General features: G+C 40.4%; 1 protein-coding gene across 1 annotated transcript; it reads left to right on the forward strand.

Annotated features, from left to right (window-relative positions):
• The first annotated feature begins 2,547 nt into the window (after positions 1-2,547).
• On the forward strand, positions 2,548-29,657 carry Coa7 (cytochrome c oxidase assembly factor 7). Its single transcript, XM_076841312.2, has 3 exons — positions 2,548-2,692; positions 5,257-5,397; positions 28,240-29,657. Exons 1-3 carry the CDS (start codon positions 2,587-2,589, stop codon positions 28,686-28,688), a joined length of 696 nt encoding a protein of 231 aa, XP_076697427.1. The 5' UTR covers positions 2,548-2,586; the 3' UTR covers positions 28,689-29,657.
• The last annotated feature ends 26,064 nt before the right edge of the window (positions 29,658-55,721 follow it).

A 55,721-nucleotide genomic window follows, 5' to 3' on the forward strand; every position in this document is an offset into this window, starting at 1 on the left:
GAGCCACATCCTGGCCCTTTTTATTTTTTATTTTGAGACTGGGGCTCACTAAGTTGTTTAGGGCTTCACTAAGTTGCTGAGGCTAGACTCAAGCTTGCAGTACTTCTGTCTCAGCCCCATGAGTTGCTGGGTGGCATGGGCCACCATGTCCAACTCACTGTATGTTTTGGAATAAATTACTTAACTTCTCTGACCTCAGTTTCTCATCAACAGTTGGAATAATGTCTGCAACCTGCATTATGCTTATAGAAAAGGGCTAACAAGTGAAAACCATGAAGTTATATTTTTCAATAAGCACATATTAATGTATTAACTTAAGTAATTAAAACTATTAAGTTTAAAAAGTAAAGGTGAACATTTATAAGAATGGGGGGGGGGGGCTCGGGATGTAGCTCAGTTGATAGAGCACTTGCCTAGCATGTGTGATTCCATGGGTTCAGTTCCCAGCACTGAAGATGAAGCCAGATTTAAAGATAGGTAGTTAGTGTAGTTAGGCAAATCGGGTCTAATATCGAGTAAGATAAAGAAAATGGAGACCATTATGGAGAATGGAGTCCAGGAAACCAGAGCAGCACTTGGGGAAATTGAAATGTTAATGCCCCCAAGACCCAGAACCCATCCTATGGAACTTGCTTCCAGCAAGTAGGGAGTTGCTAATCAAACTACCCCAGGCCCTTCCTGCCTAGATTACTCCTCCAGTCCACCTCACTCCCACCTTTTGGCCTTCCCACCTGCATTTTATGGCTGCAAGATAAAGGGAAACAAAGGACATGAATGTGGGAAAACTAAAAGAAGACCTTAGCTATAAAAAAGGGAAGCCCTCCCCCTTCCATGGATTCTGCCTTTTGCCTTTCCCCTTCTTCCTCTGGGAAGAAGTCTTTTCTGCTATCCTTTAATAAAGGCTTCCACTTTCCACTGTACAATTGCCTTAGGGTGCTTCTCTGGTGTTACACTTCAGTATTCAGGAAGCAAGGACTCACCGGTAAACAGCGGTAACAAAGAATAGAAGGCAAATAAATATACAGGGAAATAAAAGAAGAAGCTGGCTGCGTGATCTTAAATTTCTTTTTAAAATGTGACTTCATGCTTGGCTTAGCTCTCTTTCATCTTTTTACCAACTCTCTATTGCCCTCTACTGTTCTGATTGTTTCATTTCAGTGCAATTAAAATCCAAATACTACTAAGGGGAAAGTAATAGTTGTGGCCATCCCTGATTTTAGGTATCTATATCATCCAAACTGGGCCTGTATCTATTCTTTTTTTTTTTTAAGTTGTAGATGGACACAATACCTTTATTTTATTTTTTTTATGTGGTGTTGAGGATTGAACTCAGTGCCTTCCACATGCAAGGCAAGCACTCTAGCACTGAGGTACAACCCTAGCCTCCTATCTATTCTTGACCCCATAACCACTGGTTATACAAAGGACATATAAATCAGTCTGATGATTTAATTGTAATTGTTTATAAAGTCATATTAATTTAAAAACTAAAACTTGGATTTCAATGCCATATACCAGCTGCAATAAGCCATTTCCCAAGAAAAAAGTGGCTGGATATGGTCCACTCTCTGCCAGATTAGTAGTGAAGTCATTTGAGAAGCACCATTATAGGTGATGGAAAACTATGGATTGAGCTCCATTAAGGACTCTAGAGTAGGGCTGGCTGGGAGTCAAAGATGAATAGGAACTGTCTTTGAAGAGCTTTCTGTCCTGGCCTTATGAAACTAATGATTCTAAGCAGAACAAAACAAAACAAGGTGAAGTTCTTCTCTTCTGCATCTTCTTGGACATGTTCCTCTTCTACTTCATACATTTTGTTATTCAAAAAATTATTGCACACCAACCCCCTCACTTACTGTGTGACTTTGTACTTTGTACTTTAGTTTCCTCATCTGCATATTGGGGATAGTCATACATTTTCAGCGAAAAGTAAATGAGTTAATTAGCAAAAAGTTATAGTATAAAGTTCGGCTTTGTTTATACATCAATTATCATAACAATGTTATTACTACAATCTTTACTACTACTGTGTTCCACAGCCACATTCCTTTCCTAGGTCATAGGTGTCTCTGCCCTGATAGGTCTGGAAGAAACACAGAGATAAACTAGACGTCCCATTGAACTTGTATAGACTTATGATTTGCCCCACTATACCTGCCATATAGAAAGTACTCGAAAAGCTTGCTGAATTAATAAGCAAATGTTCTCCCAATGAACAGCAAGCTCTTTTGAAGACCTCTCACATCCCTAAAACCAAACAACTGTTGAAGCACACTGCGCTTAGGAATTACTGAACTAATGAACCCATGGATGAAAGAATGGACAAACGCCTGCAGGTTCAAAGTCATTAAGACCACAAAGCAGGTCTACAGAAACATCGGTACCAGTTTTAGAACTTAGGTCAGAAGAAGAAAAGCGTCTAACAGACTTTAACAGCGCGCGGGCTGACGGGAAGCCCAGGCTCGCCTATTAGTCTCTGCGAATTCGCGGAGAGTTCAGACGTCAGCGTCCCGCCCTCCCCAGGCCCCGCCCCCGCGTGACCGTAGGTGGAGCGCCGAGCCAAAGCGGGTTGGAGGAGCTGGAGTCATGGCGGGGCTGGTGGACTTCCAAGACGCGGAGCAGGTGAAGTCATTTTTGGAGAACATGGAGGTGGAGTGCAACTACCAATGCTACCACGAGAAGGACCCGGAAGGTGAGCGCCTGCGGCGCAGTCTGGGGACACGTCAGGGGTGGGATTGAGTGAGCGAACTCTCAGGGAACCTGGAGGGGGCATCACGTGGAGGGCTGAGGACACTTGGGGACCAGGTCTGCGGGACACTTGCGACCTTGTGTGTGATGAGAGGAGCGTTGTGTGCAACTGGACTTGCGGGCGCGCCGTGGCAGAATGAGGCTGCAGGCTGGGATGGGGAAGAGTCCTGTTCTGGCATTTGAGGTCAAGGGACTGGGAATACATTAGTGAACAGATGAAATTCCCTGCCCTCAAGGAGCTTACATTCTGATAGGGGAATCGGTCAGTAAAGATAAGGAAATAAATTAAATGATGGGGTTCGGAACTGGTAAGTTCAGAGCGGGGGGAAACAAAAAGGATGAAGGGCTACTGGAGTTTAGGAAGACGATTGTAAATTGAGCCATCAGACAAGGGAGTTATTGAGAAACTAGCATTTGAACAATTCTTGAAGAAGTCTTGAAAGAAGCCTTGAAGAAGGCAAGGGAGTTGAACCATGCAAGGTTTTGGTTTTTTGTTTTAGTTTTGGTACCAAGGATTGAACCCAAGGGCGCTTAACCTCCCAAGTCACATCCCCAGCCTTTTTTTAAATTTTGTTTTAAGACAAGAGTCTCACTATGTTGTTTAGGGCCTCGCCAAGTTGCTGAGGTAGGCTTTGAACGCAGGATCCTCCTGAGCTGGTGGGATTACAGGTGAGTGCGCACGCCATTCTGGGCCCTACTTTATTTTTTTTAAAAGGTGGAGAAAAATTCACATCCTTCCTTCTTAGAGCTTGCCGTCTGATTTTCAGAATGTGACTTTGCTATATTTTTTAGCTAACCAACTACATGGGAGAATTTTCTCTGTGAGCTAGTCCAAGCCCTAATAATCTATAAGTTTCAGAGGAATTGAGGTCACTGAGGAGCAGGGTAGTTAGGGGCAGTCTGTAGGGCTAATCTGCGGTTGATGAAATGGAAGAGATGGTGGGAGAAGAAAGTGTTCCTTTAGAAGGTTGAAGTCAGAATGTGTAGTCAGAATTAAGTTTATTTATTTAATTTATTTTTTCAGTGCTGTGCATTGAGAAACCAGGGTTTATTTCCTGGTATATTACACCCCCCCCCAAAAAAAAAAAAAAAAAAAAAGGAGGGAGGTTTTTTTCTTGATAGTCAAGGATTCTACAGCTGATCTACACTTGCCCGCTCCTCATTGTCTGTAAATAGGTAGTGCTTTCTCCTTATTCAAATCTCAGCTAAGAGGGCACAATCCTCAGTGAGACTTAAGATCCTCCTTGATTGCCCATTCTATACTTACTTGCTTGTCATCCTGTTTTACTTAAATAGAAACATTTTTTATTGTTTGAATACATCTTGTTCACTTATTTGCTTATTTTTTGTATTTCTTCCTTTAGAATGTAAATTTTAGGAGAGCAAATTGCTATATTCCTAACATCTGTATATCTGGTACATAGATGCTTTTTGATGCTCAAATATTTTTGAAATTGAATGAGAAATGACATATGATATTGTAAGGAATGAAGAAGGAGTTGTTTTTTTTTTTTAAAGTAACTTAATTTTATTTACTTATTTTTTTTGTGGTGCCGAGAATCGAACCGAGTGCCTCATATCTGCAAGGCAAGTGCTCTGCCACTGAGCCACAATCCCAGCCCTGAGGAAGGAGATTTTAAGGAGTGAGGTTTGCCCAGTTCGGTCGGGCACACCTGTAAGCCCAGGATCTTGGGAGGCGGAAGCAGGAGGATTGCAAGTTTGAGAGCAGCCTCAGCAATTTAGTGAGGCCCTAAGCAATTCAGCAAGATCCTGTCTCAAAATAAAAAGGGCTGGGGATGTGGCTCAGTGGTTAAGTGCCCCCGGGTTTATTCCCTGGTATCCCATTCCATCCCCCCAAAAGGAGGGAGATTTGCTGGAACAAGGAGACTGCCAAGGAGGAAGAGTCAGTTTCTAGCTCTTTTGGTAGCTGCCATGTTCCTAGCTGTAGTCATTGCCACATTTTCTTTCTTGCTATCACAAGATTAGCTTATTAGCCTTGTGTGTGTGTTTTTTTTTTTTTAACATATATTTTAGTTGTAGATGGACACAATACCTTTATTTTATTTATTTATTTTTTATGTGGTGCTGAGGATTGAACCCAGCGCCTCATACTTGCTAGGCGAACGCTCTACTGCTAAGCTACAACCCCAGATTTAGTCTTGGCTTTTAGGGGTTTTACTACTAGATTTCACCAGAAGTTCCAAAGCTAGCGTAGTTTCTGCAATAGAAGTCACTAGGTCTTGGGTCAGCAGTGGCAAGTGGTATAGCCAGTGCAGGGGTCAAGGTTTCCCCTAGTCCATGCATTGCTCAGTCCCTGGTGAATGGCAGAAAAAGTCACTTATAGGAATGGCTAAATACCACTTATAGTCTTTGTGATAAGGTTTTTTTGCCACACCAGAGGAGGACAGTGCTGGTCCTAAATAAATGACTCAGTCTGACCTATCACACTGGAACCTCCCTACTGAGCAGCAGTCCTAGACCTGAACAGCTCTTGCCCTCTCCTCACAGGTTGCTATCGGCTGGTGGACTATTTAGAAGGGATCCAGAAGAATTTTTATGAGGCTGCAAAGGTGTTGAAGTTCAACTGTGAAGAGAACAAGCACAGTGATAGCTGCTACAAATTGGGGGCCTATTATGTGACTGGAAAAGGTAAGAAGGGGCTTGCTTTCTTTGGTATCCCCTTTTTGATGCTAAGGCTGTCATCATACCCAAGCCTTAGGCTGAGCTCTGTTCACAGAAATATCCTCACAGGCATTGTGGAAGCACATTGCAGATACATTTGGAGACAAGAGTTCAGCAGAGTGATGCGGAGGAGCACAGCCTTTAAGTTAAGCAAACCCTAGAGAATGCTATTTGCAAGTAGTGGGATCTTGAGCTACTCACTTTAACTCTGTGTCTCAGTTACATCACCTGTAAAATGGGGGAAAATAATTCTTGCTTTGTAGGATTGTTGTGAGGACTTAAGAGGAACATGTAGATAAAAGCATCAGTATGTGCCTGGCACAGAGTAAAAGATCAGTAATTACTCCCTTCTTTCTATCTTTTCTCCTCATTTTTTTTTTTTAATATTTATTTTTCAGTTTTTGGCGTACACAACATCTTTGTTGGTATATGGTGCTGAGGATCGAACCCAGGCTGCATGCGTGCCAGGCGAGTGCGCTACCGCTTGAGCCACATCCCCAGCCCCTCCTCATTTTTTTTTTTTTGGTGTGTTTACAAGTGACTTTTACTTTTAACTCAATGCATTTAACATACTTTATCCATTGGCTGGGTTTCTTGCTCAGTGGTAGGCACTCACCTAGCCTGAATGAAGCACTGGGTTTGATCCTCAGCACCACATAAAAATAAAATAAAGGTATTGTGTTCACCTACAACTAAAAATATATATTTTATTATTATTATTTTAACATTTTTTAGTCATAGATGGACACAGTACATTAATTTATTTATCTTTATGTAGTGCTGAGAATCAAACCCAGGGCCTCACACATGCTAGATGATGGCTGTACCACTGAGCCACAACCCCAGCCCCAAAATATATATTTAAAAAAAAAATACTATATTCATACTGTTAAATAACTAATGACTGCTTTCACACTGAATTCTCCACATATGCAACTGAATTAGGCTTTAGTAAAAAGGGGTTTTCAGAGGTTGGGGTTTGTATGAGGCATTGGGTTCAATCCTCAGCATTATGTATAAATAAATAAAATAAAGATCCATCGACAACTAAAAAAAAAAAATTTAAAAAAGGGATTTTCATTCTGCCCACATAAGTACACATATATATTGTATCTATGTGTGTGTATATATACATATATACATATATATATGTATGTATATTTAATTCTCATTTTGAAGTAATTTCAGATTTACAAAGAAAACCAAAAGCATTATAAAGAATTCCTATACTCTTTAACCCAGATACCACATTATGCCCTAATTTTATTTACCACCAGAATGGTGTTTCAGTTTTCTATTGCTAAATTATAAATTACCCTAATAATTCCTGTGGGTCAGGAATTTGGGAGTGGTTTAGCTAGATACCTCAGGATCTCTCATGAAGTTGCCGGCAAGACACTGGTCAGGAAGCTAGGGCTGTAGTCATTTCAAAGGTTTGCCTAGAGTTTGAGTTTCCAGATCTAAGAGGACTTCTGGTGGCAGAGGCCTCTGTTCCTTATCAGCTATTGTTAGGAGACATCTTATCCTTGTCATGTGGATCTCTATGGGTTACTTGAGTATCTCAGGACATGGTCTATGGCTTCCTCCACTGAGTAATCCAAGAGAGCAAGGTGGAATCCACAGTGTGTTTTTGAACTACCATTGGAAGTCACAATTTTTCTTTTTATACACACACACACATATTTATTTATTTTAATTGCTTTTGGACCTTTATTTATTTCTATGTAGTGATGTGCTTCACACATGCTGGGCAAGTGCTACAGCCCCTACAGTTTTCATTTCTTTCATGTTCTATTTATTAGAGGTGAGTCACTAAGGCTAGCCCATGCTAGTGAGAAAAGACTTAAATTATAGTCTTTGAAGGAAGGAATATCAAAGAATTTATGGACATATTTTATTCTTTACAGTGCTAGAGATGGAACTCAGGACCTTATGCATGCTAGGCAAGTGCTCTACCACTGAGTTAGACTCTCAATTCCCAAAGGACATAGTCTAAAACCATGACACAGGGAATATGACCTTTGATAGGAGGCTAATTTTTTTACACTCATCATGTCATGAGCTTCTTGAAGATGATTGTTCATCCCATTCCCAGTACCCAGGTGACCCTAGTTAGAAAAATGTTCAGTGAAAGTTTGATGAAGAGGATGTCTTTTTTAATTTTTGGAGCTATGTTGACTGTTTTGGCTTTTACTTGGAACATAGTGCCTGTGGTAGTGCTGTTTATTTATTTATTCATACATACATACATATATACCAGGGATTGAACCCAAGTGTACTTAATCACTGAGCCACATCCCCAGACCTTTTTGTTTTTTTATTTTGAGACAGGATCTCCCTAGATTGCTTATAGCCTGTCTGAGTTGCTGAGGCTGGCTTTGAGCCTGTGATCTTCCTACCTTAGCCTCCCAAACTGGGTTTACAAGCATCACCACTATGTCCGGTGTTTATTTTTATTTTTAAAAATTTTCCCCAGCTTACTGAGGTGTATGGTAATTGATAAATATTCTATGTTTGCTGTATATATGATTCTTGGATATATGTATATATCATGAAATGATTATCACAATCAAGCTAATTAATGTATTCATCACCTCACATAGTTATTGTATTTCCATGAGTGGTGAGACCATTTAAGATCTACTCTCTTATCAGATTTCAAGTATATGATAAGCGTAGTCACCTTGCTATATGATAGCTCTCCAGAACTTACTCATCCTACCTAATTGAAACTTTATGCCCTTTGACCAACACCTCCCCAGATCCTAGCAACTGCCGTGCTGCTCTCTGCTTCTATATGAGTTGGCTTTTTTAGATTCTACATGTAATTGAGCTCTTGCTTTGTTTTTCTGTGCCTGAATTATTTTACATAGTATTATGACTGCCATAAGGAGTAAAGGTTCATCCATGTTGCAAATGATAGAATTACTTTCTTTTTTAAAGGCTGAATATTATACTGTTGTGTATGTAACTCCTTATCTGTTCCTCTGTTGATAGGCACTTTGGTTGACTCCATAGTTTGTTTGGCTATTGTGAATTATGCTGCAGTGATCAAGGGAGTGCAGATGTTTTCTTTTTAATATTTTCTAGTTGTTGATGGACCTTTATTTTATTTATTCGTATGTTGTGCTGAGAATCCAACCAATGCCTCCTGCATGCTAGGCAAGCACGTTACCATGAGCCACAACCCCAGTTCCCAGATGTTTTCTTTCTTTAAAAAAAAAAAAAAATATTTTTTAGCTTTAGGTGGACATAATATCTTTATTTTATTTTTATGTGGTGCTGAGGATCGAACCCAGTGCCTCATGCATGCCAGGCGAGCACACTACTATTTGAGCCATATCCCCAGCCACCCCCCCATGTTTTCTTAAGACATTAATTTTATTTCTTTTCTGGGTACTGGGGATTGAGCCTGGAGGTGCTTAATCATTGAATCACATCAAATCCTCAGTTCTTTTTTTATTTTGAGACAGGATCTCGTTAAGTTGCTTAGGAACCTCATTAAGTTGCTGAGGCTGGTCTTGAACTTGAAATCCTCATGTCTCAGCCCATGAGACATATATAGTTTTCCATAATGGCTATATCAATTTACATTCTTACCAGTGGTGTATAAGGGTTCACATTTTTTTTAAAATAGTTTTTTAGATGGACCTTTATTTTCTTTATTTATTTTTATGTGGTGCTGAGGATTGAACCCAGTTCCTCACACATGCTAGGCAAATGCTCTATTACTGAGCTACAGCCCCAGCCCAAGGGTTCGATTTTCTCCATATCCTCATCAAATAACAGCTGTGAGATGATATCTCTTTGTAGTTTTGATTTTCATTTCCCTGATGATTACTAACATTGAGCATTTTTTCACATTATCTGTTGGAAAGTTATATGTCTTCTTTTGAGAAAAGTCTATTCAGGTCCTTTGCTCATTTTTTGACTTTTTTGTTGTTGGTGGTGGTGGTGCTGGAGATTTATCCCAGGGCCTTGTTCACACAAGGCAAGTACTCTACCAACTGAACTGTATCCTCAGCCCTTTGCTCATTTTTAATTGATTATTTTCTTATTTTGCAGTGCTGGGGATTTAGCCCAGGGCCTTAGAGCTACATTCCCAACCCCTAATTGGTTATTTTCTTGCTGTTGAATTCCTTATATTCATTCCTTATGTTTTTTATTTTACATTTTGGATGTTAACCCCTTTTTGGATATATTATTTTCAGATATTTTCTTCCATTCTGTCTCTTCATTCTGTTGCTTCTTTGCTGTGGAGGGAAGCTTTTTAGTTTGATATCCCTTCCAAAACTCATGTTTTGTTCTTTCTTTCCCTTTTTTTTTTTTTTTTTGTGATACGGGGCATTTTACCACTAAGCTATACCCCTAATCCTTTTTACAGAGGGTCACTTTACTGAGCCACATTCCTAGCTCTTTTTTGTATTTTATTTAGAGACTTGCTGAGTTGCTTAGGGCCTCCCTAAGTTGCTGAGGCTGGCTTTGAACTTTGAATCTTCCTGCTTTAGCCTCCCTACCTGCTGGGATTATAGATGTGCACCATCATGCCTGGCCCTTTTTTATATTATTTTGAGACAGGCTCTTGCTAAATTGCCCAGGCTGGCCTTGAACTGCCTCAGCCTTCAAGTGATCCGATTATAGGTGTGTGCCACTGCACCTAGCTAATGTTGATTTTTTTTGTTTTGTTTCGTTTCCTGTACTGAAGTTTGAACCTAGGGATGCTTTACCATTGAACTACATCCCCAGCCCTTTTATTGTTTATTTTGAGACAGGGTCTTGCTAAGTTGCTTAGGGTCTAACTAAATTGCAGAGACTGTCCTTGAACTTGCAGTCCTCTTACTTCAGTCTCTCAAATTGCTCAGATTATAGGTGTGTGCCCCCATACCCAGCTTATGTTGAAATTTTTTCGAAATATTTGTTAGTTATAGATGGACACAATATGTTTTTTTTAGTTTTCGGTGGACACAACATCTTTGTTTGTTTTATGTGGTGCTGAGGATTGAACCCGGGCCGCACGCATGCCAGGCGAGCGCGCTACCGCTTGAGCCACATCCCCAGCCCGACACAATATCTTTTTTTAATTTTTTTTTTATCCTTTATTTTTTAGTTGTGGGTGGACACAATACCTTTATTTTTTTTTTCATTTTTCTGTGGTACTGAGGTTCGAACCCAGTGCCTCACGCATGCCAGGCAAGTGCTCTCTGAGCCACAGCTCTAGCCCCTGAACATAATATCTTTATTTTGTTTATTTTCATGTGGCACTGAGGATTGAACCTAGTGCCTCACATGTGAGAGGTAAGCTCTCTACTACTGAGCTACAATCGCAGTACTCATGTTGAAGTTTTAAATTGCTATTATAATAGTATTAAGAAATGGGACCTTTAAGAGATGAGTAGGTTATGAGGGGGTCTGCCTTCACATATGGAAGTCAGCTGGTTATTGCAAGAGTGGGTTCGGAGTAAGTTTGGCCTTCTTCTCCCCCAATCTTGCATGTGCTTGCTTGCCCTTCTGCTATGTTATGAAGTAGCACAGAGGCCCTCGGTACCATTTCTTGAACTTCCAGATTCTAGGACAGTGAACCAAATAAACTTCCGTTGTTAATAATGTACCCAGGGCAAGAGATGTAGCTCAGTGGTAGAATGTTCAGGCTAGTATGCACAAGGCTCTGAGTCTGATCTCACCACTGCTGAGAAAAAAATATTTCCTGGTTTGTGGTGTTCTGTTATAATAGCAGAAAGCAGACTATGATCCCAGCGGCTTGGGAGTCTGAGTCAGGAGGTTCACAAGTTCAAAGACAGCCTCAGCAATTTAGCGAGACCCTGTTTCAAAATAAAAATAATAATAAAAGGGGCTGGGGATATGGCTCAGTGATTAAGCACCCCTGGGTTCAGACCCTGGTACCAAAATTAAAAAAAAAAAAAAAAAAAGGCACACTATGATAAATTTGTCTTTATTTGTTTTTGTTTTCTGTGCTTTTGGGGTCATATTAAAAAAATCATTGCTAAGATTTATTTGAGTTATTTTCAGTTTCTTTTTATTTGAGTAAATTGATATTTTAATTTTTATTTATTTTTATTTTTTATTTTTTGGTGCCACAGATTGAGCCCAGGGGCATTTTACCACTGAGCTACATCCCCAGCCCACCCACCACCCCACCCCACCCCGACTTTTTTTTTTTTTTTTTTAATTTTGAGACAGGGTCTCACTAAGTTGCTTAGGGCCTCACAAAGTTCCTGAGGCTGGCTTAGAATTTGCATCCTCCTGCCTGAGACTCCTGAGTCGCTGGATTAAAGGTATGTATGCGCCACCATGCCCATTTTATCTGTGAACATGAAGTGTATGTAACGTGTTGTTTGTTTCTTCAGTTTTTTCCCACTATGTTTTCTCATGGTAATTTTATAATTTCAAGTCTAAAGTTAAGTCTTTGATTTTTTTTTTTTTTTTTTTTTTTTGTTGTTGGTATTGCACATTAAATCCCAGGGCCCTGTACTGCTGAGCTACATCCCCAGCCCTTTATAACTATATTTTGAGTTAGTGTCTCCCTTAGCTGCAGGGGCTGGCCTCATACTTAGGTCCTTCTGCCTCAGTCTTCTGAGCTACTGGGATTACAGGCGTGTGCCACCATACTCAATGTCTTTTTTTTTTTTTTTTAATTTTTTTGTAGTTGTAGATGGGCAGAATGCCTTTATTTTGTTTGTTTATTTTTATGTGGTGCTGAGGATCAAACTCAGTGCCTCATGCATGCTAGGCAAGTGCTCTACCACTGAGCTACAGCCCCAGCTCCATACTCAATGTCTTTAATCCACTTTAGGTTGATTTTTACATATGGTATGAGATAAGAGTCTAGTGCACATGGATATCCAGTTTTCCTAATTATTGAAGAGATTGTCCTTTCCCCATTGTGTGTTTTGTGGCACCTTTATGAAGATCCATTGACCATAAATACATGGATTTATTTCTGGGCTTTCCATTCTGTCCCATTAGCCTAGATATCTGTTTTATGCCAGTGCCATGCTGGGTTCAAGCCCCTGCCTCTCCCATATTGGGAATTGAACCCAGGGCCTATGCATGTGCTAGGCAAGTGTTCTACCACTAAGCTGTACCCCCAGCTCTTTTTGTTTTACTTTATCTAGTTTTTAAAAATATTATTATTATTATTTTAGTTATACATGGACAGAATGTCTTTATTTATTTTTATGTGGTGCTAAGGATTGAATCCAGTTCCTTACATGTGCTAGGCAAGTGCTCTACCACTGAGCTACAGCTCCAGCCCCTCTATTTTAATTATTTGAGTTATGGGATTGAACCCAGGACTTTAAGTAGCTATGCAAGTTCTACCATTAAGCTCCACCCAAACTCTTTATTTTTTGAGACAGGGTCTTGCTAAGTTGCTCAGGTTGACATCCAACATGTGATCCTCCTGCCTCAACTTTCTGAGTAACTGGGATTACAGATGTGTACCATCATGCCAGGCTGCTATGCTATTATAATTACTAAGCTTCATAATATATTTTGAAATCAGCCTTAAGCTTTGGTTGTTTTGCTTATAATTGCTTTGGCTTTTGGGGGCTTTTAATGGTTCCATATGAATTTAGAATTGTTTTTTCTGTATCTGTTAAAAATGTACTTGAAAATTTGATGGGGTTGCACTGTAGATTGCCTTGCAGTGTTTTATAGTTTTCAGTGTATAGATCTTTCATCTCCTTGGTTGAATTTATTGTTAAGTATTTTATTTTATTTTCGGGTACTGCAGATTAACCTGGGGCTTCACATGTTAAGCATGCTCTCTACTATTGACTTCAGCCCCAATATTTTAGTATTATTTTTTTGATACCATTATAAGATCATTTTCTTTTTGCAATGGAATCTCATTCTGTTGCCTAGGTTCATGGGCTCAAGGGATCCTCCCACTTTAGGTTCTCAAGTTGTTGTGCCTATAGGCGTGTGCCAGCCTACCCATCAGTATATTTCTTTTTCTTTTTGGTACTGGGCTTTCCATTCTGTCCCATTAGCCTAGATATCTATTTTATGCCAGTGCCATGCTGGGTTCAAGCCCCTGCCTCTAATATATCAAAATGAAATACAATGGTAGTATTTTATTGAGGATTTTTATATGTGTTGGGGATGTTGACTTGTAATTTCTCTTTTTTTGCAGTGCTAGGGAACCAAAACCAGGGGCTTGCACATGCTAGGCAGTGCTCTACCACTGAGCTCTCCCAGCCTTGACCTATAATTTTCTTTTAGTGTTCTTATCTGTCCTTGGTATCAGTGTAATGCTGCCTACATAAAATGAGTTTGGAAGTGTTCCCACTGCATTATTTAGAAGAGTTTATATGAATTGGTATTAATTCTTCTTTTTTCGTTTGGGAGGATTTTCCAGTGAAGCTATCAGGTCCTGAACTATTGTTTTTGATTACTAATTCAGTCTCTTTACTAGTTATTAATCTATTCAAGTGTTCTATTCATGATTCAGTCTTGGTTGGTTCTGGGTTTCTAGGAATTTATCTATTTCTTCTAATTATCTACTTTGTTGTAGTGTAATTGTTTATAATAGTCTCATCACCCTGTGTATTTCTCTGGTATCAGTTGTAATGTCTCCTCTTTCATTTTTAATTTTGTTTGCGTTTTCTTTTCTTTAGTCTTTTGTTTATTTTTTCAAAAAACCAATTGTTAGTTACATTGATACTTTTAATCTACTTACTTCTACTCTGATATTTACTTCTCTGATATTTGGCTTTTATGATTCCCTGAGGTCTGAAGTTAGATTATTTATTTGAGATCTTATTTCTCAATGTAGACATTTTTAAAAAATTGAAATTTACTTTTTAGTTGTAGTTGGACACAGTACCTTTATTTTATTTATTCATTTTTATGTGGTGCTGAGGATTGAACCCAGGGCCCTGCACGTGCTAGGCGAGTGCTCCACCACTGAGCCACAACCCCAGCCCTTAGACATCTATTATTATAGACCCTGCCCTTAGAATTATTTTTGCAACACTTTGTAAGTTTTGCTATGTTGTTTCAATTTTCACTTGTCTAAAGATGGCTTTTGATTTATTTTTTTATCCACCGATTGATTATTCAGGTATATATAGGTGAATTTCCACAAATTTGTGAATTTTCCAACTTAACCTTCTATTATTGATTTCTCCCTTCCTACTTCCTTCCAGTCTTTGTCTTTCTTTCTTTTCTTCCCTTTCCCTTCTGTTTCCTTCCTTCTGCTTCATGCATGCTGGGCAAGCACCCTGCCACTTAGCTATATCCCCAGGCCCTGCTTCCCTTATACTGGGAATTGAACCCCAGGGTACTTTACCACTGAGCTATCCCCAGTCTTGTTTCCTTTTGGACTGGGTCTTGATAAGTTACCAAGGTCAGACTTAAACTTTCAATCCTTCTGCCTCCACTTCTCAGGATGCTGAGATTACAGTAATATGCCACTGCGCCTAGCTCTAGTTTCATATTTTTGTATTCAGATGATACTTGATGATTTCATTCTTCCTAAATTTGTTGACTTGTTTTATGGCCCACTTACTCTGTCCTCACAATGTCTCCTGCGTGCTTAAAAAGAATGTGCATTCTGCTGCTGTTTCCTGGAGTGTTCTGTTATGTCTGTTAGGCCTATTTGGTGAAAAGTGCTATTCAAATTTACTGCCTTTTTTTTTTTTTTTTGGTTCTGGGGATTGAACCCAGCAGGATTTTTATCACTAAGCGACATCTCCAGTCTTTTTAATTTTGAGATGGGGTCTCACTAACTTGCTGGCCTTTCATTTGTAATCCTCCTGCCTCAGCATTCCAAGTTGCTGAGATTACCATATGCACCACCATAACTGGCTTAAACTCACTGCCTCTGTCTTGATTTTCTGTCTGAATGATTCATCCATTGTCAAAGTAAGTATTGAAGTCCCTTGCTATTAACATATTGCTGTCCATTTCTCTTTCAGTTCTATTAATATTTGCCTTATATATTTAGTTATTCCAAGGTCATCTTTATTTTACAGAAAGTTTGGAGCAGAGAGAGGCATTTCTTTGACCTAGTAATTCTCCTAGTATTCTCTCCTAAAGAAGTAATTGGTGGGGGCTGGGGTTATGGCTCAGTGGTAGAGCATTTGCCTTGCACGTGCAAGGCCCTGGGTTCAATCCTCAGCACCACATAAAATAAATAAATATATAAATAAAATAAAGGTTTAAAAAAAAAGAAGAAGAAATAACTGGTGGCCTGGGGCTGTAGCTCATTGGTGGAGTGCCTGCCTCACATGTGTGAGGCACTGGGTTCACATAAAAATAAATAAAGATATTGTGTCCAACTACAACTAAAAAAAAAAAATTAAGAAAAAGAAATAACTGGAAATCTAAATAAAGATTATGTACAAAGATTATGTACAAATAAAGATATGTGCAAAGATATTCATCCCAGCATTATTTATCTCCAAATTTAAATTTTTATTAATTTGTAATTTACAAGTAATACATACTGCATATAGTAATAAAATAAAGGAAAGTATGTGCCCGAAGTAGTAAGTTAATTATATGTTTTGTTGTGGGTGGTGCTAGGGACTGAACCTTTTTACTCTACCACTGGACTATATCCTTAGCCCCAACAGCTGAGTTAAGTAATGTTATTTTCATTGGATGAAGTAGTTAGCACATTAAAAAATAATGTTTCTAAAGAATTTTTGTTGCTAGGTGTTGTGCCACGTGCCTGAATTCCCAGCAACTTGGGATTTTCACAACAAGTTCAAGGCCAGCCTTAGTAACTTATTGAGACCCTAAACAGCTTAGTGAGACCCTGTCAAAATAAAAAAATAAAAAGGGCTGGGAATGTGACTCTGGTTATGCACCCCTGGATTCAATCCCCAGTACCAAAAAAAAAAAAAAAAAAGAAAAGAAAAGAAAAAAATTTATGTTGATATAGGGGAAAACTTATGCTGTAATGTTCAGTGAAGAAAGCAAAGTACCAAATTACATATAAAATGGATTCAGTTTTATGATAAAGTGTGTACAAAAATGTCCCTAATGATTATTCTGGATTAGTTGTCTTAATAAACCTTTGGATTTCTTTTATTTTTCTTCTTTTTTTACTATATTTTCTGTAAGGAGGTTTATTTTCTTATTGACTCAGGGAAGCCAAAATAGGCTGTAATGTTGTTTTCCCTTTTCTTATTAAGCCAATGTATCATTAGTGATTGTATACGAAGAATTATTTTTCACTGAAGTGCTCCTTGATTACTACATGTAAGGGGCAGTGAATTAGATAAGGACCAAGGGAGGGGGAGAAAATTTTATACTAATGTTAATTACACCTGGGAGAGTTTGATGGGTATTTTCAGAGAGAGAGAGGCATGTAAAGTATTATAGCCCATTCAGTGCAAGAATTATGTCATCACTAGGGGGTGCTAGTATGAAGGAGGAGGCATTGAAAACTGGTCCTCAAAGAGTGGATTTTGTTTGTTGGAGGTGGATTAGAGTTAATGTCCCTGAAGACAGAAAGTGGGCAGTGTGAAAGGACACTGTATGGAGAACACTATACTAATGTGTCATATGGCAGTATTTCCGTTGATGATGGGTCCAGTTTACCACTATGATGGTGCCATAATATTATAAAGTTGGACATGGTGGCACACACCTGTAGTCACAGCTACTTGGGAGGTTGAGGTAGGAAGATCACTTGAGCTTGCACGTTCAAGACCAGCCTGGGCAATATAGTGAGACTGCATTTCAAAAAAAAAAAAGAATTATAAGAAAAATAACCTATTGCATAGTGACATCTGCAGTGTAACATCGTGGTGCAAGGCATTGCTTATGTGTTTGTGGTGATCCTGTGTGAGCAAATCTCTGCTGCCAGTCCTATGAAGGTATAGCACATACAATTATACACAATACATAATACTTAATGATAATGTATGACTGTTACTGATTGTGTTAGTTAGCTTTCCATCATTGTGACAAAAGAGAAAAACTACTTAAGAGAAATGATTTATTTTGGCTCATGCTTCAGAGGTTTCAGCCCATGGTCAGCTAGCTCCATTGCTTTGAGGCCTGTGATGAGGCAGAAACATGGTAAAAAAGCATTTCAGAGGAAAGCTGCACACCTATAGCAGTCAGGAAACAGGGGACAGGGCCAGAGATGAGTTATATCCTTCAAAGGTAGACCCCAGTGACCAGCTTCGTTCAATGGAGCTCCACCTCCTAATAGCCCATTCAACTATGAACTTGTCAAAGGATTAACCTGTTGATGAGGTTAGTGCCCTCATGATCCTGTCACTTTCCCAAAGCCCCACCTCTGAACATGGAGACCAAGCCTTCAATACATGAATATACCACTGGTTTATGTATTTATTATTCTTTTCATTGTTATTTTAGGGCTTATTCTTTATTTTTAAAAAAGTTTATTGTAAACCAGTATGTGTGTTATACATCTCATATTTACTGTGTTTCAATTGCAACAAGAGGCCACAAACAGTGGTAGATGCCATTTAGGATTGTGCAAGTACTTTCTAGGATGTTTACATAACAAAGAAATCACCTAATAGTGCATTACTCAGTAGGTATCCCTGTCTTTACACAATACTGACTATATTTAATCCTATTAACATCTTTTTCTTGGAGGAGGAGGTCTGGGATTTAAGCCAGGGGCAATTTACCACTGTGCTACATCTCCAGCCCTTATTATTTTTTATTTTGAGACAGGGTCTAAGTTCCTTAGGGCCTCACTAAATTGCTGAGGCTGGCCTTGAACTTGAGATCCTCTTGTATTAGCCCTTTAACATTCTTTTTTTTTTTTTTTTAATATTTTTTATTGTAGATGGACATGACATCTTTTTTTTTTTTTTTTAAATATTTATTTTTTAGTTTTCGGCAGACACAACATCTTTGTTTGTATGTGGTGCTGAGGATCGAACCCTCAAACCCAGGCCGAACGCATGCCAGGCAAGCGCGCTACAGCTTGAGCCATATCCCCAGCCCGACATGATATCTTTATGTGTTCATTTTTATGTGGTGCTGAGGTTGGAACCTAGGACCTCCCGCATGCCGAGGCAAGTGCTCTACCACTGAGCCACAACCCCAGCCTCCCTTTAACATTCTTTAATAAATTTCTCCAGGTATTTAAGCCAGAATGTTCACAAAGTTTATCTTTGCTACCTGAGCTTAGCAGACAGACCTTTAGTCATGCTGTGATTAAAAACCTGTACTGGGCTGGGGATGTGGCTCAAGTGGTAGCATACTCGCCTAGCATGTGTGAGGCACTGGGTTCGATTCTCAGCACCATATAAAAATAAAATATATTTTTGAAAAAAAAAAAAAAAAACCTGTACTGTTGGGCTGGGAATGTACGTCACTGGTAGAGCATTTACCTCACATGTGTGAAGTCCTGGGTTCAATACCCAGCTCACTCACAAAAAAAAAAAAGAAGGAAAGTAACCCCAAACACCAATATTATTGACTCCCCCTCCCTAGTTCTGAGCCAAAGATTTTATAGGTTTTTTGTTTTACTTTCTGTTTCTGAAAATACATCCAGTGTCCATCCTTTACACAGACTGATTAATACTTCTAACACAGAATCTTACAGCTAGAGAGCAAACAACCCACTTCTATCAAGAGCATTGATTGGCATTTTTCTAACCCCAAGATATAGATTCCTCATTGACAAAATGAGGGTAATAAGGTTTGCTTATGCCTCCTTCATAATATTTTTCAGAGCATCAAATTAGATTATGGATCTGACTGCTTTGTTAAATTTGAAATATCCTCCTAATGTGAACAGGTCTAGTTTGTATTGATCACTCTAAAGGTTACTTGAGATTGTAGTTAGATGAACTCAAGGAATGTTTTGGCCATGTTTCCATCAATGAAATCAGCTTTGAACTTTTTAAAATTTTTATCTAGAACCTCATACATGTTAGGCAAGTGCTTTACCATTGAGCTACATCCCAAGCCCCGCTCCTTTTTTTAGATCTTTATTATTTATTTATACTGGTGCTGAGAATCAAACCCAGTGCCTCACACGTGCCAGGCAAGTGTGCTACCGCTGAGCTACAGTTCCAGCCCTCCCAAGCCCCCTTTTAAATTTTGAGACAAGGTTTTGCTAAGTTGCTTAGGTCTGCCTCAATTTTGTGATCCTCCTGCCTACTTTTGTGTGCTGCCATGCCCAACAGCTTTGAATTGTTTTTGAGAAGTAATCTAAGTGTCCAACAAAAGATAATTGAAAGTGATTCGATATATCTGTTTGAAATGTTTTGGTGCCAATAAAACAGATATTAAGAAAGGTTTCCAATGAGGAGTGAGGCAGGCTCATGATTACAGCATGCAAAAACAGGACCAAACTAAATAGAAAAAATATTGAGAAGAAACACCAAAAATTAGAGTAATGGTCTCTAGGTGGTGATAACAACAGATTATTCGTTTTTCTTATTCTTACTGTTAAAATGTCCTCAATTTCATCTTGTAAGAAGTAGAATTACTTTAGTAGAGGAAATGAAGACTCAAAATTAATGATGATGATTACAAACATATTTTTAGTCAAGACCACCCTTGTGGACTCACGTGTAAATAGCTGACTATATACAGATAATTCTATTTAAAATTCTTCCCGGCATCTCAAATTTAACAAATGCTGTGTGTAATTCTCAGTTGTTTTCTTCTCTGTCTAATTTATTATGCCTCTACATTATCTTCCATTTTAGCAGATTATCTCCCTTCACTTGGTAGCAAAGGAAGTAAGCAAGGAAGTAAGCAAGTGAGCTCCATCCATGGTGGCTTTGGCTGTCTTCCTAGAGGTACTTTGACAGAGAGGTGGAAGCCAAGCAGTCTTCCTGAACTAAGAAGGTAGAGGTACAAATTTTGGCCACTGAGGTAACTAGAGTTTGCAGGAGAGCCTACAGGAGTATCGTCATCTATCCTGGCTGGCAACCTATGCTGGGTTCACAAGTCTGACTATTCCAAAAATTTAAGAAAACGACAAAGAAAGCACACAAACACACAGAAGTACCTTTTCAAAACCGAGACAGCTCTCCAACCTTAGGAGTCTGTGGAAAAAGAGATCCACTGGAACTCTCATACAAGGGGAGGTTCCATGGAACATTCTATCCCAAAAACAGCAGAGGGATAGGATTACAAAGGAACAGGTGAGTGTAACTCAACCCCACCAAGTGAATCCTATTCCTGGAGCCACACTTCATTATCCGAGCAGGAGTAAGGCCCAGTGTGTTGCAGAGTGCAACAACTGTTCCATACTCCTTTATTCACAACTTAAAGGTGAGTTCCAGAGTGGCTTCTGATCCTAGAGAGGAAAGAGCTTCCAAAAATCCACCTGGGATACTCCCAACCTCTGTTAAGCTGCACATACATAGTGTCATGAGAGACCTTGCAGTGAAAACCTACTGGGGAAGTACAGTGGTGCACGCCTATGATCCCAGCCACTTAGAAGGCTAAGACAGAAGGGTTGCAAATTTGAGGCCAGCTGGGGCAACTTAACAAGACCCCTGTCTCAGAATAAATAAAAAGGGCTGGAATGTAGTTCAGTGGTAGAATGTTCAAGTTCAATACCCAGTACCAACAAACAACAACCAAAACACTACTAGGGTGCTATGACCTAAAAAGTGATTCTAGGAGCTGGGATTGTGGCCCAGCGATAGAGCGCTCACCTAGCACAGGTGCGACCTTTGATTCTCAGCACCACATAAAAATAAAGGCATTGTGTTGTGTCCATCTACAAAAAAAAGATTCTCTCTCATTCTTTCTCTCTCTCTCTAAAAAAAAAAAAAAAAAAAAAAGTGATTCTAGAGTGGTTTGAATTCCAACTATTTTCTGAATGGAGAGAACTTACTGACCATCATAGGTATCCAACTGAGACTCCAAAAAGGAAGTAGTGAGACTATTTTAGGTGTGCTCTCACAAAATTTAAAAATAAGTCTCTAAAGGTTTGGGATAGTAAGTTAGCTACCTTCCAGAACAAAATTCAGGAGTCTTGAAAGGAATATAATAAAATCCAAAGAGAACAAAGTATCAACTACAAAGTCTTAGCATTTTTTTTTTTGTGTGTGTGTGTACCTGGGATTGAACTCGGGGACATTTGACTGCTGAACCACAATCCCCAGCCTTATTTTGTATTTTATTTAGAGACAGGGTTGCTTAGCACTTCCCGTTGCTGTGGTTGGCTTTGAACTCATGATCTTCCTGTCTCAGCCTCCTGAGCCACTGGGATTACAGGCACGTGCCACCCTACCTGGCTTAGCGTCATTATTAAAAAAGGGGAATAAAGAGCTGGGTGCAGTGGTACACACCTGTAATTCCAGCAGTTTGGGAGGCTGAGACAGGAGGATCATGAGTTCAAAGTCAGCCTTAGCAATGGAGAAGTGCTAAGCAACTCAGTGAGACCCTGTCTCTAAATTGGGCTGGCGATGTGGCTCAGTGATCAAATGTCCCAGAGTTCAATCCCGGGGCCCCCCACTGCCCCCCCCCACCAGATAAAATAAAAAACAAACAAGCAAATAAATAAAATTTGGGGATAAAAGCAGTGAATAGAAACATACCCAAATTTAAATGGTCAAAATTTAAATGGTTCTAATAAATATGTTTAAGGGTTTTAATAAAAGGTGGATGTAATTTATGAGTTGAATTTAAAGAAAATATTGAAGAACCAAGTGAAATTTTAGAATTAAAAAACATGGGCTGGGGTTGTGGCTCAGTGGTAGAGCTCTTGTCTAACGTGTGAGGCAATGGGTTCTATTCTTAGCACCATATTAAAAAGAAATAAAGATATTGTGTCCATCTGCAGCTAAAAATATTTTTAAGTAGTACCATGATATTTGAAAATGGCTGGACAAGGTTAACAGCAAATTAGAGACTTGAGAAGAAAAACATGAGCAAACTTAAAAGATGTATGAACTTGAAGATAGAAATATAGCTCCTATTGAAATTGAAGCAAAGAGAAAAAAAAGCCAAAAAGAACAGAGCATCAGCCTTTGGTTCAGCATCCATCAATCTAACATGTGTATTGGAGTTCCAAAAAGAGAACTGAAAGAGAATGGAGTAGAAAAACACATTTATGAAATAACAGATGAATAATGTCTGAATCTGATGAAAAATACTATCCCACAGGCCGTGAAGCTCAGTGAACCCCAAGTAAGATGACTAAAGAAAATCATCTGTAGACACGTTATTGTCTGTTGAAAACTAAAGATGAAAAGAAAATCTGAAAAGCAGACAGAAAAAAGACACACTCATTGGAAAATTGGTAAGAATTACCATCAACGCCTCATCAGACTCAATGTAAGCCAGAAGACAAAAAAACATTTTATTTTATTTTATTTTTTAGTTGAACATGGACCCAATTGTTTTACTTATTTTTTATTTTATTTTTTTATGTGGTACTGAGGATTGAACCCAGTGCCTCACGTGTGCAAGGCAAGTGCTCTACCACTGAGCCACAACCCCAGGCCCCTCAAAAGAGCATTTTTTAACTGTTGAAAGAGGAAAAAAAAAATCAAGCTTGAATTTAAATGAATTAATTGTAAATTAAATGATTTTGAATTAAAACGAGATAAAATTGAAGGTGAATAGATTCAATTTTAGATAAAAGCATAAAGAATGAGTTACTAGGGGCTGGGGTTGTGGCTCAGTGGCAGAACACTTGCCTCACACATGTGAGGCACTGGGTTCGATCCTCAGTACCACATAAAAATAAATAAACAAAATAAAGATATTTTTAAAAAAGAATGAGTTACTAGCAGACTTACAAGAAATGCCACAGAAAGTGCTTAGTTGAGGGAAAATAATAAGTTGGTAACTAATATCCACACAAATGGACAAACACCCTCTTATCAGTGTCTTCAATGAGTTTTATTCTTTCCTGTGCTCTTGTGATTGTCTTGCTTCCTCTTTTGTGTGTAGGAATCCTTTAAATATTATCTATAATGCTGATTTAGTAGTCATGGATTCCTTTACTTTATGCTTATCTTGGAAAGTTTTTCTTCTTCACTTCTGAAAGATAGTAAGTTTGCTAAATAGAGTATTTTCTTTCCATACCCTCTTGGCCTTTGGAGTTTTTGCTGAGAAATCTTCAGTTATTTTAATGGGCTTACCTTTATAACTGACTTTCTATTGCAGTTTTCAATGTTCTTTCTTCTGTACTTTTAACAATTTAACTATAATATGATGTGGAGAGATTATTTTTTTGGTCAGGTCTATTTGCAGTTCTAAATGCCTTCTGTATCTGGGTATCCATGTCTTTCCCAAGTTTTGAGTCATTTTCTGCTTTTATTTTTTCACTGAATAATCTGTCTGTACCTCTGCTCCTTTGTCTATGACTTTGATTCATGTTTGATCCTTTAATTGTGTCCCATAGGTCTTGCATGTTCTGTTCACTCTTTTTTCTTTTTTAAATATTTATTTTTTAGTTTTAGATGGACAGAATATTTTTATTTTACATGTATGTGGTGCTGAGGATTGAACCCAGTGCCTCAAGCATGCTAGGCAAGCTTTCTACCACTGAGCCACAACCCCAGCCCTCACTTTTTTTTCTTTATTGCTGTCTGAATGTGATCATTTATCAACCTCATCATCAAGTCTTGATAATATTCTTTCTTTTTCTTCATCTACTCTCTTAGACTTTTAACTGAGTTTTAAATTTGACTTTTGAGTTTTTCATTCCCAGTTTTTTTCCAGGATCTTTTTTTTTTTTTAATTGAATTGTCCTTTCATATCCTACATTGTCTTCCTTAATTCATTCAGCTGTGTGTTTTTTTTTTAAATTCATTGATCATCTTAAACATAATTCTTTTCAATTCTTTGGCATTTTATCCACTTTAATATCTTTGGACTCAGTTACCAGAGAGTTGTGAACTTTTGTAGTAGTCAGGTTGCCTTGAGTTTTCATGCTTCTTGTATTTGTGTATTGAGATTTGCTCATTTGATGGGATGCAGTGTCTCTTCTACTTTTACTTGAGGGCCTTCTTAGGGAATAGTCTTCTCTTGATGGGCTATCTGTTGTTGTGTAGCATTGAATTTAATTCCAAGTGGAGTTAAGTGCAGTTCCCTATGGTTTCTCTAAGTTTGATTGGTAAATTTTGACATATTGCCTGAGGGACTCACTTTCTCTGTAGCTCTAGAAAGAGGAGGGTCCTTCTAGTAGTTCAGTTGGGTGTGTTGTAGATAGCATAGTATTTGGAGTTCCTCTTCCAGTTTTTTCTACAATGTATTGATTGCAAGGTTATGTTGAGGTCCCTGTAGATGGAGTATCCACACATTTGTGTTATTTCTCTCTGCTCTTGCTGTGGGGTGAGTGTCCAGGAGTGGGACTTCTGGCCCTCTCAAGCCATGCCTGCTTGGGGCCAGATTGTCACTGGGGAACTTTTATTCTCTGCTTTTTTTTTTTTTTTTGGTACCAGGAACTGCACCTAAGGGCTATTAACCACTGAGCAATGTCCCCAGCCCTTTTTTTATTTTGAGACAGGGCCTCTCTAAGTTGCTGAGGCTGACTTTAAATTTGCAATCCTCCTGCCTCAGCCTTCAAGTTGCTGGGATTACAGGTAACTAGAGTTGTGCTCCAGCTATCTCCCTGTTTTAAAGTTGAAGTGTGCACCGAGATTCAAGTAGGACTGTTTTGTGGCTAGAGTAAGTGCAATTTCTTTCAACTTTGTTGTGGGTATAGCTCAGCCACAAAATGCCATGCGGTGTACTTGAGGTGTGGGGCTTGATCCCCCAGCTCCACTGAGAAGGAAGAAGACAAATAACAGTAACATTTACAACATAAAAACAAACAAGATATATGAATACAGTAACACTCAATTAACAATTATAACTAATAGAAAGGAAAGGGGCAAGACAGGTGTAGTGTTTGCCTGTAATCTCAGCTGTTTGGGAGGCTGAGACAAAGGATCTCAAATTCAAGGCCAACCTGGGCAGTTTAGTGAGAACCTGTCTTAAAAATAAAAAGAGCTGGGGCTTTAGCTCAGTAGCAGAACACCCCTGTACCAAAAAAAAAAAAAAAAAAAAGAGAGAAAGAAAAAAAAGAAAGAATAAACAAAAAAGTCAAAAATCTTTAAAAGATTGTTTAAAGCAAAAATAATAGTAGTATATTTGTAAGGCTTATTGTATATAGAAATTAAACACGACAGCAATAGCAGAAAGGATAGGAATATAATTAAAAGGCCCTTACATTACATGTGAAGTAGAATAATATTAATCCATGATAGATTGTGAAAAGTTCAAGATAAACATGATAATCAATAGATGAACCACTAAGAAAGAAAAGGAGGTATAACTAAAAAATGCCAATTATGGAAATGAATATATAAATATATAATTCAAAAGAAGAAAAACAACAGCATTGGGGGAAATTAAGACTAGATTTAAGGGGCTGGGGATGTGGCTCAAACGGTAGCACACTCGCCTGGCATGTGTGCTGTCTGTGTTCAATCCTCAGCACCACATACAAACAAAGATGTTGTTTCTGCCAAAAACTAAATAAAAAATTAAAAAATAAAAGACTAGATTTAAAATCTTTTCTAGAAACATCTATATGGTAACCAATAAAGAAGTGAATCGAAAAATAGGGGCTATAGTCGTAGCTCAGTGGTGAAGTGCTTGCTTAGCATGTGTGAGGCACTGGGTTTGATCCTCAGCACTACATAAAAATAAATCAATAAAATAAAGGTATAAAAAATATAATAACATTAAAAAAATTCAGAAATGGAGACGCTCATATGAAGAAACTAATGATGAGCAGAATCCATTGGGCTAATGAATGTAAATAACATATACCTTTATGGCATGAAAACATAATTGTTGAAACTGGGGGTATAGTTCAGGTGGTAGGGTTCTTACTTAGCATGCATGAGGCCCAAGTTCTCCAAGATCACAAGACTGGAGCCCAGGCTGTGGGCTATACTATCTCCTTGAGTTGAAATAATATAACCTATAGAGAGGTATAAGAGAGGAGAGATGAAAGTACTATGTGCCGGTATCCTTGTTTTTTATAGTTAAAATTTGCTCTATTTCAGTCCCCTACAGTCTGTTTTTCTTCTAATAAATAAATGAAGGTAAAATTTTTATTTATAAGCAGTATATATGATCCAATTTTTTAAAGTACTTTTCTATTTGGTATCCATTCTGCCTGCCAGCATTTAATCTAAACACATGCAACAAAGATCGGTAGAATGGTGCTGACTTGATGATTATTTATAGATGATGGACTGAAATCATTAAAGAATAATATTAAAATGTTTATATTTCAGAATGAGTGACAGTACATGGGATTTCAAATTTTGCCTTAAAAAAAGTAACTAAAAAAAGTGAGCCCTGTCACTATCTCTGCCTAGATAAATTACTTAAATGTTACTTCTTTCAGGGAAATTTCCTTGACTTCATGCCCAGGCTAGATCAAGACCCTAAATATATCCTTATTCTCCCTGTACTTCTCTATACCTTTTTCACACTTAGAATCATACATTTATTTGTGTGGTTGTTTAATATGTCTCATTAGACCATAGACCAAGATTCTCAAGGGCATGGCAATCTCTGTTCCCCAGGATTTAATGCAATAGTGGCAAATAAAAGACGTCAGTATGTACTCAGCCCTCAGTATCCGGGGGATATTGGTTCCAGGACTTCTGCAGATACTAAAATCCTAGAATGCTCAAGTCCCTTATATAAAAATGGTACCATTTTTGCATATGATCTCTGTAATCTTCCTGTATACTTTTCCTTGAAAAAAATTTAATGTGCTTATGAATCACTTAAGCATTTTTTTCATATTTTTTAATTGATGCATTTATAGTTGCACATAATAGTGGAATTTGTTATGTATTCGTACATGCACACAATATGACAATATAATTGGTCAGTATCATTCCCCAGTATTTCCCCTTTTCTTTTCCCTCCTTCCTCCCTCCCTTTCTTCTACCCTAACTGATCTTCATGAGATTGCATCACACTTTTTCCTTTTTCTTCAGTATTCTAAAATCACCTTTAGATTACTTATAATACCTAATGCAATGTAAATCATAATGGAAGTAGTTGTTATTATTGTATATTCTAGGATTAATGACAAAAAATGTCTATACTTATGCAGACAATTTTTTTTTTTTTTACACCACTGAGCTACATTCCTACCCCTTTTTATTTTTTGAGAAAGTTCTCACTGGGGGTGCCTCTCAGGTTGCTGAGGCCAACCTCAAACTTGCAGTCCTCCTGCCTCAGCCTCCTGAGTCTCTGGGATTACAGGTATATACCATCATGCTCTTTTCTGAGTTTTTCTGTGTGTGTGTGTGTGTGTGTGTGTGTGTGTGTGTGTGTGTGAATACCTGGGATTAAATTTAGGGGAACTTATCCACTGAGTCACATCTCCAGCCCTTTTTTGTATTTTATTTAGAGACAGGGTCTCACTGAGTTGCTTAGGACTTTGCTAAGTTGCTGAAGTTGTATATTCTGAATATTTTTGACCCAAGTTAAGTGTGCAGATGTAAAAGCCACAGATTGAGAGGGTCAACTGTATATTTAAATATATGAACGTTTAATTGTTTATAAAACACTACGTTCTTACTATAACTCCGTGAGGTGGATATTATTTGTTTCCAACTTTGACCTCCTTTACCTGTTTGGGCTTCCTCATAAGATAGCATTTGAACAAAAGATTACATGGCTAAAGAAGCTGAAGGGTCTGTGCTCCATGCCAGGCTACTTTTCTTTCATATTGCCTTAGCTGACAGGATGTGGACTTGCTTTCTTACTTGCTCGCTAACTTTGAGCTGAGACAAATAGGTTCTGCCCTGACTTGGGTTTACTTTTTTCCTTTACTTTCTGTCATTGCAGGTGGATTAGCTCAGGACCTGAAAGCTGCCTCGAGCTGCTTTTTGATGGCATGTGAGAAGCCTGGAAAGAAGTCTGTGGAAGCATGTCACAATGTCGGTCTCCTGGCACATGATGGCCAGGTCAATGAAGATGGCCAGCCCGACCTGGGGAAGGCGAGGGACTACTACACAAGAGCCTGTGATGGCAACTATGCCTCCAGTTGCTTCAACCTTAGTGCCATGTTTCTGCAGGGTGCCCCTGGTGTTCCCAAGGATATGGGCCTGGCATGTGAATACTCAATGAAAGCCTGTGACCTGGGCCATGTTTGGGCCTGTGCCAATGCTAGCCGCATGTATAAAATGGGGGATGGTGTTGATAAGGATGAGGCCAAGGCAGAGATGCTAAAAAATCGGGCCCAACAGCTGCACAAAGAGCAGCAGAAAAGTGTGCAGCCCTTAACATTTGGGTAATGTGGCCAATGTTAAGGGCTGCACAAGCATCAAGCAGTTTGAGGCTGGCACCTTCTATTTCTGAGACCTGATGCAGCCCTTAAAGGTCAACCTGCTGGAGCAGGAGAACTTGGGACTTAATATCAGTAGCTCTGGTTACATAAATCCATTTGCTCCTGAGTGTCACCTACTGGGATGTGGCCTGCAGTGAGTGTGTTCTGTCAGTTATCTTTTATGTGGCTGTGTTCTGTGAACACTCCCACATTTATGGGGTCTTTTCAAACTTTTGGAGCTCTGTGAAAAATAGGAGCTAACTAGAGAGCCATAAAGATTTGTGAGAGGGATTGGAGGACAAAATACCAGGAAGTCAAAAATCAGCAGCCACGGGCTGGGGATGTGGCTCAAGTGGTAGCGTGCTCGCCTGGCATGTGTGCGGCCCGGGTTCGATCCTCAGCACCACATACAAACAAAGATGTTGTGTCCGCCCATAACTAAAAAATAAATATTAAAATTCTCTCTCTCTCTCTCTCTCTCTCTCTCTCTTTAAAAAAAAAAAATAATAATAAATTTAAAAAAAATCAGCAGCCAGAGGGCCTGAAGGAATCAGCTGCTATCATCATCATCCTCCTCATCATGCTCATTTTAGTTGGGGGGGGGCTTGATTTACATAATAGAGGTCTTAAGGAGCTAAGTTAAACAGTCACGACTGCCACCCTCTGGCTTATGTAATCGTTGGTGTGGGCTTTTTGCTTTCAGATTCAGATCTTTCTCAAGAAGTTAATATAGATTAGGAAAGCCATGCAGCATGAAGGTTAAAGGCTCATGTTGCTAATGATGAAACAGAAGCCCGCCTTCCCCTAGAAGAAACATTCACAGTTAAAACCTCCCCGGACGCTCACCTCATGGAGCTTATGCCGAGGACATTCCCAGAGCAATTCCAGCTAGTAATTCGCAAACAGAGACTTTGTGACATATTTTGCCTACTGATACTGAGCCTTTTTCACTGTTCCTGTGAATAAACTATTTTGATTGATTTGTACTTTGTGTTATTAGTGTTCTTTCTGGATTCCGGGTAGGGTTGAGTATGTTTTTCATGGGATTGTGCCTTTTAAGAACATGTGTTTTTTCTATTATCTCTCTAGCTTGTCACCAGGGGGCGAGCTTGTCATTTTCCTGCTGATTTTAGGATCATTATATGTCACCACCTACTGTTTTTGGCTTTCAGTTTTGCAGCTGTAAGCATAACCACCAAACTTCTTGAGCTGGTAGAAGAGAGGGACTTTCTCAAGTTTTAAAGGCATCAAGTTCACTTTTTAAAAGTAGCTTTTCCTATGCTTAAAATAAACTCTAGGCCAACAAGCATGTGAAAAGATGCTCAACATTACCAATTATGGGAATTGCAAATCAAAATCACAATGAAATCTTAAAACTCATGTTAAAAAACTTTATTAAAAAATGGGCCAAAGACCTTAATAGATAGCTCACCAAAGAAGATATGCAAATGGAAAATAGGCATATGAAAAAATGTCCCATGGTAATATGTCATCAGGAAAATGCAAATCAAAACAACAGTGAAGGGGCTGGGGATGTGGCTTAAGCGGTAACGCACTCGCCTGGCATGCATGTGGCCGGGGTTCGATCCTCAGCACCACATACAAAGATGTTGTGTCCGCCGAAAACTAAAAAATATTAAAATTAAAAAAAACAAACAGTGAAGCCAGGTGGAGTGGTGCATACCTGTAATCCCAGTGACTAAGGTAGGAGGATTATAAGTTTGAGGCCAGCCTCAGCAACTTAATGAGAACTAGTCTCAAAAAATTAAAAAGCTGGGATGTGGCTCAGTGGTAAAGTGCTCCTAAGTTCAATTCCCAGTACCTCCAAAACAATGAAATTGCTGTAGGATGGCCAAAATCCAGAACACTGATATCACCAAATGCTGGTTATGATATGGAGCAACAGGAGCTTTCATTCATTGCTATAAGGAATGCAAGATGATAACAGCCACTATGTACGATTCTTTTTTTTTTTTTACAATTTTTTTATTGTAAAAAAATATTACAAATCTCTTGACATATCATATTTCATACATTAGATTCAAGTGGATTATGAACTCCCATTTTTACCCCAAATACAGATTGCAGAATCGCATCGGTTACACATCCACATTTTTACATAATGCCCTATTAGTAACTGCTGTATTCTACCTTTCCTATCCTCTACTATCCCCCCCTCCCCTCTCCTCCCCTCCCATCTTCTCTCTCTACCCCATCTACTGTAATTCATTTCCCTCCTTGTTTATCTTCCCCTTCCCCTCACAACCTCTTATATGTAATTTTGTATAACATTGAGGGTCTCCCTCCATTTCCATGCAATTTCCCTTTTCTCTCCCTTTCCCCCCCACCTCATGTCTCTGTTTAATGTTAATCTTTTCTTCCTGCTCTTTCTCCCTGCTCTGTTCTTAGTTGCTCTCCTTATATCAAAGAAGACTTTTGGCATTTGTTTTTTAGGGATTGGCTAGCTTCACTTAGCATAATCTGCTCTAATGCCATTCATAACTGGGAATGGAACCACCATTTGACCCAGCCATTGCCCTTCTCGGACTATTCCCTGAAGACCTTAAAAGAGCCTACTACAGAGATACTGCCACATCGATGTTCATAGCAGCACAATTCACAATTGCTAGACTGTGGAACCAATCCAGATGCCCTTCAATAGATGAATGGATAAAAAAAAATGTGGCATTTATACACCATGGAGTATTACGCAGCACTAAAAAATGACAAAATCATGGAATTTGCAGGGATATGTATGATTCTTATCAAACTAAACATACAATGTGTTAGCAGCCTCACTCAATATTTACCTAAAGGAATTGAAAACATGTCTATACAAAAGCCAGTATGTTAATGTCTAGCAGTTTTATTTTCTGTTATGGTTTGGATATGAAATGTCTCTCAAAGTTTCATATATTGAAGGCTTGATCCATAATGCAACAATGTTAAGAGGAAAGGCTTTGGGAAGTGAGGGGATCCTGAGAGTTCTGCTGTCATTAATGGATTAATCCATTGGTGAGTTCATAATTGAACAGACTACTGGGAGGTGGTAGAAATTGTATGGGGATCTAATTGGAGGAAGGAAGTCACTGACAGTCATATTTTGAAAGGATGTATCTTATTCCTGGCCCTTTCCTCTCTGCTCCTAGCTGCCATGAGGTGGTCAGCTTTCCTCCACCATGCCCTTCCACCATGATGTTGTTCTGCCTTGCCTTTCCCCAGGTGATAGACCAGATGACTATGAACTGAAACCATGAGCCAAAATAAACCTTTCCTTCATTTAGTTGAATTTCCTCAGGTATTTTACTGCAGTGATGGAAAACTTAACATAATTGCCAAAACTTGGAAGCAACTAAAATGTCCTTCAGTGGAAGAAAGGATAAGCCATGCAATAGAATAGTATTTAGTGATAAAAAGAAATGAGTTAGGGCTGGGATTGTGGCTCAGCAGTAGAGTGCTCATCTAGATCCTCAGCACCACATAAATAAAATAAAGGCATTGTGTCCAACTATTTCTAAAAAATAAATATTAAAAAAAAGAAAAAATGAGTTAGCAAGCCACAATATATATAATATATATATTATATAATATATATAACTATATATATATATATATATATATATATATATATATATATATATATATATATTACTAAATGAAAGAACAACCCCAAAAAGTTCCTTTCTATATGCTCTCTACTGTGTGACCCTGGTTATCCATTCTCGAAAAGGCAAAACTAGAGGCAAAAAGATCCAGGGGTCAGGGACTGGGAATATGGCTTAGTGGTGGGACATGCCTAGCATGCCTGAGTGCCTGAATTCAATCCCCAGCACTAGGGGTGGGGAGATCAGGGGTTAGATGAGAGAAAGGGAAGAATAATCGGAGCACAAGACTTTTAGAGTAATGAAACTACTGTGTATGATACTATAACGGTAGATATACATCATAATATGTTTGTCCAAACTCCTAAAATGTATAACACCATGAATAAACCCTAATGGAAACTAAGGACTTTGTGTGGCAGTGATGTGTTGGTATAGGCTCATCAATTACAAAAAATGTTCCGTTCTGGGGCTGGGGTGGTGGCTCAGTGGTAGAGTGCTCCCCTAGCATGCATGAGGCACTGGGTTTGATCCTCAGAACCACACAAATGTAAAATAAAGATATTGTGTCCACCTAAAACTAAAAAATATTTTTTAAAAAACAGTTCCATTCTGGGGGTTGGTGTTGTGGCTCAGTGGTAGAGCATTTGCCTAGCATGTGTGAGTTACTGGGTTCGAGTCTCAGCACCACATATAAATAAATAAAATAATGGTCCTTTAGCAATTAAAAAATATTTTTAAAAAATATTCCATTCTGGCGGGAGATATTGATTATGAGAAGGCTATTAATTTGTAGAGGCAGATTTTCCATATGTGGGCAATCACTGCCTTCTCAATTTTGCTGTGAACCTAAAATTGCTGTTAAAAATCTATTCAAAATGAGATTGCTGGGGCTGGGGTTATGGCTCAGTGATAGAGCGCTCACCTTGCATGTGAGAGGCCTGGGTTCGATCCTCAGCACCAGATTTTAAAAAATAAATAAATAAAATAAAGATATTTTTAAAAAGTGAGATTGCTTCACACCATTAGGATGGCTACCATTAAAATAAGAGTTGTCAAAGATATGCACTGTTGATGGGAATGTAGAATAGTGCAGCTGTTGTGAAAAGCAATGGAGTGGTGCTTCTGCAAAATATTAGAATTGCTATATGATCCAGTTATTCCATTTGTGGGTACACATCCAAAGGAATTGAAAGCTGAGTCTTCAAAATGTGTTTTTACACCCATGTTTTTAGCAGAGTTATACACAATAGCCAAAAGGTGGAAGCAACTCAAATGTCCATCAATAGATTAATGAATGAATATGATGGAATATTATACAGCCATAAAAGGAAGGAAATTCTGACACATAGTTCAACATGAATGAGCCTTGAGGACATTAGGCTAAGTGAAATAGCCCATCCACAAAAATCCAAATGCTGCATATGAAGTATCTAAACTTGTATGTGAATACACAGTAGAATGGACTGGGAGAAGGTGGGTACAGGGAGTCGTTAAATGAGCGTGGAGTTTCAAGTTCATAAGATGAAAAAGTTCTGGAGATTGGTTGTGCAACAATGTGAATATAATTAAAACTACTGAGCTGTACATTTAACATTGGTTAAGATTTGTAAATTTTATGTGTACTTTATCATAATTATTAAAACTATGAGCTTTGAAAATGCAAAGTTTGCAGTTTTTGCTTATAAAATAAGATAATCTTGCTGGGCGTGTTGGCACACACCTATAATCCCAGTGACTCTGGAGGCTGAGGCAGGAGGATCACAAATTCAAAGCCAGCCTCAAAAATTTAGCACAACCCTAAGCAACTTAAGCAAGAACCTGTCTCAAAATTAAAAATAAATAAATAAAAAGGGCTGACGATTTGATTCAGTGGTTAAGTGCCCCTGGGTTCAATCCCCAGCACTAAAAATAATTTAAAAATAAATAAAACAGTGTGCAATCATGAAACACAATTTGGAATATGGCATAAGAAACCATTATCCCTCATTTCCCCACCTACAGGCATTCTTTGACAAAACAATGTTAATTTTTTAAAAATACTCAAAGCTTTTCAATTAAATTATGAGTTTATGGTTTTGAAGAATTGGTTTACATGATCGTTGGGTGGCAGATGTGCTGAATCATTTTTTTTAATGGGCTAGTACCTGCCTGGGACATTTAGTACCTGGCTTCTGAGTCACATACTGAGATGAAGCTGAAAACAGTAGAGTGAGCATTAGGCGTCAAAATGTTGTGTTTCATGAAAATTACTCAAATGCAAAGAATAATTATTTACTGATCCGAGGGACCCAGGGGCCATTTCATATTGGCTGCTGTAGGAGGCAATAGGTTGATAAGAGCCAGTTGGATGAGTTTCTTACTTTTGTGCAGCCTTTGAAACGAGGTTTAAAAACAGGTTTCAGACTCTGGTCACAGCAAGCAGTATCATTACTGTGCCTTCTGGCCAGCAGGCATTTGAATCATCACTTGTGACTATTTCCTACATGTTCTCTCCATGCCAGGCTTGGGCTGAATACAGGAATGAAGAGAGGACCTGATGGTGTAATGGGGAACAAGATTCATATTTGACTAGTGATTTGTGTTCTTCTTAAAATCTGATAGTACAGTGCTCAATGAAAGAGGGAAACAAGAGCCCCTCTCCTCCTCTCTAGGGACTCTTGTTCCCTAGAGGTTTAGGCTTTATCTTGTGGGTGATTCAGAGTTTTGAGCAGAATGGAAATCAGAAAAATCATCCTGGTGCATGAAATGAATTGAAAGGGGAACAACTAGAGAGAGGCAGGAAGGCTGCTACAAAAGGTCAAGGTGAGACATGTTGGGCCCAAGCCAAGGAGTGTCAGGCAAGGAGAGGGGAAGAAGTGAGAGATGGAGGCAGATAAATAAGCAAAATTTAGTCATGTCGGTGTGGGGGAAGAATGGAATTAAGCACGAGGTTAAAAAAAACAATCCCCCCCCCCAAAAAAAAAACCCAACAACCATGTTTTATCTTGGGCAACTGGGTAGACAGTGGGAGCCATTCATATTGACTGGAGCTTGTGGAATAGGGATGGATACAAGAAACTTGTTGGGCTATTTGGTGATTTTGTTGTTGTTGTTGTCTAATTAATTATATATGGCAGCAGAATGCATTTCAATTCACTGTATACATATGGAGCACAACTTCTCATTTCTCTGTACAATGCAGTCACACCATTCATGCAAGTACATAGGGTTGGTGATTTTTTTAAAATTTAGAAATAGATTTCATTTTTATTTGTTATATGAAATTGCTTGTAATTTTTGTGAAGAACAGCTTAGCAAAGGGAAAATACCTAGACTTTGGCTCCTACCAATGTGTGGAATTCTGAATTAGTCAAAGGCAGACTGAGATGTGCCTTTAGGGCACCTGACAAAGAATGAGAAACATATTAATTAATATATATATTTTTTGTACCAGGGATTAAACCCAGGGTGCTTAACCATTTAGCCACATCCCAGGCCTTTTTATTTTTTATTTTGAGACTGGGTCTCACTAAGATGCTGAGACTGGCTTTGAACTTGCAATCCTCCTGCCTCAGCCTCCTGAGCTGCTGGGGTGTATGGGTGTATGCCACCATGCCTCGTATAATAATTCTTTTATATTAAAAAAAAAAAAAAGATCAAGCAGTCACTTTGGAGGGGATAATTGAACTGATTTCGTTTGTTTGTTTGTTTTGTTTTCTAGCATTCATTGTGCAGTTTAAATCTCTTTTATTTTGAATTCTCCATTAGGGTTAGTGGTGATTGGGGCTTCCAAACTCCCCAGTTCTTAGGTCTAAATGTTACCAGCTTAGTGAATTTTTGTGCTCTTTCAGAAGAATCAGTTAAAGGCACAACAAGAAGGCTCTATTTCTTATTTGAGCACAAGGGAGACAGCATGTGGGGGTAGAAATCCTAGGCCAACTCAAAGAAAAAATGTGTACAGATTTTATAATGTCTATGGGGCAGGCAGGGACCCAGTCTCTTGATGTCATCACATGTAGTATTATAGTTGGGCCAGTGTTACTCTTCGTCATGCATCTTCATGTGACACATGCCTCATTACTACCTTAAGGTAGGGTGTGCTTTCTACTATGCTAATAAACTAAAGGTAACTGCAGGTTACTTTTGTGACTATTCTACCCATGTGTTTGTACTCAGCTGGAAGAGTCCCTAATCTCATTTTCAGAATAGGGCAGGCTCTTGTCCTGTCTCTTAGGGTTTGATGTTAGTGACCTTGTCTTTCTAGCTCTGCTTTCTTAGAGTTTCTGCTGACCACATACTCACAGAAGGCTGAGCTGACTTTCCAAACTCCTGTCTCCTGATGTGTTATCCTAATTCCACAGCCTTGAAGACTGGTCCTATTTTTCTTTCCTAATTTTCTGGTGTGTCTGTTAACCCTATGCCACTGACAGCTAGCTTGGGAACATAGCTTTATTCCCCCTAAGAGACTTTTTACTACCTCACTCTTAAGGGTTCCTGTTTTTCATGGGTGTCCCTGACTGTCTCATAAAGGTTCTTCCCCGGATTCTAACATTTTTTTGCATTTTATTGGCAGTGTGGCCTTGGGTTACTTACTAAAACTTTGGTGTTTGGGTTTTGTCAGCTCTCAGATGGGGATAACAAAGTCTTCTAAAAGGTTGTTAGGATTAAGTAGTAGCTCTTACCATGATAGATATTCATGGAACCAGATTTTACAGTTAGATAATTGTTTTTTCTCCTTGTGAGCTTGTGAGGGAGTCTAGCTGTTAAAACAGGCTGCCTTTGCAGTCATTCTTTTAATATCTGGGGAGCTAATGGGTGGCTCTATGGATATTGATGGCACAAACAGCTGCAGAAGGCTGGCCTCCAGCAGGGGAGGTGGGACTGCTTCTACCTTCTCCTTTTTCTGCTGCTTGAGTGCAGAGTCACTGAGAAGACTTGCACCTGCTGGGGCCCAGCGTGGAAACTATTCCCAGCTGGTGCTCCTCCCCAGGCTTGGGGAATGGTGATTGTATTACAATTTTATAAATCAGGCCTCCCCACTGTCTAAAAGGGGAAGGCCCAAATTCCTTGCCCAACGTATAAGTCTCCCCACCCCCATGATCTAATCCCTGCCTCCTTATTTAGCCCCATGGTGTGCCTAACTTGGGCTTCTGCATCAGGGAACTGCTTATAGTCTCTGAACCACTGCCCAACAACAAGAAGAAGATCCTCAAAACACACACACACACAGTGATAATTCTGGTGATGATTTAATTGTGGTGACGTATTAATTTGACTATGATAATCAATACATAATGTATGCATGCATCAAAACACATTGTGCACCTTGAATATATACATTTTTTTGTGTTTTTGAATATATAAACTTTCTTTTTTAAAAAATTTAAATTTTAGTTGTAGATGGACACAATACCTTTATTTTATTTATTTATTTTTATGTGGTCCTGGGGGTCAAACCCAAGTGCCTCCCACATGCTAGGCAAGCACTCTGCCACTGAGTTAAAGCTGTAGCCTAAATATATATGTATACTTTCTATTTGTCAATTAAATATTAAAAAGAAGAGTAACACCAAAAACACAGTCTGTTTCTACTGCCACACTTGGGCCAATGTTCTTTTCCCCTTCACCCTCATCTTTTACAACTCTGCATCCCTTAGGCTGCAACAGAGGATTTCTGTCTCCACTTCTGCCTGGAGCTTCCATCCTTCACAGCACTGATCACCCTGTGTTAGCCTCTGTGCAGTTATGTTCTTTGCTCCTCCTGAGACTGTGAGTTCCTGGCAAATAGGGACTTAGGGGATTCTACCTCCATCCTTAGTGTCCAGAGGGAGGCAGGGCACATCGCAGGCCATCAGTGGCTGCTTGCTGATGAACAACACAAGGTAGTACCTTAGCAGCCACCCCACCATACCAAGGCAAATCAGAGCCAGGCTCCTCTTCATATCTAAGGACAATCCCCACCCTGCCCCATCCCCTGGTGCAGTCCACAGGACTGTCTTTTAAACTTAACAAGAAAATCTCCTGTCTATGCAGAAATGGCATGGCTTAAACACATGACAGATCAGTACCTTTTTGCTTAGGTTCTGTTATTTATTTATTTATAATTTATTTTTAAATTTTTTTCTTTAGCTGTAGATGGACACAATATCTTTATTTTATTTATTTATTTTTATGTGGCGCTGAGGATTGAACCCAGGGCCTCGCATGTGCTAGGCAAGTGTCTCCGCCACTGAGCTACAACTCCAGCTCCAGGTTCTGTTATTTAAATAAAGAAGGTTTTGCAATAATGAAGGGAAAGAATGCAACACCGCCACCCTGGCATCCTAAGGTCATCATGTGGTCAATGACTTAATTCCAAGAAATCAATATTAAATATCCTTATGGTTAAAGAATTGCAAGTTCTATAAGCCACATGTTTCTTGGAATACTAAGAATATTTCTTGGGATACTAAGAATAATTAATAGTCTTCACTTATTATAACTCTTTGTTTTATGTTTGTCTCACCGATTAGTCTGAGGCTTCAATATCAGGGACCAAGAATTCTTTCTTCTTTGAAATTCTAAGATTTCTTGTCCCCTGTGGCTGTGGATAGCTTGCTTACTCAATCTTCCTGACACCTGCTTAAAAGAGAGATTCTTGGATCCACCTAAACCTACTAACTGAAAATCGGGATTTTAAATCAGCCAGCCCCTGGAGATTCTTATGCATAATAAGGAGGGCAATATATTCAAGTCATATAATGCCCCTGCTCCTCAGCTTGGCACCATGTCCTCTCTGCCATCTGGGCTCCATAGCTTCAGCTTTTTACACAGCAGTTCTTCTAAAACATCCTCTTTCTTACCTCCTTTGGCAGAAGACTAGCCAACTCCTAACAGTCCTTCAAAACCCAGCCAGGATGTCACTTCCTCTAAGAAACCCTCCTAGACTCCATGGTCTGTAGTGCTAACAGTTCATTATTTCTCAGTGCTTTTTTTTTTTTTTTTTTTTTTTTTTTGGTACTGAGAATTGAACTCAGGGGCACTTGACCACCTGACCACTGAGCCACATCCCCAGCCCTGTTTTGTATTGTATTTAGAGACAAGGTCTCACTGAGTTGTTTAGTGCCTTGCTTTTGCTGAGGCTGGCTTTGAACTTGGAATCCTCCTGCCTCAGCCACCCAAGCTGCTGGGATTACAGGCGTGTGCATAACACTCAGCTTCTCAGTTCTTTTCACATGATTGGGTCAGGCTGTAAATGCCTCAAGAGTATAAGATTATGCCTGACTCATTTCTATTTCCATTGTAGATAAGAAAATATAATAAATCTTTATTGAAGGAAAGGGACAGGAAGGGAAACTGGGGGACAAACCCTATCTTCCAGTAGATCCAATGATCATTGAAATAGTAGCATTTTGGAAAAGAATCTGGATTTAAATAATTTCTAGGCCACATATAAATATGTTATGTTACCTCTCTGAGCTTCAACTTCTTTGTCTTTAAAGTAGGGTTAATACTTTTCAGGGCTAACGTAAGAGATAAAGGATTAAGTGAGATAAAGTAAGTGAGGTGTCTAGCTATGCCTGGAACATTCTAATTGGGTAATAAATCAACCAAGAACTGTCCTCTGGAAGTGGAACAAGACTCAGGCTTGTTTTGTACAGCTCCAGAAAACAGAACTTGGCCCAGTGGACAGAAGCTATCAGAAGACAGATCTCAGTTCATAGAGGCCTGAGTAGAAGAGAGAAGTTTCTACTTAGCAGAATGGGAAGCCTTGGAAGAGGTGAACTTCCCATCATAGGGATATGCAAGCTGAGGTAGATGCTCACTTTCAGGGCTGATGCAGAGAGGATGATTCTATATAAGATTTGAGAGCAGTGAATGTGGAAAATGTAAAACATGGGTGCCTGATAAGGCATTTCCATTCAACATCTTTATTATCAGCTTTGCCTTCCTGCAACAAACTACCTGAGGCAGCTAACTTTATAAGAAGAAAGGTTTATTTAGGTCACAGTTCTAGAGGTTCAGTGTAAACAGCACAGAGCATTCTCTGTGATGAGGGTCATCAGTTAGCAGTATTGACTTATGACACAGTTAGCAATAGCAGGAGTGTGTGGGGGCAGGGATGGGGAACAAGCAAGTGATTATATCTCAAACCAGGAGCAGAGAAAGGATGGGAGGGGCCTGGCTTTCTCCTTTTATAACAACACTCTCCTAAGAATTACCAAGAAATTGCACAAGAACAGCCTCATCTCTCTTGTGACCTAAGGATATCCCAGTAGGCCTCTTAAGGGTTCTACTACCTCCCAATAATACTACTCTGGGCACCAAACCCAAAGAACATGAACCCTTGTGGGGGCACATGGTTAAACCATATCCAGACCTTAACAGTGCCCTCCATGATTCGTTATTCCTTCAATCAATACTGACAGCCTCCCCTTGGCTGCACCTCAGTTGAACTCTGAGAACACAGAACTGAATCTGGTCAACTCCCCATCATTTAGGGAGCTCATAGTCTAAAAAGTGATGGTTTATTGAGCAACTATTGGGTGCCAGCTGCTCTAGTTCTCTCAGTAACCCACCAAGGAAGCTTTCATTCTCACAACTTTTCAAACCATGAAACTGAGGCTCAGATAGAAAAGTGGCAGGCAGAAAGACATAGCTGGAATTGGAAATTAGTCCTCCCTGTCTCTTAAGCCTTCTTTTCACCACCTGAGGCTGCCTCGCATCCAGATGTTGGAAGCCCTTGTTGTCTCCGGAGATCCCCAAACAACTCAAGGCCCCTCTGAACACCAAGTAGATGCTGCTGAACATAAGTTGAGAGGCTCAGATCAGCTACAAGAGGACATGGTCTCTTTATAGAACTCTGCCCCAGAATTCTCTCTAGCCTGGGCCATGTGGCGGGCCCAGGAGAACATGCTGAGGTCAGGCCTCACCACTCACATGACCAGCTGAGCTCCCTGGGCCAGGGCTCCCGGAAGGGAACTTGAAACCTGGCTGGGTTCCATTAGCTCCAAGAATAGCAGATGACCCTTCTCCCCCTCCAGCTGATGACTTCTGATCAGGTTCCATGAGTCCCCAGTGGACTCCAGACATCAGTGGCAGCAAACTTTGACCTTGAAGCTACTCTGGGGTAGGGTAATAACAGCAGCAGTGTGCAGGGCAGCTCTTAGAGGAGAGGAAGTCCTGTAAAGGAGGTCTAAGAAATACGGGGCCCATTTTGCAGATGAGGAAATTGGGGCTCAGAGATAGAATTCTTCCAAAGTCACAGCAGGTATGTGGCAGAACTAGATTTGAGCTGAGGATGCCTCTGTCAGTGCTCCTGATTCTGATAGGAGGGAAGGGTACGCTCAGGACCTCAGAAGAGTCCTGGGCGGAGCAGACAAATTCTATCAGGTTCCAGAGTATGGCCCAGGCCCTTAGAAACACAAGATTTCAGAGTAGATACAGACCCTAGAGAGCATCCTTCTCCCTTTTTTTTTTTTTTTTTTTTTTTTGATGAGGTGGGGGTGTACCAGGGATTGAACTCAGGGCACTTGACCACTGAGCCACATCCCAAGCCCTATTTTGTATTTTTTTAGAGATAGGGTCTCACTGAGTTGCCTAGCACCTCGCCATTGCTGAGGCTGGCTTTGAACTTGTGATCCTCCTGCCTCAGCTTCCCCAGCTGCTGGGATTATAGGCGTGTGCCACTGTGCCCAGCCATCTTTCTCCTTTTGAACTTGTCTTCTTCAACTGGAAAATGGGACTCACAACCACACAGCAGATTATAAGCATAAATGGAGACGTTGGGGCCAGGCACATGTGGATTAGAATGCTGCCTCTGTCGTTTCCTGCCTGTAAGACCTTGGACAAGTCACACTGCTGCTTTTCTGAACCTGTTTCCTCATTTATTTGTTCCACAAATATCTTCTGATCACCTGCTATTTGCCAGGCATTGACAGCAGCTGGGGATCTGTCCATGATAAAGGCAGACAAAAATCACTACCCTTGTCAAGTTTATGTTCTAGAACTCTGAAAAACGACACATTGTATTATCAGAAGGATAAAATGGAAGAATGTATACATACCTAATAGTATCTGGTAAATAATAAGTGCTCAGTTTAATTTTATGATTATTATGATGTGAACATGCCTGATCAGTGCTAGGGATCAAACCCAGGGTCTCATGTATGCTACCAGAACTCCACCCTCCAGGCCAAAAAACATTTAATCTTAATGATATTAATTCAACCATTTCATTTAACAGACAAGGAAACTAAATCCAGAAAAGGTATGAGATTCACCTCCGGTTGCCCAGGAAGGCAACGAAATGTTTTTAATTCTTAGTTTGGTGTTTGTATCAGTAATCCACTAACACCAGATGGCTGTCTCTGAAAAAAGGAGATGGGGAGGAAGGTGGGCAGACTGAAGCCTATAGCCAGTGAGGTTTAAGGTAGGCTTATAGCTAATTGCTGGATTCCAGACACCAAGTGGGCTTTAACTTTCTTGGTGCTAAATGCTCCCTGTGTTTTCTCAGGTGTGCCAAGAGCTTCCCAGACTCAGCCTCCATGTGGGTACATGGTGGGGTGGGCTTTGGGTGAAGTGACAAGGAATGAAAGATATAAGATGCTGCTCAGGGTCAGCTTCTAGGGCATGTGACCTGTGCATTTGCACTGGGCTGGTGTCTGGCTTCATGCTCTGCTGTCCTGTCTTGAAATTCTTAATATATATATATTTTTTTTAACAAAGGCCTTATGTTTACATTTTGCACTGGACTCTGCAAATTATATAGTTTATTTACGTAGGTGCTGGGCTCTGGGGTGGGGTTGGGGGAGCAGCTTCCAAACTGTAGTAGTCCTGGAATTTGTCAGAGGCTTGATGATGCTGCAGTCCTTGGCTGAGTCACCAACAGACAGGAAGGAAGCCAGACCAAGTCGCACCAGACAGGTCTGGCCTGGAACTGGAAATCTCTGAGATTGCAATGGGGCACAGGAGAAGGTAAGCTCTATGGAGATTCTGGGGCTAGAACTGGAACCCAGAAAGAAGGGGCCTGATTTGAGGGAATTTCAGCTCAGTGTCAGACTTTCCTAACAATATATACCTCATAATATATAAAATATACCTCAATGAAGTGGTTAAAAATGACATCATGATACTGACAGCTGACATAGATTGAGTACTCACCACATGCCAGGACTGGGCTAAACACTTCATTGAAAACATGGAGGAGAACAGAGTGGGCAAGAACATAGTCTCTGGAGTGTACTGTCTGGGTTTAATCCTGGCTTCATCACTTATTAGCTGTATGAGCTGGGGCAAGTTACTTGGCCTCTCTTTGCCTCACTCTCATCATCTGAAAAATGAGGATAAAAATGATAACTATCTCTCTGAACTAAGTGATTAAATGAGTTTACATCTTACCATATGTAAATGTTAGTTACTTTATCTAATCTTCTGAACAAACCTATGGTGTAGGTTTATTTCACATCATTCCCATTGAACAGACATGTAAACCGAGCCTCTAAAGAGGTAAGTGACTTGTTAATCACAGCACTGTTAAATGGCAGAGCAGGAGATTCTGACTTAGGAGTTGGTCAGACTTCGTGTCCATCTGTCTAGATTTTAGACCACAGTAAGCATCTGGTGTGTTGATTATTGTTCCTTTCCGCTCTGAGATTCTAAGCCTTTGAGCTCTGGCTGGAGGAGTCAGGAACCCAACCATCTTGGGATTTTTTACCCACTATTGGCCTCAGCATAATCAAGCATCAGTGATGTTCTACTCCAGGTCTTCTGAATTAATTGCCTATTGCTCCCTCCTTTGTCCCCAGAAGTGTTACCCAAACTCCAGTCTCATAATCTTTCTGGACTCAGAACTCAGTACTAATCTTGGTCCCTCACATGTATACAGCACTTCACAGTGTACAAGATTTTTTAGCCCAGTCCTTTTTGCATCAGTGGTTTGTTGGTTTGTGCAGCACTTTCTGGCATACAGCCCAGTACTCATGCCAGGCCTCCAAACAGATCCTTGCTAGCCAGGACTACCTGCCCCAAGGGGCCAGAACGGAATGCATGGGAGGGGGTTGTGCAGTCTGAACACGTGAGGGAGCTTGGGGGGTTGTTGCTGTCTGGATGTGTTTGAGAATTAGCTCAGCCACGGAGTGAAAGGGATGAGGCCTGCATGGCCATCGCCCCCACCATATGGAGTCAGGACGCGGGCTCAGGGGAATCATCTGAAGGAAGCCATCCCTCAGCATTTCCGAGAGTTTAAAAAGTCCTGTTATTGCTGTGTGAATCTGCAATTACAGAGGGCTGGGTCCTCCACCTTCTCTCTGCCAGAAGAGAGAAAAACACCAAAAAGTTGTTTTCCCCCAACTTCTATCAGGGGTTATATTCAAGATTGCTGTAGGAAATTCAGTCACCATATCTGTATTTAATCACATTAAGAGCAAATACTCAGGACTTAGTGTCAGGTACTGTTTGGGGTGCTTTATGAGTATTAACTCTTTTCCTTTTTTTTTTTTTTTTTTCTTTTTCTTTTGGTGGGTCTGGGGATACAAACTCGGGGCCTCATGCATGCTGGGTAAGCTCTCTACCACTGAGCCACACCCCCAGCCCACAATATGAACTCTTTTAGTTCTCACAACAACCTCATGAGACAAGTGCTATTTCTTTTCTTTTTTTTTTTTTTTTAATTTAATTTAAATTTTTTGTAGTTGTAGATGGATTGCATGCCTTTATTTTATTTATTTACTTTTATGCAGTGCTGAGGATTGAACCCAATGCCTCACATGTGCCAGGCAAAGCGCTCTACCACTGAGCCACAACCCAGCACTCCCAGACAGGAGATATTTCTGTTTATCTTACAGAAATTCAATTACCTTTACTATGAAAAAAAAAATAGAGATGGAAAGAGAAAGATCAATAATATATTAAACATTGTTTCACTTGCTCAGGGCAGGCCCCAGGATAAGCCTATCATGAGGAGGTAAATCCTCTGGTCCCTCTGTTGTGCCTCAAAAAATCCTCAGCATTCACATCTTGCCACACTGAGTGTGATTTTAATATTTTAATGTCTTCCTCAGTTATCCTATCAAAGGAACTATTCCATTGTCAGAGGAAAAAATAGCTCTGTATTGAGAGATGATCCCATATTTCACTTTATAGATTCCTTTACTTTAGAATTCAAAATAACTTCCAGGGATAATTGTACATAATTTTTTTGGCGGGGAGGGTACTGGGGATTGAACTCAGGGGCACTCAACAACTAGACCACATCCCCAGTCCTTATTTTTTTGTATTTTATCTAGAGACAGGGTCTCATTGAATTGCTTAGTAGGCCTCGCTATTGTTGAGGCTGGCTTTGAACTCATGATCCTCCTGCCTCAGCCTCCCAAGCTGCTGGGATTACAGGCATGCACTCCTGTGCCCGACTAATTTTACATAATTTTGTAGAAACTTATCCTAGATAAGTTTTGTTCAGTTTTGTTCTGATACTGGGGATTGAACCTTGTGCTTTGTGCATGCTAAGCATGAGCTGTACACTTAGACTACACCCTCAACCCTAGTTAACCTTCTGACAAACTATAATTCACAAATAAGATGACAACTTTTTTAGTGTACCTGGAACTGAGGGATTTCTCAGTGCAAAACTGTCAGTCCTAAAACCAAGAAAGGCCCAGGCAAATCAGGACAGGTTGGTCACCACTGCAAAACACATTTCTGGATCTATTGTGAAGGGTCTGTTGAGGCCATGTCCTTTGTATTGTTTTTTTTTTTTTTTTTATGAGACTCTAAGAAGAAAGTCTCATCTGGTCTTCATACCAAGAATAGTTGTATATCCTCTAAGGGAAGTGGTTTGTTTTTATCTCATGAACATTGTGAACAGGTTTCCCTTTTTGCCTTGGCTGTTAGAAGTCATAGAGCTAAATATGTAGGACACAAATTTAGCTGGGTAGGTCACTCTGGTCTGCACTTTTTCTATCATTCCAGGCTCCACTTTGTCCCTAACCTTGTTTATTCCAATCTCCTCTTGGTCTATCTTATAATGATCTTGTTTTATTTTAAATGTTTTTCTGGATCAAGGAGGGATAAAATTAAACAGTTCTTAACTTAGAGTCTATGGATTTTGCCAAGAGTCATTGAATATAGAAATGATGCAAAATTTACATGTATAAAGTCTTTGTTCTCCTGGTGAAAAAAACCCCACAAAATTTAACAGTTTTTTAAAATAACAGTTTTTTAAAGGAACCTTCATTCCCTCAAATATTCAAGAGCCATTGATATAAGGAACCAAGAAAAAAAATAAAGGCCAGGCGCAGTGATGCACGCCTGTAATCCCTGTGGCTTGGGAGGCAGAGGCAGGAGGATCATGAGTTCAAAGTCAGCCTCAGCAATGGTGAGGTGCTAAGCAACTCAGTGAGACTCTGTCTCTAAATTAAAAAATACAAAATAGGGCTTGGGATGTGGCTCAGTGGTCGAGTGCCCCTGAGTACAATACCCAGTACAGCGCCCCCCCCCGCCCCCCCCCCCCCCGCCGCCAAAAAAAAAAAAAAGAAAGTAAATAAATGCTTGTAGTAGGAGGTAGTTGTAGTAGAAGGTTGAAAGTTTCAATTGTAGAGCTGGTATTTTAAAATGCTGGAGTGATGGCACAGAGAAATGTTGGTGGGGTGGAACACTGGAATGGCAGAGATAGGAGTATGAGTAGGTGGAATACCCCTCATAAGGGAATGGCAGAGAGGCAGAATGTGGTGTACTGGAACCTTAATGTCTCGGAATATTAGTATGTTCTGGAATGTTGATGTAACGAGGTCCCTAGAACACTTCTTCCAGATCTTTTAGCATCTTCCTCATTTAGTTATCTCTCAATGTCGGGCCTCTGATTGAGCCTCTGAATCTCCAGCATTACCTAGCTCAGTGCCCCAGAAGGGCCCTGTAAAGAACCAACTGGCTGAAGGAGCTTCTTAGTAATGGGCACCCGGCTTTTGCCTGGCTTCTGTCCATTTCACACTGTGATATCAATTCCTTTCTGACTGTGCCTACTCTTCTTTGAAATCTGTCTCAAAGGCTTGACATACTCAAGACCCCAGCAGACTACCTTGTTTATTCCTGTGATTTTAGTGTCTGGTTAGGGCCTGCCCAGAGGGCGTGCCAACCCTATAGCCACTCAGGGGGCTACCTGCAGATGAGGCACTCAGAGTTGGAGTTCAGTTTCTGGGGCTTAGGCTAAAGGCAACTCAGGATCCTTGAGGTTGGTCAGGAGCAGGAAAGTCAGTCAGAGTTAGTTGGGAGAGAATTGAGGCTTCATTACCAGAGGAATCTTATCTGAAGGCTAAATCCTGGTGCTGAATAGGACAGAACTGATGTTCCTCAACTTGGAGTTCAGAGTGGAAGTAGAGGAGGAGTTGGGAAAGGGTTGTGTTCCTTGGTGTTCTTTTCTTCTCTTCTCCATCCACTCCTTCATGTAGCTACTGTGACACACTTGTCCATGCCCTGGACTTAACAGACCATAATGAAGAAGATAGGCACATAGACACTGAAAACCAGTGTGGTCAGGCTTGGAAGTCAGAAAATTTTTCTGGAGGAGTGGTGTCTGAGCAAACCATGGAAGGAGCCAAGGACGGGAGGTAGTATTCCTCAATGACCAAGGTACATGGAAATTTCCCAGTGCCTAAATGTGTGCTTCAGATCAAGGTGCTAATAAGCACAGACTGTCCATTTATTTAGGTGGCACATGTTTGATCTGTCCAGTTCTAATTACCTTCAGACTTCTCTCTCCAGCTATTCCAATAACCCACAAATTTAAGTCTGTTGCAATCAATTCTAACTGGGAGAGGATAATTGGTTCTTAATGTGTGCAGACATTTCCTGATTTTGAGAGAACAGGATTTTCTAGATGGGCAAAGCCTTCTATCTCCCAGCTACCCTGATGCCATGTTCTTTCTTCTGGACCCACACTTCTGCCAAGCTGTCATCCTAACAACTAGGTGGGCCATTTACCCATCTCAGTCACCTGGCTTTAAAATGAACTCTAGGAGGTGGTATCGTGCCTGCTTACCTTCAATCTCAGGCACTGCAAGAAAATAATAAATATAAAATGAACTCCATAATGGTGTGGGGGATGCTCACAAAACTGGAGGCCAGAGCAATGTATTTGAACCCTGGTGCTTATACCAAGGCTTCACAGATGGCACTGTATGAGGGTGGGCAAAGGGCACTTCTTTCTGGAACTCGACTTTCCCATTAAAGAAAAGGCTGAAAGGAGCAAGCATGGCCTAGTCCCCTTTATTTAATTTATTGGATGTTGGTGGACCTTTATTTTATTCACTTATTTATATATGGTGGTGCTTAGAATTGAACCCAGTGTCTCACACATGTTAGGCAGGTGCTCTACCACTGAGCCACAACCCCAGCCCCTGGCCAAGGTCTCTTTTTGCCTTGACAATCTATCTTCATCAAATCCAGGATGTCCTGTTTTTAGCCTGCATCTTTGAAAGAGATGTCATGTGATAGAGTAGACTCAAGACAAGGGATTGACATGATTCTGACTCTGATTTGCTATGTGAGTTTGGGACAGTGACTAAAACTCTGATGACCAGTTTTCTCATTTGGTAAACTGAGGGAATACCTACCCACAGGGTTCTATGAAGCTCCAGTGAGTTAAAAGCAACACGATGATGGTGGTGGTGAGGGATAATCTGTTTGCCTCAAAGTCTCTTCAGATGAGTTGCAATTGTACTTGCCAGGAAGTTAGGGGCCAGATCCAAAGTCTTAGGGAATGTGAGTGACTTTTTAAGAGTCTTCGCTAAGCTCTGCAAACTTTCCCAGCAAGACCTAGTATTGAGGGGGAAAGCAAATTAACCCTTGCGTTACCTACACCCATTTGTTTCTTCAATTCCTGTGAAGTTAGTGTACCTATGAGTGACCTTTCAGGGACTGAGTCTCTTCATCTGTAAACTAATTTTGTCTGACTCAGAATTGCTGAACACTGGAATGATACTAATGCTAACAATGTAGTGATACTAATGTGGCTTCATCACAAACACTTTTCCTTCTTAGAGGAACTGCAAGCTATGTGGAAGCTGAAGGAGGCGGCAACTTCATCTTCCGACTCTTGTGGACTTGGTTTAACCAAATTGATATCACACCTAGGCTTTGAATCTGGTGAGAGTTAAGCAGAGGGGGTGAGAACAGTCAGGGAATACTTCAGGAGGTTGCAATGGGGACAAGAGCCCAATTATGCACTGGTGACCTGCAAGTAGCTGTGTAGCCAGAGGTGGAGTCTGTCATAAATAGGCAGTTCCTGTGTCAGGATTTTTCCTGTGCCAAGCTGCCCTTGATTCCTGTCTAGCTCTCCAGCTTCTCCAGCCATCCAATAGCTTTCCAAAAAGTTCCTTTTTGCTTAGCTTTGGCAGAGATAGTTTCTGTTGTTTGCAACTGAGAATACTGGCTGGTACAGAGTAAACTATGTAACATGTAGGAACACAATGCCCAGCATTTAGTAAGCATTCATAGAACTAAACACACACACATACACACACACACACACGCGTGCGTGCGCGCCAAGAAATAAAATAACCTGCTTGAGGTAACAGAGGCAGGCAGTGGTGCTGGTATCAGACTGACCACAGACATCTCAATGGGACATCCCAGTGGGTTGTATTTAGACATCACTTTATATCAGACAACATTATTGTTGAACACTATGTGGCTGATGTATTTATTGGTAAAGTCTCAAAACAACCCTGAGGGCTGGAATGTTCTCTTTACACAGAGAGGAAGGCACTAGCTCAAGATAACCCTATGAGTAGTGATGGACTGGAACCCAGGTGTCAAATCTGTAGCTGGTGCTCTTGTGATGTCCACACATATGAACTTCCACATGCCCCATGGATACCTGGTGCTCATGCAAGCTGGGGTGAGTCAGCAGCTGCCTGTGAGGCTGTCAGGGAGGGAACACCATGTACCAGAACCTACAGAAACAAATGCGCCTGTAGCTACCATGCTGGCCTGAGGTGGAGGAGTTAGGGGAGGGTACTCAGGAGGCAGGATGAAGGTAAGGAGGGGTAGAATGCTAAATTGAGGTGTCCTCTGCTGCCCTTTCAGGACCTACACTAATCAAGGGAGGTTTAATTTCTTGCCTGTGTTGGCAAAGTGGTTTAATTGGAATTATTGGAAGAAAAATGTGCAATGAATATGGATAATGCAGGCAATAGGGCCCCTGGAGGAAGGGTGACGAATTGACAAAAAGTCTGATGGGAATTCTGCTCCACAGGTGAGCCCAAATGGTAGACAGCAGGGACAACTGTTTGTCTCTAGGGGCCTAGGACCATTCTGCTGATTTGGGACCCCACTGGCCTTCAGACCTGGCCTTTCCTCCTGAATAGAATCAGAAAATGTCAGACTCATAAGATTCTGGAATTAGAATCAGGCTCTGGATTCTAGAATCACAGACTTTTAGCAATATATGTTAGTAATAGAAAATTTCAGACTGGGTTGGGGTTGTATCTCAATGGTAGAGCACTTGCCTAGCATGTATGGGGCCCTGGGTTTGATCTCCAACATCACATAAAAATAAATAAGTAAAATAAAGATATTATGTCTATTTACAACTAAAATTCAAAAAGAAAAAAAAAAAAAGAAAATTTCAGACTCTGACAATTGGAGGTCCCCCAGGAAAAATTGAGGAAATCTTTCTCTAACATTCATTTAATAACAATAAATAACACCTGTTGAGTATATTACAATTTCCAACATCCTTCCACATCTGTGCAGCTACCACATAGGAGTAACATTTCCAGGTTAAGTCATGTGCAGAAGACAAAATGAGTTGGTCTGGATTAGAACTCAGCCTTGCAGGACAAATTCTATTTTCCATATGCCAAGGTTTTGATATCCTTCTCTTCTGGAGTTATAGCAACACTTTTAACTACTTGGCATAATGTGTTCAAATTCTCTGTTTGTTGTGTAAATTCTGCATGGTCGTGGATGATTTTTCTTAATGCGTTCTGGCATATTTCGATGCTCCAAAATACGATTATCATTGTTGCTTCAGTGTAATTAGTGCTGGTACATTCTGCGATGGCTTTTTGGCAGGTTTTATCATCCAGTACTATTTTCAGTTCACAAAGAACTTAAACAACATATCCGAGAATAGATTTAAACTAATGTAAAGACAGAACTTCAAGTCATTTGTAGGTTTAGTCAGAACATGTTCTGATTTTCTTAGAATAAAAAGTTGAACTACCAAAGACAGGAAAGGAATTAAAAAGGAAAGATAAACCTTAGTCGATAGGAAATATAATGAACACCACACGGAGGAGGGGTGGTTGCGGTGAGGGCAGAAGTGTCCATTTTGGAGGGAATCAAAGCTTAACAGGATGTGGTGGAGACCTGGGCAAATCTCTCACGTCTCTGGGTCTCAGCTTTCCCTGATTTCCGATTGGAACAATGCTTCCTCACCTGGGAAAGTTCGGCAGTATATCTGTCCTAGAGGAAATCTGTAGCCAAGGCAGGAGCTAAGAGAGATGGCTAAGGGGGAGGGGTGCAGAACCTCAGGGAACCATGAGGGGCTCATCGTCTCCATGGTAACGCGCTGCAGCCAAGAGAGAAGGCGGGGCTTGGGAACCCAGAGGTTTAGAAGATGAAGGTTTCACAAAGAAAATTCCCTCCTCCCTCAAAGAGAAAGGCAACCTTGAAGATGTGGATCTATGCACCAGATCAGTCTTCTGTGCTGGAACAGGCAGCGGTCTTACCCCAAGATTGTCCCATGCTTGAATGAAGACATCATAGTATTCTTCACATTATATTCTATTTAATTTATCAGTCTTTCCCCAATAGTCTAAGAGTTATCTGAGGGCAGGAATTGTAACTGATTTATTTCTTTGTTCCTATAGCTCAAGGCAAGGCCTGACATACAAAGGACTTAAATGTCTGTTGGTTGAACCGTTATGGTGTGTGTGTGTGGGCGGGGGGAGCTAGGGAATGGTTTACTGGTCCAAAGACCTGGGAGCCACAAGTCGTACCCTCTTTAAAATATGAAGTTAATATTACTGTGGTCCGTCAAGAAACCCCCCCACACCCCCCCTCCTTCTTAGAATCTCTGCAACTATAATGGCCCTTACCCCACATCTTGGCATTTGCCTGCTAACTCTCTCTGACTTCTCTCTAGGGGTTTTATGGATCAAATCTACTCTTCATCCCTAGTAAGTCCGCAATGTCAGGTTTGCATACTCTATTCTACAGGACTTATCACCACAATGGGCCCACAGTACCTCCTTAGTCAACACTGTGTATAGATTGTCCACTTGGGGTGGTCTTGATCTTGTGGGGTATGAGAAGGGTGCAAGGAACCATTTGTAGCCCTGGGAGTGTCCCACGTGGGAAAGCCTCCCATGTGCACATTTGAGAGCCATGGCTCTGTGACAGCAAGACATGTGGCTCTCCTTAGCTTTGGCTTGTGCCTTGACCTCAGTTTCTCATGATCTGTTCCCTGAGCTAATTAGGCACAGATCAGGCAGTGCAATGGTAACCTCTTCCTGGGAAGAGGAGATATGTGGGACCTGAGTCATTTCTTTCGGCACTCAAGCCGTCATGGTCCTGCAGATTTCTCAGGTATCAGGAGCTTAATGGGGCAGATGTGTTCATAGGTCTCAAAAGCGAAGATCCTGAGTGGCAAATTTCATTCAGTATCACAAAGGACAGTGTTAGGGTCTGTAAACAAGTCAGGACGGCGCCTGGCATTTTGCCAGAGGGAGTGGTTTGTGAAGTAATGCCAGCGAGCCATTAAGTGTGGAGATTCCTTATTGGTTGACTGCTGTATCTAGTTTATGTTAATTAAGATAAGCTGTGTGGAATGTATATATACCCCTCCTGTCCTACAATAAAGGGCTCCCACTCCAGCTGTATCAATGTACACAAGTTGCTCGTCACCCCCCCCCCACACACGGTTTGCTGCAGCCGGACTGCGGCAGAGGCAGAGGCCTCAAAGGCAAAGATCCTGAGTGGCAAATTTCATTCAGTATCGAGAGCAAACAGGTGCTAAGTTCCTTTTCATGTTTAAAACCATGTCCTTTTTGTCATACCCTGTCAGAGAAGAAGCATCTCTGGAGAAGGGTCCAGGGAGTTCCTGGACAGAAGGGGGAACTTGACTGAGGACCAGCAGGGTTCTTGGCCTATATGGTGGAAAAGAAGTTCAGCACACACTAGTCAGAGGCATACACACACATTTATTTAGGAAAGTAGATACATAATCAAGGGTGATCTCAGGAGAGAGATGCTTTTTGGGGTAAGGCAAGGAATAAGCATTCAAGGGAGCATGAAGGCCATCTCGAGAGTGAGAGATGAGGTTTTGGAGTTCCTGTCTCTTCTTTTAAAGGAAACTTGGTGAGGGAGGGGTGGGTTTAGAAAGGTATGAAGAAGCCAGGCGTGGTGGCGCATGCCTATAATCCCAGTGGCTCGGGAAGCTAAGGCAGGAGGATTGTGAGTGCAAAGCCAGCCTCAGCAAAAGTGAGGCATTAAGCAACTCAGTGAGACCCTATTTTGGGGCTGGGGATGTGGCTCAGTGGTCAAGTGCCCCTGAGCTCAATCCCCAGTACCAAAAAATAAAAATAGAAAAATAAAGATATGGAGAAATGATATCACCCCAATGATCTCCAGACTGTTTCTGGGGGTCTGGTCAATCTCAGGCTCCTCAGGTTGACATGGTGGTCTTCATTATCTGATCAATAGATAATTCTGGTAAGTCCCCAAATTTATATGTTCTTCAAGATTTACAGATTTCCAAGGAATTTGGGGAGTAACAGACCTGAAACAGAGACTGGTTTAGGCAGTGACAGACCCAGAAACTTCTGACCTTCTGAATTAAATTCTTTCTTCCTTTTCCTTTCTTTACATCTCCTTTCTACCTGTTTTGTTTTTTTCTATCCTACCTCATTATGGTTCCCCTTTGCCTTCCAGTTAAAGCTCAAACCCCTTAACAGGACAAAGGCTTCACGATTTGGCCCTTCTACCCCTCCAGCTTCCTCTCTCACCACTTTGACTGTAGTGTCCACCCAAACCAAACTACTTATTTTTTTTTAATATATATATTTTTAGTTATAGTTGGACACAATACCTTTATTTTATTTACTTAGTTTTATGTGGTACTGATGATCGAACCCAGCACCTCGCAGGTACTAGGCAAGCGCTCTACCGCTGAGCCACAACCCCAGCCCCCTGAACTACTTATTGTTACTTGAAATGACCATATGTCCTCTCTACATTGTGGCCCTTCCTGTATGTTGTTTCTTCTGTCTTGGATGCTGTTCCTCATCTTATATCACAACCTCCCCTTCACTTACCAGGGGGTTCTTCATGACTTAATTCAGGCATTGTTTCCTCCAGGAACCCTTCCCTGAAGTCCTTGACTGGGTAAAGAACCTCCTGTAAATGCCTACAGCCTTGAACTCCTTGAAGACAAAAACCAGGACCTCACTTAGTCTGGCAAAGAATCATTGTCAACCAATGTTGAATGAATGTTATGGTTTAGATATGAGGTGTCTCCCAAAGCCTGTGTTAATGCAGGAATATTTGGAGGTGAAATGATTGGATCATCAGAGCTGTGACCAAATTGGTCCATCCTAATTTGAATAGGCTGACTGGGTATTAACTGTAGCCTGTGGGGCATGGCTGGAGGAGGTGGGCCACTGGGGGTGTGCCTGTAAGGGTGCATCTTCCCTGCCACTAGTTCCCCTTGCCTCTCTCCTTCCTGGCTGCCATGAACGGACAGCTCTCCTCTGCTTCGCCCTTCCACCATGATGTCTGCCCCATCTGGGTCCCAGAGCAATCCAGTCGCCCCACCATGGTCTAAACCTCTGAAACCATGAGCCAAAATAAACTTTTCCACTTCTAAGTTGTTTTTGTCAGGTATTTTGGTCAAACTGAGGAAAAGCTGACTAAGATCATGGTCAACAGTGAAAGGCTGGAAACCCTCCTGGCTGGGATGCTTGCTATACAAGGAGTGGAAGGTCCTAATGTTTCCAAGTTCCCACCTTTAATATTCTCTAATTCTTTTTTTTTTTTTTTTTTTTTTTTTATTGACTTTATTTATTTATTTTTTAATATTTGGCAGACACAACATCTTTGTTTGTATGTGGTGCTGAGGATCGAACCCGGGCCGCACGCATGCCAGGCGAGCGCGCTACCGCTTGAGCCACATCTCCAGCCCCAATATTCTCTAATTCTTGGTTGAAGTTTCAGACTAAGGCTTCCCTGCATCTGGAGCTCCCTCCCCGGCTAGCCACCTCCACCCTGTGCCCCCTGAGTGTTTGTTCTCAGGCAGTCACACACACGTGTTCTGAACATAACCAAGAAAGCAATTTACAAGAAATAATTGCCAGTCGATGTGTGCCTGGGAGCCGTGGTGAGCTCAGACTATTTCTGTCTGTGCGTCAGCCCACCCAGCTTCCTCCCTGCTCTGCAGC

The sequence above is a fragment of the Callospermophilus lateralis genome, chromosome 7, assembly GCF_048772815.1.
Source record: "Callospermophilus lateralis isolate mCalLat2 chromosome 7, mCalLat2.hap1, whole genome shotgun sequence".
Classification (NCBI taxonomy): Eukaryota; Metazoa; Chordata; class Mammalia; order Rodentia; family Sciuridae; genus Callospermophilus; species Callospermophilus lateralis.

Coding starts and splice junctions, on each gene's coding strand:
- Coa7 (XM_076841312.2), top strand. CDS start 2,587: ATGGCGGGGCTGGTGGACTTCCAAGACGCGGAGCAGGTGAAGTCATTT. Junction 2,693..5,256: donor CCACGAGAAGGACCCGGAAG/GTGAGCGCCTGC, acceptor CTCTCCTCACAG/GTTGCTATCGGCTGGTGGAC. Junction 5,398..28,239: donor CTATTATGTGACTGGAAAAG/GTAAGAAGGGGC, acceptor CTGTCATTGCAG/GTGGATTAGCTCAGGACCTG.